The sequence below is a fragment of the Miscanthus floridulus genome, chromosome 3 (assembly GCF_019320115.1).
Source record: "Miscanthus floridulus cultivar M001 chromosome 3, ASM1932011v1, whole genome shotgun sequence".
Taxonomy (NCBI): domain Eukaryota; kingdom Viridiplantae; phylum Streptophyta; class Magnoliopsida; order Poales; family Poaceae; genus Miscanthus; species Miscanthus floridulus.
Genome location: NC_089582.1, coordinates 9,585,138 through 9,656,329, shown reverse-complemented (window position 1 = coordinate 9,656,329; position 71,192 = coordinate 9,585,138). Strand labels below are relative to the sequence as shown.

Here is a 71,192-nt window from a genome sequence, read left to right as displayed (position 1 = left end):
GCCAGGCCAAAGCCGCCTCGCCGGAGGAGTTCTTCGCCGACTTCGCCGAGGCCTTCGTCGCCATGAGCAGGCTCGACGTGCTCACGCACCACAAGGGCGAGATCAGGAAGGTCTGCTCCAAGGTCTACCCACCGTCGGACAGCCCCCCGGTGGTGGTGCCGTCCAGCTCCGACGCCGCTGCTACCAGGAGCTACCAGCTGGCCGTCGCCACCGGCGGGTTGGTCCTCGCTCTGGCTACGGCTCTCGTGCTCTGACTCGAACTCTGACAGACTAGTCCAACGTAGTGGTGATTTGCTTCTCTTTTCCTCTGATTTGACACTTGGTTCGTGGGCTTCCATGCTTTTGCTTTGCAAGTAGATTTCTCTCGACGTGCATTTGGGCAAAATTGTGCTCGCATAGCTACTACAGTGGGCGGCTGGCCAATTTAGACATCCAGTCCAATAGCAATAGGATGGGGGTGGATGGCAGGTGGCCTGACCAAGCAAATTAGCGTTGATGGCCACACATTGGCTGTTCACAAACTAGTCAAAGGACATGCACCGTACCTTAAAGTGTCATATTTTTTTTTAGGATGGAAGGAGCACAAGCTATTCAAGTGCAAATAAGGACTTGGCATTCAAACAACTTCTTCCATTAAGTTTGCAAAAAGAAAAGGCATTTGATCTTCTAGGTGCGCTAGTGTTTCCTCCCAACTTAATCTTCTCTTGCCACTTGTCCCCTCTTCTTCCTGCTACTTCCTGTCGTGCCACCTCATTCTTATTCTTTTAGATAAGAAAATTAAACTTTTAGTGCACATTGATTTGTTCTTTTTATATCATTATCTCCCGTGTTGTTTGAGATCCAACTTTGAACCAAATGTAACGAGCCGAGCTCAGAGGAACTCCACCAGATCGACTAAAAGCAATTCTCTTCTCATATAACAAGCAACAAAGGAGATTGAGGGAAAAAATATATGTTCCACCAGATCCGTTTTCTAATCTTTTTTTTTCTACTTTTTCTCAATCCCTCGAAATCATCCATCACTCCGTCAAAGGAAGGGGAAACAACAAAGGATTTTCTCAATCCACATTCTTACTTTCTCTCTCACTATCGGTAACACCTTTGGTGTTACGAACTTGCTTAGCACCTAGGTTAAGGCCTCGGGAAATCTAGCCGAATGAGTTTTCAAATTTTAACGAGTTAAAACACACATTAAAAACGAAAAACAATTTCTGTAAACATAAACAACATATAACGTGTGTATAGTGTTTATGTAAAAATGATGAGCAAATAGTGTAGATACGAGTGCAACTTTAATTTTTGGGAAGTGAATATTGTTAACTAGCGTTTTTGGGAGCTCAAACATCGAGTTCGAAATTTAAACTAGAACTTTTCGTTTAATCAACAAGAAATTGAACTTATGTTTAAAATACCATTTTAGTGAATTATATTGAGCAAAATAGTTAAAAGGGTGCTTAAATGTTTTGCTCTAGTATGAAGTATGGACTATTGTGTGAAATGCTTATTGGTTGAAATTAATAAGGTTTAGACATATCAAAAATTGTGATGAAAGTGTTAATGGTTGTTAGTTCTAACCGGAGCTTGCCCTTTTCTAAGTCTGCAAATGATAGTAGACAATACTGTTTTGACATTCAGATTCTAACAAAATTGTTTAAACACTAACTTCATGTTCTTGTACTGTTGGTTGCCTCTAAGCGAGTACTTGAGCATGGCTTAGGTGGTAGTGGTGTTAGGTGTCATGTTGTCCTCTTAAAAATTTCTCAAACTTCACTAAAACGTGTTGAAACAGTGTGTTGGCGATCCGTTCGCAAACTGGTGTTTAGAGCGACGAGCTCGTATTGGCATTCATCTATCTCCTTCCCTGGTTGCTCTCTGGTCATGGCGATAGCGTTGCTAGGTCGTTGGCAATGTGGACTTTACGATAGGGAAGTTAATTGAACCTCAACTGTGATCGTTAGTAACTTTTGCTATGCTTTAAAATGTGTGCACGTCACCTAGGGTAGCCGTTCGGACTGTGTTCGCGGTCACCACGGCATAGCACGGTTGGCGTTGGGGTCACGTCGCAACCAAACCGCGGTAGCCGGCCCGCACGTGCGCCAGGCCAATGCCGCCTTGCGCCCAGGCCTTGCGTGGCCCGACCCGGCTGGCGGTGGTCTAGTCCCACTGCCGCGGTCTACGCGTGCCAACGTCCAGCCACCGAGCCATGCACGGGGTCGTGGCGGAGCTATGGCAGTCACCGCCTTGACGATGTGGCACTCGCCCCACCCTTCGTCCTACCTACCGTGTCAAGCCTCTGGACATGTGGTGCTACCGCCGCGTCTAGGTCGATGATCCCAGTCACCGAGGTGATGAGACGTCTCCTTGTCTTGCACTGCTAGCCGACGCCGAAGCGACCTGCTCGGGTCCGGCCGCTGCAATTTAAGCGCATCGCGCCAAGCCCTCTCTGATCTTGTCACCTGTGCGCACGTGCTCATACTACAGCTATCGGTCGAAGCCACCATCTTAATCCACTCAAGCTCACTCATGTGCCTCTCCATGACATGACCACAACAGGAGCACCGCGCTCTGCCTCTTGATTCGCTTAGCTCGAAGCTTCACAGTTCAATTCCTTGCACTAGCAAGTGGCCTAGGGAGTCGACTAGCCAGGCAACCCCTACCGAGGCTTTGCCACGCCTTGGCACGGATGAACTTAGTGTTTCCGCGGCCACCGGTCATCTCGCCGCCGTGGATGGCACGTTTGGGGGGTAAGTCGCTACGGTTGGTTCTCGCTCAATTCAAGTCGACTAGAGACTCGTCTTGACCCCCTGGTACCGGTGTTCGCCCTAGATCCACTGGAGGTCCCACCGGAGATGAGATGACGCGACCATGCCACCGCAGAACAATGCCGCCTCCGCCACGCGCACATGGCCAACGTCACACAAGGCCTCCCCATCCTCACCAACACCTCGGTGGTACTTGTGGTATGCCACTGGTGCTCACGCACCACTTCTTTCCTCTCTCCGTCTCCCTTGTTCCTTGGAACAGTGGCGCTATCACTGCGGACCACCGCCTATCACTGCAGCCTAGTCCTATGCACCTCCCAGTATCCCACCGCTACCGGTCGTCGCCGTCCAAACCGTAGGTGGTGGTCGGTCCCTTAGTTTGGTCAGAATGGGTTCCTTTTTGCTCAGTACGACTGTGGGTGGCCGCCGGTCGCTGCGTCGTCATGCACGAGAACACCGGGGACCGCCCCGTTGCAAAGACGACACATCTCAGGGTGATTTGTGCAAAGCTTGAGTCTGCGGTAATAGTGCTTTGCTATTCCACTTAAATGTCTAAAAGCCTGAGCCCACTTTTTGCAAAAGAGCCGCGCGAGCCCTAGTTTGCTATGGTAGCTAAATGAGCCCTTGTTGGAATATATATATTTAATCAATAAAATGCCAAAACACCTTAGGGTTGTAGAACTAAAATATTTTCTGAAAATGAGGTCTTATTTGACGACATGGATATGTAGCCTAGTACGTTAGTCATTAGAGCTAGCTCGTTAGCTTGCAAGGCGTAGTCGTGTTTTTAGAGTTGCGGTTGCCATTGGTTAATTACGTTTTCTACGTTGCATCTGCGAACATCATAATAGAAAATGATGGATCATGGAGTCGACCGGAGTAGCAGCAAAGGTGGTGCTTTGGTGATCATGTCGCCACGGTGGAATGATAATCCTTGGTTACGTCTTTCCCAAGCAAGCCTCAGTGCATAACCTCTATTATTCAGTACTTTATTTCATATGTTTGTGCATTACGTTTTGAGGAGTTGAATAAAACCCACTTGCATATATATATATATATGGATGATAATTGGAGATCGGGAGGAATGGTACTTTGGATCTAGACTTGGTTAGCCATTCAGCGAGGCTCGGATTGCACTTGTTCAGCCTACGTCAATTGAGGACCGTCCATTGCTGTGGATGGTAGTCAGGTCATAGACTTATTATCCCGAGCACATACTTGCTTATGGGAGTGGAAAGACTGATCACTCTCTTGTCATGGGTTCCAGCTCTTTCTAGACCGACTTTAGGGGTGGGTATTAGGTGGAGGTCTGAGCACCATACTGAGACCGGGTCTCAGGTGTTGGAGGTTTGGAGTCCAAGTTTGGACAGGGACCTAGACCCCTTGACAACTCCATGTATTTGTTTAGGTCTACTCATTCTGAGATTGTCTAGTGGTTTAGGAGAATGTTTGAGAAATAGTCTGAATAGTTCAAAAGAATTGAATCATGGGAGAGGGAAGCACTAAGTGTGGCTGTGCCGCTCCTAGGGTGTGGCAGTGCCACACCCTCTGACCTAATTAGTTTAGAGTGCTTTCTCAACTCGAGATTTGAATCATCTCATCTATCCAGAGTGTTTTTCAAGTGTTCTTTTATACCCCTTATGTATAGTTTCTTATTTGGACCAATATTTGTTTGCATAAATGTCCTCTGGAGGTGATGATGACCGGAGGGGGAAAAGGAAGATGACAGAGCCTCAGGATAAGCAGATGCCTCGTCATGGTCGTGGTAGGACCACAGGGGGCAGCAGCAGTGCAGCAGGCAGAGATAGGGGGAGAGATCAGATGATCCAGGAGGAGGAGAACATAGAGAGGGCTGGCCGCACCATTCCTCCAGGTGCTTACCTAGATACTCCACCTCATCTTGAGGAGTTTGATAGGAGCTACATCAGAGAGTATTCTGAGGATGTAGTCATGAGGTGTCCTATTGACACACGTACGCATCCCGTGCTCAACTATATGGGAAAGCTAAAGATGGTGGAGGAAGTACGTGAGAATAATCCCTATGAGTAGCCAAAGGATTTGGAGATTGACTATAGGTTTTGGAATGAGTTTCATTCCAACTTCTATGCATCTATGAACTTCAACTCCAAGAAATCCAAAGTTGTGAAGATGCAGTATATTGATTGGGAGGAGATGAAGGCAAAGAATGAGTTAGAATTCAATAAGGTGATCAAGGCTTATGAGTTGTTTGGCCTCACTGATATTATGAGCTTCAGGTATAATTGAAATGAGGAAGTACTAGCCCAGTTCCATGCCACTTTCTTTTATAGTATCTACACTGATGAGATTCACTAGATGATTGAGGGACGACATTATAGAGTTGATTTTGTGACTTTTAGCTAGATTCTTGGTTTTGGAGAGGAGGAGCGGAGCTTCACTTAGATTCATGATGAGGCTAGAGCTAAGATCCGCGACATTGCATATATGTGGATTGATAGGAGAAGTGCAGATGGGAAGGTCAGTGGCCTGAAGACCTATTATTACATGCTGAACAAGGATGGAGCAGCTTATGATCTTAATGGATATGTGAGGAATGTGCTTGCTAGATTTACTCCTGGAGGTGACAAGTTTAATGTCCCTCGCTTCATGTGGCGTGAGCTAAGGAACGCCAAGGAGGATGGGAGAAAGGGGATACCTTATGCCTCCTATCTCATGTTTATGATTGAGAGAGTCACTGGCTACAGATTTGAGAAAGATGGTCTTCACACCGTCTACAAAATTGAGAAGACCTAAGGAGCAAGTGCTAGCAGGGCAGTGAGATGCTCTCCATCAGTTGAGGACATGCCTGAGTCATCCCAATCTAGGCCTCACAGGGAAAAGGAGATGGAGAAGTTTGGGAGATGGATTAAGGCCATTTTCACCACTTGCACTTATGCAGCGAGGACCGCATATCAAGACCAGTTGGAGAACCATGAAGCCAACCTAGAGGCTAGAGAGCGTGTAGGGCTGCCACCTCTTTCTCCAGCTCATCCACCACCGAGGTTTGATGACCTCCCTAGTCTTTCTGAGACAGATTTAGAAGATGAGGAGGAGGAGGAGCAAGAGCAGCTAGAGCTTGATCCTCACATGAGTTTGAGGTCCACCTTATAGTCCATGAGGAGAAGCACCAGGGGAGGGCGATGGTGTCTTCTTCTTCCTCCTCCTCCTCCGACGACGATGATGATGGCGGAGAGGAGGATGTTGTAGGTGTTAGTGGAGCTGCTGGTGGGGATGATGTCAATGGGGACACCATCCAAGAGGATGAGGAGTGAGTGTTGGTTTTTCTTCTTTTCTTCTCTTTTTGGTGCTTTATGCCAAAGGGGGAGAAAATTAGAGGGGTCAATAACTTTTTCGACGCCATGGAGGTTGCTACAGCTAGAAGTCTTGTTCATATCCGTTTAGAGTAGTCTGTATTAGGTGAGAGTTTGAGAGTCCTTTAGAAACTCTATTTATGTAATAATGCTACTTTAAGTACTTTTTATATGTGTGGGATATGGACATATATTAATCTATGCTGTCGCTTGTAATACAATTACGCTAGAATGTATATCTTTATATGTATCACATATTGTGTGGTGTCTATTCTGATCTGTGCTGTTACAGCAAGTGCGGTAGTGCCGCACCTAGCTGCAACAGCAAACCATGTTGTGCATAAACTATCATTTGCATCATGTTTTATATACCTGACACAGTATGCAGCACCCCACAGGAGCATGGATGTAGGGGGAGCCCCATCACTTTCACTAAAATATGAATATTGGCTTCTTATACCAATTTGAGAATTCAATTCTCTATTCACATACTTAGGGGGAGGCTCTACACCCATGGCTCAAAAATCTCAGTATTTATTTCATAACTTTTGTAAGCTCTAATTGGGTTGTCATCAATCACCAAAAAGGGGGAGATTGAAAGTGCAATCAAGCCCTAATTATGGGTTTTGGTGATAATGACCACGCAATTAGAGAACTAATGAGATTTATCGAGATGACAAGTAGAGAATTCATGTTCGAGGATGCTACACAAAATGGAGGAGCCCCCAATTACAAATGTAGATGGCTTCAAACTCAAAGGAGGTTTAAATTCTTTTCTATTTTGAATTTGAGTATAGAAAAAGACATACTATAAAGGGGGACACAATGCTTAAGCTAATATGTGCTACCAAGTGCTCAAACATACACATGCATCCTCAGATTCACAGCTAAGATAGTCTACACTTCACTCTTACCCTTGCTATCTTGAGTGGTGCGGCACTGCCGCACTTGAAGAGAGGCACTATCGCAGTGTGGCACTGCCGCACTTAAGCCACGGCACTGCCGCGACTTAAGTGACCGTTGGGGTTGAGGGGGTATTTATACCCATCCTCTTTCTCCCCAACGTCTCTTTCCCTCCTCCTGCTGATTCTAGCACGCCCAAACAGAAAAGGAGCTCTCTCTCTCTCTCCCTCCATTGTTGACCTTAAGCCCCCCAAGCAAATCCATTGATTTCCCCATCAATATTTGAGGGAAATGGGTCTAAAACTCAATTAGAGAACAGCTCTATGGATTCCCCAACTAGAAAGAGCACTTGATTCACGTTTTGGTCAGCGGTTGTGTTTGTTACTATTGGAGCTTGGTTCCTAGCTGGCTAGAGCATCGCTCGTGGAGCGTGCCAACTTGTGTGGCAGCCCCAAAAGGTTTCTAACCATCTCTTGAAGCAAGTATACTCACCCCTCATCTCAAGTGTTAAGTCTCTTAACTTGAGAACGAGGAAGGGTTGTAAAGCCCTAAGCCTTAGTGGCTAACCTCAACAACGTGGAGGTAGGCAAGCCTTGGTGGCGAGCCGAACCACGGGATAAATCATTGTGTCACTTGTGCTTGATTTACATTACTTGCATTTCATATTGTTGGTTGAGGTGATTTCTAGGGTTTCTAGTCAATCTACTTGTATGTGGTGTTCCTACTCATTCTAGCTCTTGATCTAAGACTATAATACCTACAGTAAGCTGAGAAACTTTTCTGATCTAAGTTTCCGTTCACTGTTTTTGAACTGTGACTCAAAGTTGTCTGCAGGTGCGACAGTGCCGCTGTTCTGGTCCAGTAGTGCCGTAGTCTGGCAGTGCCGCCCTCTAGAGCGGCAGTGCTGCAAGGTGAATTTGATAAAAGTTTGAGTGTTTGTTTTGACAAGCCTATTCACCCCCCTCTAGGCCATCTAGAGATCCTACACCTTGCATATCCTTGGAGTCTTTTACTTTCTTCTATCGGGTAAGTCTCGCTGAGTACAATTGAGTACTCAGGGTTTTATTTCCCATGTTGTAGGTGACAGACGGATGGTAGATGACTTTTATGTGTGGAAACCTCCTAGTGGGCTCAGAGAGAATTCCTTTTGCGCTACGATCGTAGTGTTGTTTATAACCCTCACTAAAGGTTTTATAAGAAAAGATGTAAAAACTGCTAGCATATCTTGTATGTAGATGGTTACTTGTTAATGTTTCACACATCATTAAATAACTTTCTTTTCCGCTGAAACTCTGATCACATGTGTAATTTTGATATTATTTTAAACAATGTAAGAAATGGTTAAAGATGTTGTAAGATTTATACTCTCATTGATGATTCTGATGGAAAAATGTGGATTTTTTAGTTCTCCCCCGAGGTGTGCTCAATGGAACGGCATGATTTAGTACACTCTCTTGAGTACTTAGTGTCTAATGGAAGACAAGTACTTCTAGGAGCATTAGATTAGGTGGTTCTGCCACACTATCATTTTTGCCCATACTACTAAGCTAGGTAAGCATAGAGACGCTGTGTTGGCGCCACCGCTTTGTCGCACCCGCGCCGAGGGGTTAGCCCTACTATATGCACCACCCTCGTGCGCCATGTTTTACTCCAAGCCGTGCGGTCCGCTGACCACACTCATGCCGCAAACAACAGCAATAGTCGAGGGCTGAGGCATCCCACACTAGGCGTGCATGCCGCAACGCCGTTGTGCCGGTCAGGCCGCCGCCATAGTCGTGGCACAACACATCCCACGCAGGCCACCGCCGCACCATATGCTGGCCGGGTGGGCCATGCATCATTGAGAGAAGAGAGAAGGGAGAAAGGGAGTTTTTTCCACAAGTGACATGTAGGTCCTATATATTAAGGGGGTGGAGCTTTCTCAATCTGCTGGAGCACGTGGCCCCCATACTCTCCAATTCAGTTCTCAATCGCCAAAAGTAGATTTTTAAGGGAAATAGGGGCTTCTAAAGTTATTCTAAGATGAAAAAGTAACTGATTTTGAATTTAAAATTTGTTCTCTATTTTGAATGGGTCACCGACAATTTCTGGGTTGCCAGATGTGAGGGATATACCCATAGCAAAAACCAAGCATTTCCATAGAAGAAATCATGTTTGTACATTCAGCAACAAGTGAAGCCTGATGAAGATATAGCTAAGCTGTTACAAGTTACAACTAGCGCAACATATATAATTCTAGACTTGCTAGCGCACGGACGTTGACCCGGGGTGCTAGCGTCTGACGGTGCCGCGCGCGCAAGAGAAGGAGCCCACGCCGCTGAAAGGTCCTAATGGCTAGAGGGGGGGTGAATAGCCTAATAAAAATTTCTACAACAACACTTAACCAAATGGTTAGACAATTATGAGGCGAAGCGAGTGTTGCACTAGCCTACTTAAAATGCAAGCCACCTACCACAATTCTTAGTTTAAATAGTGTCTATTCACACAATAGCAAAGACACTATCATATGTTAATGTGCTCTCAAAGACTAACTAAAGAGCCACACCAACCAAGCAAGCAAGCTCTCACAACTAGCTACACTAAAGAGCTTGTCAACTAGTTTGCGATAAAGTAAAGAGAGTGGTTAGGATAGTTATACCGCCGTGTAGATGAAGAACCAATCAATCACAAAGATGAATAACAATGAAGACCAATCACCTCGGAATCAATGATGAAGACAATGATTTTTTACCGAGGTTCACTTGCTTGCCGACAAGCTAGTCCTCGTTGTGGCGATTCACTCACTTGAAGGTTCACGCGCTAATTGGCTTCACACGCCAAACCCTCAATAGGGTGCCGCACAACCAACACAAGATGAGGATCACACAAGCCACGAGCAATCCACTAGAGTACCTTTTGGCGCTCCGCCGGGGAAAGGTCAAGAACCCCTCACAATCACCACGATCGGAGCCGGAGACAATCACCACCTCTGCTCGACGATCCTCGCTGCTCCAAGCCGTCTAGGTGGCGGCAACCACCAAGAGTAACAAGCGAAATCCGCAGCGAAACACGATCACTAAGTGCCTCTAGATGCAATCACTCAAGCAATGCACTTGGATCACTCCCAATCTCACTATGATGATGAATCAATGATGTAGATGAGTGGGAGGGCTTTGGCTTAGCTCACAAGGTTGCTATGTCAATGAAAATGGCCAAAGATATCAGCCACAGCCGGCCATGGGGCTATAAATAGAGCCCCCATCAAATAGAGCCGTTATACCCCTTCACTGGGCAAAACGCGCTCTGACCGGACGCTCCGGTCAAACTGACCGGACGCTGGCCCTCAGCGTCCGGTCGCCCGATGGACGCCACGCGTCACCAGCTTCAAACACAGTTCGTCAGATTCCAACGACTATGAAGCTGACCGGACGCTCCGGTAAAACTGACCGGACGCTGAAGCCCCAGCGTCCGGTCGTTTCCAGTAAGCTCCCCGAGACATGTTTTTTCGACCGGACGCGTCCGGTCCACCTTGACCGGACGCAGCCAGCGTCCGGTGCTCAACCCTAGCCTACTGTGCCGTCTGACAGCTCGACCGGACGCAGCCTTTCAGCGTCCGGTCGTTGAGTGACCCAGCGTCCGGTCAGTAGACCGACGCCAGCATCATTTCGACCAACTCCATTTCAACTCTAACTTCTTCACCCTTGCTCAAATGTGCCAATCACCAAGAATTTTGCATCCGGCGCAATAGAAAATAGACATTTCATTTTCCCGAAAGCGCCGAATCCCGCCTCGCAAGCTCGACGGGAGGGAGAGAGGGACCCAAACCCATCTCAACCCTACAACCATCTTGTGCACATGTGTTAGCATATTTTCACAAATATTATCAAGGGTGTTAGCACTCCACTAGATCCTAAATGCATATGCAATAAGTTAGAGCATCTAGTGGCACTTTGATAACCGCATTCCGATACGAGTTTCACCCCTCTTAATAGTACGGCTATCAAACCTAAATGTGATCACACTCTCTAAGTGTCTTGATCACCAAAACAAAATAGCTCCTATGGTTTATACCTTTGCCTTGAGCTTTTTGTTTTTCTCTTTCTTCATTTCAAGTTTAAGCCCTTGATCATCGCCATGCCATCACCATTGTCATGCTATGATCTTCATTAGCTTCTCTACTTGAAGTGTGCTACCTATGTCATGATCACTTGATAAACTAGGTTAGCACTTAGGGTTTCATCAATTCACCAAAACCAAACTAGAGCTTTCAGCCGCCTATTTTTTCGCACGCCCCACCGCGTGGGCCCCCACGCCTGCGCATTTCTCTGCGCTCGCTTGGCGGCGCCCTAGCAGCGGGACCGCACCGGCCGGACGTCACCCAGCAGCTGCAGTAGGTGGATGCGATAGGTGGGTCCTATTACAACATGTGCAACACTAGATCTACTTTTACAACACCAAGGTGAAACACTTGCAACATATGTCTGAAAACAACTGAAACAATTGCAACTTATGTCTGAAACACTTGCTAGAAAACACTTGAAAGCCATTGCAAACTTATGCAACTCCAGATGAAACACTTGCAACAGGCGTATGAAACACCTAAACCACTTTAAACATACGCTTGCAACATGCATGTATCTGCAACATCCAGATTATTGTAAAATGTGCAACATCCCGATCTACTTTTGCAGCATCCAAATCTATTTTTGCAACATCGATATAAAACACTTGCAACATACCTCTGGAACACTTAAAACATATGTTTGCAACATGGTCTTTCTTCAGCGCAAACATCTCCTTGCTGCTTCGGCGAATGGAGGCTCGTCAACGCAGGGAGGTCACCAGTGTGCTCGCCGGCAATGTGGAGCTAGGCAGCGGCGCACAGAGGGCGGGTGGGTGGCGCGCGGAGGTCACCGGTGTGCTCGTCGCCGACAATGCGTGGAGCTGGGCGGCGGCGCATAGAGGGCTAGGTGGGGGCGGTATGGACAGCGGTGGCGCGGCGCGGGTGACGTAGAGAGTGGATGGAGCGTCTGGGACGCCTGGGCTGGAGCATTTCCGTATACAAATTCTTTTGCCAGGCACAGACACACATACCAAAGTCAAATACTGCTATACTAGCTGAACAAGATGCCACATGGTTCGTCTGTGCCTCATCATTCATCAAGGGCCCCATCAGCTGAAAGATTATATTGCAGTCGATCCAAATGTGGCCGCGTTTAGTTCGTCGAAGTTGGCGCCGCCCGATTCACTGTAGATCACTGTAATGCACTGTAGCATTTCATTTGTATTTAGTAATAATTGTCCAATCGTTGACTAATTAGGCTCAAAACGTTCGTCTCGCAAAGTACAACCAAACTGTGCAATTAGTTTTTGATTTCGTCAACATTTAGTACTCCATACATGTATCGCAAGTTTGATGTGACAGGGAATCTTCTTTTTGTATAGTGCCAAAGTTTAGATTTTGGTGAAACTAAACATGGCCTGTGTAACAGTAGCATAATGTAAAGTCTGAAAAACACAAGACACTGCACGCACGCAAAAGGAACACGCAATTCAATCCTTTGTCCGGCGGCCAAGAATAAAGCGAGAACATGCATGAAAGTGGAACACAGGAAGAAGAAGAAGAAGAAGAGTTATCCAGAATAACAAGTCAAATTTGTGTGTGGCCACTACTAGTGTTTAGGAAATAGTAGTATACTCCTCACAATTACAAGTCCCTAACCCATTTGCATTGGTGCATCCAGCTACGGGTGGTCTCGTCTCCTCTGTCGCCGTTTGTTGGGCACATGGCAATGGCCTGCACGTCGTCGACGACGGTGCCGGAGGAGGTGGTGGTCATGTCATGCCGACCATGAACTGCGCGCATATCCAGCAACCTAAGGTCAACGCGGCTGCCACCGCGGACGAATCAACATGCATTCTTCTTCTTCGTTCGTTCTCTGTTCGATCTCTCGCACGTCTCGGCCCACATTTCTTTATTTCTTAAACAAATAAGATCATCATCGTCTTTGAATCCTTGTTCTTGTTACCTACGTACTAGCGTGTTTCATCGAAACGAAATGTGGCCTAGCCTATAAATACATACATAGTGTTGTCTTGTATACTTGTACCTCGCCGTCATCAATCCTCACCATCCAATAAGCAGCAAGCAATAATCCATCAACCTAGCAGCCCGCCATGGCCTCCTCCGGCCTGTCGTCGTCGTCGTCCTTGTTCCGCAGGCCGGCGGTGCTCCAGCTCGCGGTGGCGGCGACCCTGATCCTGTCCCTGGGCGCGCAGGCGCAGCTTCAGTACGATTACTACAACGAGACGTGCCCGGGCGTGGAGGACCTGGTGCGCGAGGCGCTGCTGGCCAAGTTCGCCGACGACGTGACGCTCCCAGCAAGCCTGCTCCGCCTGCACTTCCACGACTGCTTCGCCGCCGGGTGCGACGCCACCATCATGCTCAAGTCGCACAACGGCACGGCGCAGCGCGACGCGGATCCGAACGCCACGGTGCGCGGGTACGAGGCCATCGAGGACGTGAAGGCCAAGGTGGAGGAGTCCTGCCCGCTCACCGTGTCCTGCGCCGACATCATGGCCATGGCGGCGCGCGACGCCGTCAACTTCACCAAGGGCCCCGCGTACCAGGTGGAGACCGGCCGGCGCGACGGCAACGTGTCCCGCAAGGAGGACGCGGAGCGGTCCCTGCCCCCCGCCGACGGCAACGTCACCGTCCTCACGCAGTACTTCGCCGCCCAGAACCTCAGCATGAAGGACATGACCGTGCTCTCCGCCGCCCACACCATCGGCGTCGCGCACTGCTCGTCCTTCTCCCAACGCCTGTACAACTACACCGGCGCCGGCGACCAGGACCCGGCGCTGGACCCGGAGTACGCCAAGAACCTCACGGCGGTGTGCACGCCGAAGCACATGGCCAGCGTGCAGACGCTGGACCAGGTGTCGCCGACCACCTTCGACACGGGCTACTTCCAGTCCGTGTACAACCACCGGGCGCTGCTGGCCTCCGACGCCGCGCTGCTGGAAGACAGCTTCACCGCGCCCTACGTGACGCTCATGGCCACCAACGCCTCCTACGCCCCGACCTTCTTCCAGGACTTCAGCGTCTCCATGCTCAAAATGGGGAGGATCGCCGTGCGCACCGGCACCGACGGCGAGATCAGGGCCACATGCGCCATCTACGTCGACTGATATGATGACCGTCCCATGACGACGACGACCATCGCGTGTCGCATGCATGGCAATGTGGCATGCTGATCTCTGAGATTTTTCATTCCATTCTACTCCTAGCTTCCTCCGGCTCTCTCACTTTTCTTTCTTTTTTTTTTCATTTCAAGTTCGTCGTGTTGCACTTTCATGTCGATCAGCCCTTACATGGCATCAATACATTTTGATGAAACATCGAATTGGTTCGATGGTTCATTGCTTGTTATTTGTGGTAAAAGAAAACAATTTGTAATTAACTTAATTATTATTATACATGATGACTCTTGTTCTGAACTTTTTTCCCCGTCATCACCGTCTCTATGATCACGAATTGGGATGTGAGTGTCACCCATGTCGGCTTTACGAAACTGGGCTTCCCTTATATACAAAAAAAACAAGTGGGCTTGTCAAACTGGTCAAATAGGTTCGTTCAGCCCAAAGAAAGAAGGTAAACCATTAGTCACCTCTGGGCCTAAAAGGTTGCCTACGGTTGGGCTGCTGGGCTTTTACATTAAAAAACTCTGATCGACGGCGGCATTCTCCAGGGGAAAGCAGAAAGCTCGCTTTCTATATCATTGATATGCGTGATGAGTCCCCTCCAAAAAAAAAAAAAAAAGATATGCGTGATGAGTCCAATTATTGTGCAAGAGAATGGTACCACCTTGCTCATGGGCCCAAGCTCAAGCTTGGGTAGCGTGGTTAACGATCTTCAGAGACAGCTTCCTGATTTTCCCTACCTCATTTTTTTCCGAGAAATTTTGCTTTAGTCACTCACATTGTGATTTTTTTTTATGAATTACACAAGTACAGATGCAGACGCTCAACATGCAAACAACACTCATCTCTATGAACACACATACACAAACACTACCCCTATGAGCATTGTGCCGGCACATCTCGAGATTGACGGAGTCACCACGGGCGCCTCGCTGTCGACGGGAATGTCGCCTATCACTGAAAGTACAACACCGTTAAATTCTAAAATAAATCCAGAAAAATACGAACACGCGTACCAAGTCGAGGGCTTAAACCCAGGTAGGTAGGTTCCACCACAAAGAACTTAACCAACTGAGCTGGGCTTAGTTAACACTCACATTGTTATTTTAGGAAGAAGGACTTCAATATAGGACGCTTCTCACATTAAAAGTGTATAGGCGTATAGCTTCTCAGGAAGTGCTTCCTAGGAAGGATATACCAAACAAGGCATTTACTGATTCTATGGAGAGCATTGATGATTCTATGGAGAACACTGATGATAAATAGATATAGAGCTAGCTAAAGAAAAACTAGAACCATTAAGATTTGTTTATTAGAAGGAAATATAACTTGTAGTTGTAGGAGCCTTTCCATCATCTAACGATGCATATAGTTGTTAGTTTTTTTGTGGTATAACCTAGCTTTTCACTAGGACGATTCTAATCTTCAACTTAGCATGGATGGTCACACATATCTTCAATATTGAGACGTATGAGGAGGCATTGTGTCTGCCGGCCGTGTTCCTCGTTTAGTAGTAGTGCATGTACGAAGCATAAATATAGCCCTTGCCCATGAACTAATGAGCTAATAATGAGAATTAGTCGTACTGGTCAAATTTGGAAGAAGCAACGGCACAAACAAATGGTACTATTACTCCTACTAGAGTTTAGGGGGGAAGCGCGCGTTGGTCAGAATGCACCTCTGCTCGTGGCAATGCAAAGTTATGCACAAAGCTGTGGATTGATTGAAAGGCAAAGGGTAAGCACATGGGTGGCTGGTGGCTCCAAAGTAAGTAAATTCATAGGCAGGTGTATGCGACGCGTTCGAGTAGGAGCACAATTTTCTCATTTGCATCGATCCACCAGTTAGCCTTGTCATTCATTTGTTAACAACTCTATGATCGACCTGGAATCTTGCGGACCCACGAAAACGCAAACCCCAACGTCTCTGTTTCAGAGTCACACTACTGTACACGGAAGCCAATGCCAACGCCAATTCTCCATTCTAGACCGTGGCTAAATACAACCCACTGCTAGTTGTATGTTGATTTACAGCCTACCGTCAGCCGGCCCATACAATAATCCACTATTAGAACATAGTACTTTATCATTAAGACATGGTCTACTTTCTTTTCTCATAATATTTTTAGAGCTTGTGCACTAGTTAGCTATAGACTTATAATAATCCTCTTCCCTATTATCTTTTCCGCCCTTGCTCTTCCTCATGGGGATGGCCCCCTCCCTCCCTCTCCCTCCTGCGCATGCTGGCCAGGTCCTCCCTTCCACTGCGTGAGGGCACAAGGGCCACGCGGGGTGGCTCCCCTCCCGGCGAGCGACGACTTGACCTAGATCTGGGCAAGTGGCCGCGATGAGAGGGCACGAGCAGCCACCAAGGGCCTTGGCCGAAATTTGGGTGAGCGGCGGCACAACCACGCGAGGGAGCGAACTCGAGCAGCCATGGCGCGCGGACGCAAGGAGCGATGGGCACAAACAAGGGACCTTGCCGGACCAATTTTTTCACCATTGGCTTTAATCCAGCGGGCATGGACCCCCATCACTGCTAAATAACATCACCGACTCGAAAAAAACAACAGTGATAGGGGTTTGCGAGCCGACGGTGATAAAGATTTTGGCGTTGTGGCATACAGTGCTCAGATCTAGGAAGCATATTCGTTGATGGAACGTCTCTGACTCTGCCTATCTCAGAACCAAAGACCGTCTCAAAGCGGGATATCCCACCTATGTATGATGTCCTCGTCCTCGAACCAAACACTAGCTTCAACCGAAGGACCACTAAATAGTACTGATTCAGGAGGCTTTCATTACTACTCTCTCTGTTCCAAATTATAGTTTGTTCTAGTTTTTCTTGGAACATTGTTTTTACTATACACCTAGATACAAGCTATATTTAGATACATAATCAACGCTATGTAGAAAAGCCAGAACGATTTTTAAAATTTGGAACGGAGGGAGTACTAAAGATGTTATGATTATGAAGATATAAAACATTTTCCAATAGTTGGAATGGAATGTTGAGACATGGTGGTCTAGGGTACAACAATAATACGTGTATATATATGAGTAACCAAAGTTTAATGTCTCAAACTGTCATTAGATATATGCCTTGACGAAGTGGTATATGCATTTTATTTTGTGTCTCCCGGGGCGGCTGGGATGATGCATGATAGGTGCTCTCCCTTTCCGTTTTTTTAACACTTTTTTTCAACTAATTTTAAATCTAACACTATTTTATTTTATTTTTAAACTAACACTTTTGACCGCGCTTATTGTCATGGCGTGGCGAAACGCCTGGGCCGCGCCATGCATGGTGGCGCGGCGGGAGGGATGACGTGGCAGGGTTTGCTGCGCCACCGATCTTGGCGCGGCGCTGACCGGTGACGTGGCAGGGTCTGCTGCGCCACCGATCTTGGCGCGGCGCCTCCGCGCCATCCCTCACGGCGCGGCAGTCCCAGGTAAATATCGCTCACCGCACGCACCCCCCCCCCCCCCCGCCTACCCGCACGCGGCCGCCACGCCTGCCAGCTGCCGTGCCTGGCCGCCGCACGTGCCCGCCGCCATGCATGCCCGCCGCGCCCGGACGCGCCCACCGCGCCGACTAGGCCACGAACGCCTGCACGCCACGGCCTAGGGTACAACAATAATACGTGTATATATATGAGTAACCAAAGTTGAATGTGTCAAACTGTCAATAGATATATGCCTTGACGAAGTGGTATATGCATTTTATTTTGTGTCTCCCGGGGCGGCCGGGATGATGCATGATAGGTGCTCTCCCTTTCCCTGGCTGCAAACGCCTAGCAGCTGCTAAACGGCAATGTGAAGCAAACATGCCATCCTATCAACAATCAATGCTTAATTAGAATAGTTTAATTTGTAAGTAAGCTTTCCTTGGTATCCCTATTCCTTAGTGTGTGGAAGCCATGAACACACACAGCGAGTATAGTTTGCCGAGCTTTTCGGCCTCCGTCCAAGTCGCCAAACTAACGTGGAGACGTTACCTGTAAACAATCATCATTTAACTATGCCCAGCCAACCGACGACGGATGGATTAGAATATGTATATACTACTAGTCGCAGCTGATGGATGTACGTGTACGCGGAAGGGCATACTAAATCCATTCTTAATTTATTAAGAAGCACTACTGTTGGTTTGGTTCACATTCACATTATAATCATGCATCTGCACATGGACATCCCTCTTCTTTGCAATGCAAGCCAAGCAAGAAGAAGAAGAGCAGCATTGCGTGCCCAATTCTCAACTTTTTTGCAATAAAATATGGCGGCAGGAAGCAACGTACAGGAGGGGTAGTTGAGTTGAAGTTTGAAGCTGATCGAGGTTGAAGTTGAACCCCAACAGCTAGCAGCTAGCTTAGCTGCATGTTCTGTCTGTCTCTCTCCCTCCCTGTCAATCAGTCAGTGAGTGAGGCTCCATCAGGCGTAGGCTCTGACGACGACGACCGCCACGCCACCTTGCTGTCCATTGCATGCATCCCGCATTCCCGAGCCCCAGTTTGCTCCATCTATATAAGCGAAAGCGAGGCCACCCAGTGTGCAGGAGCCATCAGTCCATTACCACAAGCGCGCTTCAGTTCTCTCTACTGCATTGCGCAGCTCAGGTCGCTGCACAGCCGTTAGCTGCCTCTAGATAGCCAGCCAGCCAGCCAGCCAGATCCGCATCAGGAAGCTAAGAAGAGAAGAAAGAAGATCTCTGGTCAGAGATATATAATGGCAATGGCCAAGGCCGCCATCCTCGCCGTCGCTGCCGTGGCCGCTCTGGCGGTGCAGCTCGCCGCGGCGGCTGACCACCCCGTGGGAGGCGACGGCTCCTGGGACGCCAGCGGCAACGGCTACGACGCCTGGTCCGCCAAGCAGACGTTCAAGCAGGGCGACACCTTGTGTAAGAACACAAAACACACAATATATGCTGCATTTTTCAATTGCCATTGTCAGGCAATACTGCAGTAGCAATATATATATATGACGATGCTTCTCGTGCTGGATCTGCCCGCAGCCTTCAAGTTCTCTTCGTCGCACGACGTCACGGAGGTGACCAAGGCCGGCTACGACGCCTGCTCGGGCGCCAACCCCGTCAAGTCCTACACCAGCGGGAGCGCCACCGTGAAGCTCTCCGCGCCAGGCAAGCGCTACTTCATCTGCAGCATTCCCGGCCACTGCGCCGCGGGCATGAAGCTCGAGGTCACCGTCGCCGCCGCCGCGGCCACCGCGCCGGCGCCCGCTAAGACGACCAAGCCCCGCCACAAGAGGAGCGTCGCCCCGACCCCGGCCCCGGCCGCGCCGGCTCCCGACGCCGCCGCCACGTCCACCGACGGCGAGCTGCCCAACGTGTCCTCGCCCACCGCCGCACCGTCGCCCAAGTCGTCGTCTGGCGCCGCCACGCTCGCAGGCAAGGCACTCGTGGGGCTCGCCGTCGCCATGGCCTTGGCCATGTGAGAGCGAGTCGTGACACGGATGATTTTTGCAGATAAATATATACAGCCATTCATTATTGCATTGTGCGGCGCACCGACAGTTTGTTGCTGAGAAGTTTTCCGTTTTTGTTGTTGTTTTGCCTTTTGATTCGATTATTATACTGCTACTACTTTATTTATTATTAGTGTATAATATGTATTCGTTGTCACTTCTGATGGAATAAATTTATCAGCGTTCTTCCAACACACTTGGTATTTGGTGAACACGACCTGTATTTATGGTCTGAATGATATGTGTGCTCAGAGTTCTTAAATGATTAAATACTACTACTGGTACCCAACAAAATTTTTTTAGCATTGTCTGACAGTCGTAGTGATTGTGATGACATACAGGCTCAATCACAGAGTGTATGGGTAGTGTGTATGCATATGCTGTGCTTCAGGCTATCTCCAACGGAAAACTCATCGTGGAACTCAAACCTAAAATAGGTCTCCAACATAATACCTATAGCCTTCAACAGAGTATCTATATAGAAGACCTATTTTATGTGCTGGGAGAGACATAACCTAAATCTAAGTATCCCCTCTCCTATCGACCCATTTACATAAATTGTTGTCTTTTGGGTCTTCTTGTTGGAGAAGACCAAAAATAGGTATTGAATCCTTTACCTGTAGCGCTACCCAAAGGATAAATGGGTCTTGTATTTTGGGTCGTGGTTGTTGGACACAGTCTGATGTATGTGCAAGGCTAAATTAAATAGTTAATGTGGCACCAAGTAGCTTAGCTTGTCTTTCAAGCGTTCAACTATCCAGAAACGATGCATCAGGATTGCTCAAGTGCAAAACTAACGAAATTAACTTAGTTTCTCTCCTTTGTAGCCCATTTTATTACGGACAGAACCTAATTCCCCAACTTCAAACGGATTGTTGTTTAAGTTTTTTTCTTCATAAAGACTGTTGTTTTAGTTTTGTGTAGAGTCAAACATTTCTATGGTTGACTGTCAATTTGTAGAAAAGCTCATATAATTTAAAAAAAATATTTACCATAAGAAATAACTTTATATTTTTTTTAGAATATTGGACTTAGGACAAACCTAATGTGACATGTAAAAAGAAGTGATGAGGAAGTATAAGAGATAGCCGAGGCATCAAGCATGACCATATATTCCTAAATCCAACATGTACGTAACTATTTTTGTTGAAATTCCTGTAGCATGGTAAAAAAAAAATTCACTTTCGTCCTGTTCATTTGGGCTTGTTTGGCTTATAAGCCATGGCTGAAAGTACTGTTGACTGATTTGGTGTGGGAGATAAATACTGTTCATTGACTGATAAGCCATGGCTTATAAACCGAATATGACCGAGCAAACAGCCTATGTGTAGACGTAGCATATAAAAAGAAAAGAAAAATGTCTGAATATTTCTGGAAGATAAAATTTGGATCCAAAACAAATAGTTGAAAGTCCGCAAGGAATCGAATTTAGTGGACCTCGGCAGGCTTTTGATTCGGTGAAGGTCGTCCACATGGAGCCCGCTTTGGCATCACGGAACGGAACGTGGCCTGGCATCATTTGGCGCGAGAATGAAGCTAGCCGGCGGTGGTCAAAGCAGTTGCCGCGTCCCGGCAGGCAGCCAGCGAGAGCAGACGATGCCAACGCCTACCATGGCAGCACCGGAGCCTTCTTCCGTGCCGTCGTCCACCGACGACATGCCCACTGTCTCCACGCCCACGGCTGCGCCGGCCGGCCCCAAGATCGTCTTGTGCGACGAGCAATCGCGTGTTCGAGGCCAAGGTTGGCTTGACGCAGTCTGTTCGGTTGGCTGGTTCATGAAGAAATACTACTGGCTGGTTTGTGTGAGAGAAAAATACTATTCTAGCTGGAAATTTACGATCGTTTACGACAAGCCACAGCCAAACGAACAGGCTGACGCTCGCCGTCGCCCGTCGGGATGGCCTTGGCCTTGACCATCTGAGATCCAGCCATGCATGGTTGACTCTACTCATCTGTCCACTGCTGATAGGATAAATCTATCCTCACTCTTTCAGCGTTAATTGGGTACGTTCTGCTTACTAACTGATGCTTGGCCATTTGGCATTGCTGAGTTCAGAGAAGCAGAGCTCAGCTGACAGCTAGTCCAAACACAAAACAGGCAGCATGCGCCTATAGTTTTGCACACCACAGAGATGACACTCTGCCCTCCTGTCCTTGGAATATTTACATATTTACAATGTAAGTGGTATAAAAAAATATTATGTCAGTGACTCATCTGTCAGTGATACAGTGTAAGATGTCATCCGTAACGATGATAAATATGTAAATGCCCCTTGTCCTCACGTGTTCGGTTCAGTTCGCTTACTTGCATGTCTCAGTTCGATGTGGTGTAGCAAGCCTGTTGCTCTGTTTCTTTTTTCCCCCTAGAGATGACAAAGGCACAATCATGGACCTGGTATGTGGCGACACGTAAGGAATGCTAACACCCTGTTCGCTTGATAATATCAATTATGATACATTATTTTTCTCTTATAATAAAACAACATTAGTCGATTTATAAGTCACAGAAACTATAAAGCGAACAGGTGAAGTTTTTCTGGCAGGCCTAGATGCAGAGACCTGCATCTGATACTATTATAATAGAGAGTTGCGGTACCATCATCTGTCTAAAGAAGAAACTGAGGCGATGGCAGCCACGTAGAACCTAGATCCAAAAAATTTTGGGTTTGGGCTACTGTAGCACTTTCGTTTGTATTTGATAATTAGTGTATAATTATAGACTAATTAGGTTCAAAAGTTTCGTCTCGCGATTTTTCATCCAACTGTGTAATTAGTTTTTTTTTTCGTCTACATTTAGTACTCCATGCATGTGCCGCAAGATTTGATGTGACGGGTACTGCGCAAAATTTTTTGGAAACTAAACGGGGCCTTAGTGCCTGTGAGATACTAATGATCTTGGTATTGCTGCACGAAGAAATGAAATTATATCATGGTTAGAAATGAAACTATGAATCCCAGCCCTAGGGCATTAGCCATTATAGCATTATATTATATAAAGTTGCAAACTGGTAATCATGGCTAGAAATTAAATTATGAATCCCTAAGGAAAAGCCTAATCTGTGGAAGCTATTTTAATCTTGCAGTGACTATGAAATACTGATATTTCCTGTGTAGTTGCTATCTTTCGTTTCAACGTAATCCCCTATGTGAAATGCTAGGGTTTGACAATAAAAAGGTATTGAATAAAAAAAAGGCATACCAATTCGTATGTAATACAGTTTTTCAACAAGTAAAAAGGATAATTTTGGACATACCAAAAGGAATTGATCTATGCCTGCATATAAACTGCTTGCAGGTAAATTGAGACAATAAAGTTCTGAGTAGTTATTATCTAAGAGTTGGGTGCATCGTTGATTATATAGAATCTTCAATTCAGGCCGTCATTACTAAATGACTTTCTATAAAGCATAAAGTCATCTTTTAGCATTTTAACTGTAATATATTTTGATATGTTATTTAAAAAGAGTTTTTTTCGGCCATAAACAGATGCATCTGAGGCAGCTTTCCGTCGAACAGGTGGTGTACATCTGTGCTACAACACCTATATTCGTGAGTGGAGATCCTGGCATGGCAAGCTTGGCGTTGTCTCTGAAGAAAGAGAGGCTAGATCTCACGAGCGTCTCACCTCCTCCAGAGCATGGAGGAGATCGCCAACGACGACCATGGACAGCTGCATGGAGACAACGGGACTATGAACACGCGACGAACTAAACTGGTGAGAACATACCAATCGAGCTGTTGGGCATGGAGACGACGGTGCTGAGTGTGTGTGGCAGGTGCAGAGCGTGCATCTCACCTCGCACCTGTGCTAGGGAGCAGACGATGCGCGAGGGAAGAAGTCCAGTGGCTCGGCCACCAATTTTGTATCCAGATGTCCCCTTGCCATCGTCACCTTCGGGAGGTCCACGCCGCCGCCCGCTCATCGCATGGATCTGAGCAGAGGACACCAAGATCCACCGCCAGCCACCCTATCTAGCCACGACGACGCCCGGGGAAGCTCCCGCTGCGTCACGCTCCGCATGGCTCGCTGCCGCTCACGCAGCCTTGTTGCGAGGTTCACGCGGCAGGCGTGCCAGTGTCCGATTCGGCGATTCCCCTCGGGAGGAAACGGATTCTTGGCGGCGGCCGCCTCCACCCCGCGCGGCCACGATGGAGCCCATGGTCCCTACAGGCGGTGAGTAGAGAGATGCTTGTAGCTAGCAGTGTGGACTGTGGAGAGCATCGGCGGCGGGCGCGGGGAGAGAGAAAGTAGAAGGCGGATTGAGGGAGGGGAGGGCTTGGGTTGGGGGGAGAGGAGAGCCTGTCCCAGTTCGGGAGGGGCTCCCATACAAAATCAATCGTTTGCTTTTACGGGAAAATGGCTTGAATTTCGCCGAGAAACACTACAGGATTCTCAGCAAAGAATGCAGATTGTGCAGAGTGCAACGAACTGTAAGGAACAGCAGAGATTTTTGGGCAAGAGAGACGCGCGCAGACTGATTTTGTGAGATCCTGACGGTGACGATGAAAACCCAACAAAATTGTAACTGAATTATAGGACAAGCTGAAGAAACAGTGCATCAACGGCAGCAAACTCCTCTAACAAATCCACCTCTCCCTCTCTCTGTGCAGCAGCTCCTTCTCCTTCCCTGCTCGACGGCATCGAGGATGAGTCAAGACGCCTTGCCCACGTAGCAGCCGCCCCGCATGGCCGCTGCCGCTCTGCTGCTTCTCTTCTCGGCCGTCCGACTCGTCCTCCTGCCTCTGTCTCGTGGCCTTGGTGAGAAGCTGAGTGCTCTCACTCTCAGCAGTGGAGTTTACTCGTGTCGTCGCACAAGACCGGTGGTGGTGATCAACTGTGGGATCACACACACAGTGGCACAGAGAGGCCTTCGTCGGTCGTCGCCATGAACGCTTGAGACCTGCCATGGTGCTTCACAAGGAGAAGCTGCGAGTGCTATGGATAACCTTTACCTCCTTGGATTGGAGAGAGGCACCGCAGTAAATGATTACTACTTGTAGTAGTAGTACAACCATAACCATGATAGTAGTACTCCGCGTGCATTGTACGTACAGCAACTAGAGGGCCAAATTAGGAACAGTGTCCACATTTATATGCCACTTAACCTTTTTCCTATTGTTTGGTCGAAAACCGAACGAAGACATTAAATAAAAATAATGTAATGCAAAGGAGACACATGCACACATTCGAGAACCACATATTGCATTAATTCTTTCTTGAATATACATAATACATGATCAATGAAAAAAATGTCCTCTTCTGTCTTCAGCGTCATGCTTAAGGAGAGGTCTGACTTGTAGAAAAAACGTGTAGTTCGCCGATTCCTGGGGCCTCTTGGACGCGTCCGGTTAATTACATCTGCAAGATGAACTTGCGGAAAACCTCCAATATTTAGTGGGGTTTTCCCCTCGCGCGTCTTGATCTTGTCATCGTGACGAGCGGAGGTTTTTCGTCTCACGCGCTGCGACGAGCGGGGTTTCCCTATCTCACACGCTGTGACAAAGCGGGGTTTTCCCGTCTCGCACATCTTGATTTTCTCGCGCGCTGCGACGAGCAGGGTTTTCTCGTCTCACACATCTTGATTTTCTCATCATCATGACGAGCAGGGGTTTCCCGTCTCGCGCGCTGCGAGGAGCGGGGTTTTCCAGCCCTGCGCATCGTACCAGATTATCAAGCTCGGTGAGGGAAACCCTTCGCCGCAATTAATAGCGTCCCGAGCTCCACAGAGGTAAATAATCGAACTCGAGATCACGGACAGCCGCCATCAGGCGCTTTGCTATCCAGATCGAAACATGTCGCTGAAGGCGAGGTAGTCCTTCACGATGTGCCGAGGCTTGCGTGCCGCGTTTAGATGCACGATCATGGAGCAGCTTTTGGTAGATGCGTACGTACGCATGGCGTGGAGCAGGCAGGCGCCGGCGCCGGCGCCGGCGCCGCCATCTCTGTTCTTGACACGGCGTCCTCTACGAGCAGCAGGGCGCCGGTGTCTATATGCGTGAGCAGAGCGCAGCATCTTTTGGCCTCCGCATGGTGTACGTGTGCTTTACATAGGGATCAGGAGGCCGGGATCAGCTCCTTGGCCAAGCAAACAGGTACGCATCTTTAATTTGGATTAGATATTGGTAGTTAGCTCCTTCAATCTGGATTATTACTTTCGGTAAAAGATCCAAAATCATTGAATATTCCACGCAAGCTAGCCGGGAAAATCTTGTTACACGCACGTAGTATATATAGAGATCAGAGCTCTTTTGACGTGTATATTTTATTCTAGTTTAATTATATCTCAGAACCAAATAGTGGAGCTCATGTGTCATAGGCTCAACCAATAAATCACGCACGCCTATAATCGTACGTGTCAATAATATGTGCCAAATAAACATATTCTCATGTTCATCTTGTCACACAATACATGATTATTTCTATTAAAAATAATCATCAAACACCTATACAAGTTTATTTTGCGCATATAATTATCCGGAACATAAATCAACTTGGTATGGATTTTAGTATCATCAACATATAGTAAAGAAAAAATGTTCATTTAAGTTTAAAGTCCTATTTTTCTTCATCTCACTAATAAATAAATTATTTAGACATTTTTTCCAAAACTTTCAAGCAACTAGTAAATTCCAATATTTATTTAGACAAACGGCTGGCCATGTTACACGTTAAAATGACACCTAAAAAACTGTGAATTTGAGTGAATGTCAAAAACTCAAAAGGTGAAGGGATTTTACAGCTTCGGGTTGAAACGTGAATGGTTTCAGGCACTGAGCACAAACGTAACACGGTGTAATATGAGCGAGCCCAGTAAAGCCCAATAGAAGAAAACATTACAGCCCAGCCCAAATTTCCTAGATGCAATGGCAACTGCAAACCTCATCCGAACGGCAGGGTGTCAAAACGGCCGGCAGCCGCTTTCTTCCTTCTTCCTTTTTCTGATCTGAATCTGACGATGGTGCCGTCGCCCGTCGCCCGCTCTATCCACACCCCCTAGCTCCTCACTCCCCAGAGTCGTCCGTCCCAATGGCCACTTATCTCAACGCACCGCCGGCAGCTACCACCACGGCCGCAAGCTGCTGCCATGCCTTCTCCGGCGGTAGCCTCCGTCTACTCTGGCCGAGCCGACCGGCGATGCACGTGACGTGCCAAGCCTCCTCATCCTCCTCCTCCCAGCAGCAGCCGTCCCCGTCCAGGAGGTCAGCCTGCGTGGGCCTCGGCCTCAGCTTCGCGTGCGCCGTCCTGCTCCGCCCACGCGCCGTCGCCGCCGCAACTGACGCCGGCGACGAGGAGCCGGCCAACAACGGCTGGTGGCTCACCGAGTTCCCCTTGCCCACGCCCAAGATCGTCAACAGTAAGCCATCCTAGCTGCTTCACCAGTCACCACTCACTTGCAGACCGACGATTGTTCATTCAGTATTCAGTAAACACTGGCACAAGCACTGACGAGCTTCTGAATCATTGGCAAAGCTTTCTTCTCTCTGTTGCAGAGGAGATCAACAACGCCAACACAGGGACGCGGTCCTTCCTGAAGAACGGCATCTACATGGCGGACATCGGCCCCAGCTTCGCGGCGCACGCGTACCGGCTGCGCAGCACGGCCTTCGACCTGCTGGCGCTGGAGGACCTGCTCGGCAAGGACGCCTCCAACTACGTCAACAAGTACCTCCGCCTCAAGTCCACCTTCATGTACTACGACTTCGACAAGCTCATCTCCGCCGCCGACGACAAGCCCCCCTTCGTCGACCTCGCCAACCGCCTCTTCGACAGCTTCGAGACGCTCCAGGAGGCCGTCACCGCCAAGGACGACGACAGGATCAGCGGCCGCTACGCCGAGACCAAGGTCATCCTCCAGGAGCTCATGGCGAAGATGGCCTAGCAAAACCATGCCAGAATTCATTCATATATATGATGATGTATAAATAAATACTCCTATCTTGGTAGTATCTGTCTACAGGCACAATTCACAGAGCAGGAAAATATAATTATCATGTCAGACTGAGCCTGTCAGACAGTAGACAGTTGTTTACATAAACGCCCAGCCCAGCTCAGAGGCATTGGCACTTGGCAACAACAAATCAAGACTAAGAATGAAAGTAAAAAGAAAATGGAAGAAACACATGCCAACACACAAATCAGATCAGGTTTGATCAAATCAGATCCTAAGATTAAATAGGCCAGCACACCGCTGCCATCCGTTAGCACAATCAACAAGGCCACAAACTCACACCACCTCCAAACAACGGATGCAAATGATCGGTTGCATCACCAAATCAACACAAACATACACTGCCACACAGCTCGCAGGCAGATGGAACCTGCCAATCCACAGGCAAACAGACTTCACCATTGTTCGTCATTGTGAGCTCCGCGTCTGGGTTTGGCGCCGGGGGATCCCGATCTCGCAGGAGTTCACCCTTGCAGCAAACCGGAGTGAGCAAAGAGACTCCCCAGTCGAGGATACCTCAGGAGAAAGATTCACAAACATCAGCGTCTTGGAGTCCCCTCCGAGACACGGCTGTGTTGGAAAGGGGCCAAAAGGATCAGTTAAGACGATACATTTAAAGAAGCCAATGGATTGGAACAAGAGTGCCAGTTACTGAGGAAAAGGGAATACCTGGAGCAGATATGTCAGTTTTGAGTTCCTGAACGGAACATGTTCCTCTTTCTTTGCAATCGAGAAGATGACATCACTTAAGCATGACAAGCTTTTATTGATAGCCTATGTCGGAACAAAACCATGCTTATTCGTTATTACAGAATATATATATATAAGCTAAAACACAAACAATGCTAAGGAACCAGATGGCAAATTACCAGAGTCTCTTTCAGCCGATCACCAGTGGCACCACTTTTGTTCAGACGCTCACTGCCTGCTAGATCTATAAGATTGAGCACTCCTTGCACTTGTTGATCCGTTCCCTGAAAAGAAAAATGGTCAGTTATAGACAAAAAGACAACATGCCAATCAATGTTACATGTGAATAAGAATATACCTCATTTACACCGAATATCCGAAGAGTGAAAACACAGTGACTTCTGGATGATTCCTCATTCATTTGTGTTCTCCCAACTGATCTGAAAACAAAATGAATAAATAACTGTTTTAGGTTCAATGCACCAGAACCGACTCATCCTGCAGCACTCAATTCTCAAATGTAGAACTCAAAAAGAAGTTTGAGAACACAATTACAGTGATATTATCGAAACTTGAGGATATTACCATACAGGTTTAAGAAAATTAGCATCTGTGCTGAAAAGACAAACTAGCATGGAGTACACAGTGAAGTAGATAGTGAAGAACTTAAACCTGAGCTGATTATCTTCAGCATCCAGATTTACTTTTTGCTTAAGAAAATATCAATTGGTACCATGTTTTTTTTATATATTTGAGAGTTGATCATAACCATATAATGGGTATCATCAAACAAGTGACTCGCCTGAAGTTTAAATACAAAAAATGATCCAATGAATACTGTCTTGTCATGATGACAGTCAACGGAATATAATGTAGTGACTTCTTTACATAGCTACATCATTTAACACATCTTCAGCCAAAAAATTATGGCACACAAATGAACACTCATGATCAGTAGAGTTTTCCTATTATATACTCTTATGACCAAATACTTAATGCTGAAACTTTGAAAATAAAGAAGTGTATAACCTGCTCTGAGCAGCCCGCCTGAGGAGAGAAGAAACTTCGTTGATACTAGTTACGTCAATGACCGTAAGGTCCGACACATTTGTGTTACCATTGGCATCATGCTTGATACTGTACTTTGAAGGACCACCATCCTGAGCAGCCATGCGATTCGTCACAAGCAAGTCGCGTATGGTCTCATTGTAAATCTCCAACATTGAGGCCTGAAAGTTAAAAATACACCATGATAACAGTTACAGAAAACTTGTTCACTGGTTAGTTCAATTAAATAAGTAAATTACCAAAAACACACCTGCATCTTATATCTCCAACCCTGTGAGTTAAGTGCCTGGCTAGCTTGAAAAATCTGCTCCAGAGATCGTGGTATCATTCCTTTTTGATCTTCTAACTCAGGATTGCCCATCATTGTATATGTTTTACCGGAACCAGTTTGCCCGTAGGCAAATAGGCAAACCTAAATGATTTACCATTTTTTAGTTGCATTCTAAGAAAACTAGATAATGGAAAAACAAACCAAAAAACATTTTTTTCTAGAGTTAGTAAAGGTAATCTCAGTTATAGCCATCCAAATACTGTACCTTATAGCCATCTAGGGCACTTTGGACGAGTTGAGATATTTCTATGAACACGTGTTCTTGTGATGCCGAATGATCAAATACTTTATCAAAAGTAAATGAATATCCTTGTGCTGAAATAATAAGAAATGCAATTATGTCACAATCAATATTCTAAATACTCTATATCGAAGTCTAAAACTACAAAAATGAATGTAAACATGACTCTTACCATTATGTAACAACTCAATGCCTCGGCCTAAGTTTTCTCCACTCTTTGGATATGAGACCGCTCCTGATTCATTTGGCAGCAAAGGCCTTACTCTACAAAATACCCTGATGTTTCCCTTCAACTCCTGCAAAGAAACAAATTCAGGAACAGCCAAATAGAATATATGTATATATACTGGATCTTTGAGACCTTAAGAGAATTCCTTACAAGAATTGTGTTATGTAACTTTTTCCGTAACTTCTCTCCGTCCAGAATTGTTTGCTCAGCCTCTTCAAGGCGCGACAGAGCACTCTCCAACATTTTCTTCATGTTCTCATACTCAGTCATGGTTTCTGAGGCCGTCATATCAGACCTCTGTACAGTTAAGAGAAGGTTCAAGGTATTAAACATCTATGCAATATTTTTCCTACACAGTGTGACACTTGATACAGTAAGAAACATATAGATAAACTTGTGCCTACTGAAATATAACACAACATCATTATATTTAATGATTAATGAAGAAATAGGCATGTACACACCTTTGACTTTTCATTGGCAGATGCAAGCTTAATTTCCAATGTCTCTATCATCTTTCTTTGGGATGAACATGTTTCCTATTTCATTGAAAACGTGTTAGCCAGTTTCAATTATCTAGATAATGATCGAATTATCTAGACACATAGTCATACCTCAAGGGCAGAGGTGTTTGCCATGGCACTGTCTAACTCAATGACAGTTTTTCCAGTCATTTCTTTGTATGTTCCAATATCAGCCAGCAAAGAATCTACTTGAGCAGATTTAGTGTCACGTTCCTCTCTTACATGCTGAAGCTCCATTCTAAGACTTTCAACTTCCTTCAATAAATCGGTCTTTTGCTTTGCAGCTTCATTTTGCAAAGACTAGAAAGACAACGGCATAATCAAGACATCAGGATAATTCTCTATAAACAAATCCAATAAAGAAGCATACTGACAGGATGTAACAGAGATCTTGCCTTTGCCATGTCTAGCTGCATTTTTACCGAGTTAGCATGATCTTTCAGACCATTCATTGTCTCGACCATAGTATTCTTCTCCTTTTGCAGCTTTGCTATTGTTTCAGCATTCTTTGCTGCATCTGCTTGGAGGTTGCTATTGTATTGCTGCAAGCTTGTGTTATATTCTTGAAGCCTCTTATTTGTGTCCTGAAGCATCTTAATCTAAGGGTAACAACGAGCAAGCAAAACATAAACAGTAGCAAATGAGGATTGCATGGTTGATAAATAATAATTCAAAGGAGTTTTTTTATGGATGGGGAGATTCACAAAAGGCGTTAGTGTATACCTGGTCATTGAGGCGTTTGTCCTCCAACTTTGCCCTGTTCAGATCTTCTAAAAGTCCATTGCGCAAAGATTCCACACCCATCCTTGCTTCCCTTTCATCTCTTAGAGACCTCAGGGCATCCTGCATTTTTAATGAAACTGAGAGTGACACAAGAGTAATAAGATGATATTAAGCCAGAAGCACAAGTCACCCACCATTTTTTCGGCCTCCACTATCTTCAGAGCCTCTTGTAGAGATGCAACTTGTTTTTGAAGTTCCTCGCAGATTGATTTTGTTTCTTCAATAGTATTCTCCAAGTCAGCCACTATATGAAGCAATAAAAAATTCAGTCAGAAGAATGTAGAAGAAAGGAAGTATCCATGGTGCGATAATTGCAAAGGTTGGTACCTATCTCAGAATGTTGTTTGTGTGTCGCCCCAAGCTGACCATTGATCCTCTCGATTTCAGCAAGATTTGCGTCTTCCCTCTCAAGAAGCCATCTGATACAGGCTCGAACCTTCTTGATGTATTCCATCATCTGCTCGCTCTTCCCCTGCGCAGCCAGGGTAACCGAATCACCAAGGGCAGGAAGTCATTATAAATAAAATGGTGAAGTCAGACCTAAAATATCAGATGTCAAAACATTGCAAAGGTCCTAGGAGCTAGTTTCAGTGGAATCACCGTCAGTACCATGGGCAGAAACTTTATTATTTTTTATGTTTAAATTAAACATATCTGTTTTTACAGGTTGGAACCTTTATTTTCTTCTTCCAAAATACAGTTTGCTATCCAATTCACTGATGCTTACTTGTCGAAAGGAATAGTGAATGGCCTTAAGTTACCGGTGCATTTCTCTGTAGTTTCAGTAGTCCAGAAACACTGCTGATACGCTAAGCAGCTCACAGCACACATGAGAACAGTGTGTCAGAGCTGGCAAGTTATTAGTACAGTCAGCTAAGGGGGGCATGCAGGTTATTAACAGGCGACAAGTGAAACAAATGTACAGAAAGTTGACGCATCTATCACCTAGCATCAGAATTGACCCGGAGAATGAGCATACGCCTGAAATTAACACAGCCAATTCACATGAGCGCAGGCAGAGGAGCACGCGAGCAGGTATTTGTCGTTTTTGTTTAAAAAAAATGGCATCTATACAATCTTTCGAGTTGAATCGAGGCATCGACGAGTAAGTTCACTGGAGATACACAGGAACAAGCGACGGGAAGGTACTAATGGAAGCACAACATCCAGGAACGGGAGGAGCGACAAACCTTGTAGTCCATCTTGTTCTTCCCCTTCATCTTCTCGTTGAGGAGGGCTTCGACGTCCTCCCTGCCCGCGAACACCATGGGCTCCTCCGTCGGCGGCGGCGCGGCGGCGAGCGGCGCCCTCCCGGTCCCGCCGGCGGTGCGCTGGCGCTTCCAGGGCTGCGCGTCCGCCAGGTTGTTCTCCTTGTGGTGCAGCACCCCCGGGCGCACCCCTCGCGCGGACATGGCGGGCGGATGTGGAGGCGCCTCTCGATTCGGATGGAACAATTGGAAAGGGGGAAAGAATGGGAGCGCAGCGCAACGGAGCCGATGGGGGAGAGGGAGATTTGAAATCGTTCGAATTTTGGTGGGACCCACCGGGAGGCGCTCCCCAAAGTTGGGCTGGGCCTGCCGTTGGTGTGGTGCGCTACGCCAGTTCGGCCCAGTTTATTTATTACGGAGGCCCATGACGCAGCGGATTGGGTGGGCCCGCTCTTTCTACAGTTTGCAGCGTTGATGATAGAGATTGTCAGCAAAGTAACGGTTTCTCTTTTGTTATATGTATCTCTTCTCCCCTCCTAAATCAAGTTGTTGTTGTTTTAAACTTAAATCAAATTGTTTTACTTTAGTTAGTCTCGTTTTTCTTATCATGTAGCTATCCTCCTCCTCTCTTATAACATTAGATTAGAGTGAAAGAGGATTTTTCCATCCGCCGATTTTCCACATCCCACATTGTCCTTGTGCCCCCAAAATGCCCTTTGTTCTCATGGGCAGTTGTAACATCAGCTGCCTCTATAAATGATATTTGTAGATGCTTGTTAGTATTTTTAACCAGGGAAATTGATTTCTAAGGGCAGTTGATATTACAGTCCACTATTAGAAATAGGTGTTGCACATAAAAAAATATTTTCAAATAAAATTTGATGAATATAAAATTTATATAAAAATAATAGAGCTCGATACAATATACAACTTTCTAGTTGATTACCCTTTTATTTGACCATTTAGTCATCCAAATTTACGTTTTAATTTCTTAGATTCTAAAATTTAAATTTTCAATTGTTTCAAACCACCTCGGATGGAGACGGATCCTATACTAAAGTTGTAGTGCTCAATAAAATCTAAAAATTTATAGTTGATCTTTTTTCATGAGATGGGTGAAATATCCGGTACAAGATTCACATAAGTTAATACAAAAGGATATCATTGTATATTATGTCACAAGTGATTATATGTCATGGTGGTCGAGGGGGATTCATCTACCCTACCCTATAATGCACCAGTTAGAATAAATTTACAGCCACACAACAAATGCCTGCTCCACAGTCATAACCTTTGCTACATCCACACCCATGAATGCACCCAGAAAATATAACACCATCAAAACGGATGCACCAGATTATCTCTTAGCCATTCTCTCTCATTACTCATCCAAATCGGACAGCTCATGTTTAACGTGTCTGCCCTCCACGCCGGCGCTCAGCACTCCACGCCCCTATTCGGCAGCCACAGTTCGATCCATGCTTCTCTCTCTTTTTTCCTGAAAAAAACACGACTCCAGTGACCGTGGAACGACGACTTGACGGCGCGGGGCGGTTGCGCATCGGTGCCCGTGCTCCGTCCCCGTCGCGCTCGCGAGGGCAGGCGAGCGGCGACGCGAAGACGACGTCGAGGGCGCGCAGCGCGGCCCCCATGAGCGGGCTCGAAATCCTAGCTCTGGTTGCCGGCGGCAATGGCTGCTGTTGCGGCACTCCCGCCGAGGACGAGGCGGGGCAACACCTTCACGCCCGTGGAGGACGCGGAATTCGCCGCCGAGGCATTCCACGCTAGCATCGACGCGGTGCGCTCCTGGCCTTCGAGCTCTACGGTGACGCCGTACTCCGTTTCGTGAGTTACCCAGACAACACGGATGTTGCCTTCCTGCCCGGGTTCGAAAACGTCACCAACTCAACAGAGATCCATGCAAAGATGATCGTCGTTCGGTTCCTCCCACAGGCTGTCCATCCTCTCCTCCTTGCCTTCATCGTAGAAGCAGGGAACAGAGCCTACAATTTAGCTGCAATAGTCTATTACTGATTCAAACAAATATGAATAGTCTAGACTTCTGATTATGTTTGGTCTGAATTCAAAATGGTTCCTGATTAATTAGGCCAGTTTAATTATTAACTGAAACTCGTATCTGAATTGTGTCAGTGCAATGCCGATCTTATGATTATTCATTGGATTCAGTTTGAGTTGCTGGCCTGCAAAAGCATCTGGATTATCAGATATATACGCACTTGAAAATGCCATGAGCAGGCAGGCATTGACATGTACAGGCCAATGCATTGATTTTTTTTTTCAGAAGAATCAAACTTGTAGAATTTAACAATTATTAGTTGTTTGTAATTACGGACTGTGGCCGTGCTATGAAAAAGCGATGCGCTGCTTCCGCTGAAATGGAATTTGGCAACTGACGATGCATGGTTGGAGACTTTGTACTGTAGGTGACAAGAATCTGCGAGCTTTGAATGCATCATTGCGCGCCTTCTGCTGGTGGACTTCAGTTCCTTAATTCTGTTACTACACATACAGTTGGGAAGAACTTCTATTGCTAGCAGTTTCTGACAGCAATTTCAAGTCCCATTATCTCCCATGCTTGATTCAAATATTTGGCATAGCAGAGAAAGGGTACAACCTGAATATTTGCCTTACTATTAAACTGAATATTTGGATACCTGTAGATGCATATATGAACTCGTGAATACTAGGATCACAAGCTTGTTGAGAAGTAGACACATATGAACCACCTGATCAGATAGGGATTACTCATGTTCTGACTTATTCATTGAATCCATGATCTAGCCAGCAAAAAATTCTGGGCCCCATTCGCTTCGCTGAAAAAACAAGCCAAAACATTGTTCCGGCTGATTTGTTGTGAGAGAAAAACATTGTTCCGGCTGAAAAAAAAAGAAGCTGAAAAGTACGGATTATAAGAGAAGCGAACGGAGACCTGGTTACAACTAACTGTTTGCTAATTGTTTTGGACTCAGGTGTTAATACCGGGTTGAGTTGGCGGCGTTAATTTTTAAGTGGATTTCAGATTTTGGAACTGTTTGTAAATGGATTTAAAAGGTATAAGTGATCTTTTTAGTGCTTTTTTGTATGTACCTTGCAATTATTTTAATTACTTAATTAAATAAATGATTCGGATTTTAGGTGGTCAGTCTGAAGCAAATTTATGTGGTGTAGATGAGGCTCTGCCAAGTATTATGGTGATCCTTTCATCACTAAGTTATTTTTTCTTATTATTAAATCTTCATCAATTGTAGTTTCAGGTTTCTTTTTTTCCTTAAGTAGTCCTGATCTAAAGCAGTGATTAAAAAACACATAAAAAATTGATAGCTAGAACACCAATGTCATTTTTTCTAGATGCCACTGTAGCGTTAGCACGGGCAATATACTATACGAGGTAAGAGGTCAGTATTTAAATCGTAGGAAACGCATGTGTGAAAAATCATGTGCTCTGGTTAGTGGGCTTCTACCGAGATTAAAATTAAAATTAAAATATGAAGTTTTTTTTGCTATTTAATTTTTTTACAATAGTTTTATCATTTCTAGAAAATGATCTCTAGGGACGACAGGCCATGTTATAGACCGCCCCATTTCTATGGTTGATTGGTGTTTTCCGACATTAGAAATGGTTTATTACTAAATAAAGATGATTGGTTATTAGAGAAGGTTGGAAGAAGAAGCTTTAAGACATGCATGTAGACAAAGAAAGAGATTGTTCCAAGCGTAACACTGCTTACTCTCGCTCAATGGGACCATGATGCACCATGCATGAGCGTCGTCGGCAACACGCGAAAAGTAATAAAGAAACGAACGCAAAAGGGACGAAAGAGGCCGGAAAGCAGGGACGGCCTAGCTTGTCTTGCATTGCACTGTGATCGACTCATCATGCTGCATGCATGCTACTCGATATAGCAAGCGAGTATATATGCCTTGCTCTCATTGCAAGTAGCGCATCGCATGACTTTGCCGAACTATTATATATAGCGCATCACGCAGCCTATGCATCTTTCTACTTACTACGTTGAGGCTACACATTTAGAGCCCCTTTGATGAGATGCATGAATTTTACAGCCGTCGGGTACCAGTATTAGGGATACCTAGAAGAAGAAAACTGATGGCCGCGAACGTTAACTCGCCCGGATGGTCAAGAGCATATTTTGGTCTCGTCCGACCCCGAGGGTGTGGGCTCCATGTCGTCCGACCCCGAGGGCGCGGGCTTCGTCACGCCTGACCTTGAGGGCGCAAGCCCCGTCTCGCCCGATCCCGAGGGCGCGCGCCCCATCTCGCCAGACCCCTCGGGCGCGGGCTCTGTCATGTCTGACCCCGAGGGTGTGGGCTCCGTCTCGCCCGACCCCGAGGGCGCGGGCTCCATCACGCCTGACCCCTCGAAGGGGGATTTCGCCTCGTCCGACGGGGTCCATACCGTCTCCAACCACTACGGGTCTAAGAGTACGAACCCAGGGTCAAACTTCTGACACTAGAAAAAGGGAGTAAGCGTGTCTTGACGTGACCTGCGACCACGACGGGCCATACCTGAGGACTCACATCGTCAACACTGTCAGGCGTACCGGCGCTATGCTACCTAATCCTCGTACGACTTCCGACGAGGGTATCTGCTAACCATGCCGCCCGCCGGGACGGAGTGGAGCGCCACGATCGGCTGACGACGCGCGCGTATAGCGTCAGTGATGAACAGGGTCACGACGTGGAGCCGTCCCCGTCATCATCTATAGGACCGACGGGACCCACGTAAAGGAGATGAAGGGCGCCGCGAACCCGGAGACCTTCTTCTCCTTCGCTTTTCTCTCTCTCTTTGTCTCGTGTAACCCGCGCCTTCCCCTTTATCTATAAAAGGGGAAGTAGGATGCTCCACGAAGGGTATGACGCTAACGGCTCAACGAGTTCAATGAGACTAAACTCCGTTCGACCTTTTCACCAGAGGCTAGGGACCTGCTCGCTCTCTCGCCTGTTTGTAACCCCTTCTACAAACTAGTGCCGGTAACACGAGCAGCAACAGACTGAACATAGAGACATTTCGCCCGAACCAGTATAAATCCTTGTGTCCTCCGAGCACACCATCCGGGCCAGATACTCAAATCACAAATTTACTATTTAGTGATTCGAAACACCAACAGTAACCATATACAAATTTCACAGGAATTAATTTATTTTCATAGAATAAACGTACACAACATGAAAAATCTCCCGCATTTCAAAGGAGCTCTCTCCTGCGTATTCTAAAAGAAAAAAAAGATATGGATAGTCACAGCTACTATTTTTCTATCTATCATGAGTTGCACTTTCACTTACCAATATATTTGGATAGCGTGGTTCCTAGCTTACTACGCCTGGGTGGGCCTTATTCGGTTAATCCTCTCCCAAGAGAACTGTAGGGGATTGGGAGATTTTAACTCTTGTAAGGGGATTTAATGCCCATCGCTCCCTTTCAATCTCCTTTAATCACCCTCCAATCTCCACCAAATTGAACAAGGTTGTAAGGGTGTGCGTATAGGTGGAGACAAGGACACTAATATAATCCATACCTAAGACGACTAGTACATAAAATGGAGAGAGTTTACTATTGCACCGAGCGAGATCTTTTTTTTTTATCTCCGTTCTTATATATATACACTAGTAAACATGTAGAGGTCTTGTTTAGCTACACTTTAATCCACCCCTGATTCACATGGGTTGCCAGAGATTAAGGCGGAAAATTAACTGGATTAAAGTGCAGCCCGTATAGGGGAAAAACTTTTGTTAATATCAATGCCTCGAGAACTCATTCTTTCTTAATCATCCTATTTGGTGGTACTGTAAAGTTCCTGTAGAATATAAATGGTCGGTTGTGCTATTCCGATGGTTCAAAAGAGTGACCGATAAGTGGTCATCATCCTACCATTTACAAAATAGACCCTTATTTTTTGATGGTAGAAATAGACCCTTATAAGAGAGCACCGAAAGTAGAACCAATGCAATTATAAATGTACTACTTCTTCTTCTGTTCTAATTGTGAGCCATTTTTAGCTTTGTCCTATGTCAAACTTAATTATCTAACATTCACCAAGTTATTAGGAAATATATTCAAATAAATATACTATAAAAAATATATCATGCATGGTGTATCTAATAAATTAAATTTTGCTCCATGTTGTAAATGTTTATGTATTTCTGTGGAGTTAGTTAGAGTTAGAGAAATTTGATTTAGAAAAAAAAGACTAAAACCACTTACAATTTGAAACGAAGAGTAGTAGTTCACCACTCCATGATTTAATTTACAAAAGAAAAATAGTGTACCACCATTGCATGCATGCTTAGCTGGTGTGGTCCTTAGCCAGTTTTATTTGTTGCAAGGCTTCCTTGTACAATACCATCTTATACACCCTTACTATGATGAAGCTGATGACATATACTATATATATGGCTTTGCTTCCCTCTGATTATACTTCTTTTATATATAAATCACCTCGTGCATGCATGCCTTGTGGTGCACACCGATGTGATATTCTTTTTGTCTGATCATGCTTGTGAGTGGTCCTACATGCTAATAATACTGATTACTTTGATCACTTTCTTCTTTTACTTTTGCAGAGAGAGAGAAAAGAATCGAAAGACACTTATTCCATGCGTTGGAGATCGAGTTGCCGAGATCGATGGACCAGCAGGCTACAGCCCTGTTCGTTTGAGCTTGTTTGACTGATAAGGCATGACTGAAAGTACTGTTGGCTGATTTGGTGTGAGAGAAAAGTAATGTTCATTGCCTGAAAAAGTATGACTTATAAACCAAACAAGCCCAACGAACAGGGCACACAGCACTCACAAACCAGCAGTAGTACACACGCACACCATACACTGCAACACCAGCAGGCAAGCATATAGAGGCCGGAATGGCCGTCACATTGCATTGCATGCTCATACTAGCAGGCATACACATGCATATGCATGTGTTGGAGTTTCAGTTTCCTAGCTAGCTTAGTACACATCAATTTATTTGGAGAGGAGGCGCCAAATTCACCGGCAGCCGGCAGGAAAGAAACTGACAGGTACGGTGCGCCACTTCTCTAGCTAGCTCACATGCATGTGCGTGTTTCCTTATTTTATTTACTCTCCATTGACAAATTAAAACAAGTGTTGTTTCGAGTACATTTGTTCATGTCTCGTGGAAACCAAGGATTTTTCGTTTATATAATAAAACGCTAATGAATTGTTCATCATCATAACCTTTTGCGTGTGTTCTTCTAGGTATAAAGTGTGTGCAAACACACAATTGAGTTGAGTATATAAACAAGGTCCTTGATATTTTCTTATAAGAAAATATAACAAAGACATTCATATACATGCACACACACTCATCTATATAAATGTACGGATTTAAACTCGAATGGATAGTTTTCACCATAAGTAATCTAATCAGCTGACCTACACTCAACTTGCTCTTTATTTTTATTCTTTATCATGCATTTAATTTGTTTCAAGACAAACTATTAACCAGTGGTATTAAAAAATTGCATCGTTCTTTGACATGACAAAATCTCAGTCAACTGAGTCGTTCTTGGCGTGACAGAATCTCAGTCAACGAAGTAGAATATTATATAGCAAAAAATAAATTCATAGTTAAAAAAATAATTCACAAAGAATTTATAGTTTTTTCTATCGTTAAACATTGACAAAACTGCATGTTAACTGAACAATAACAAGACATCTGAGATATAGGAGTGAATGAGTAAAGTAGAAACACACTTGCCGCATTGACCAAATGTTGATGAATATGCATGCATGCATGTCCAGCTGGTAGCGGCGGCCGGCGGCAGCGACGATGGGTTTCAACCCTCCGGTGCCGCAGCAGGACAGCGACTGGGAGATCCGTGCAGCGGTGCAGGTGAGCCTGCTCCTCCAGGTGTTCCTCATCTTCGTGGGTCCCATGCGCAAGCGCTCCTCGTCTCCGATACCCCGCTTCACCGTCTGGTCCTGCTACCTCCTCGCCGACTGGGTCGCCGACCTCGCCCTCGGCCTCCTCCTCAACAACATGGGCAACATCGGCGGTGGCGGCGGCAACTCCTCGTCCAGCTTTGGCCTCAAGCGCGGCGGCGGTGGCGGCATCGCTGGCAACAACAACAACGCTAGTAGCGGAAGCAGTAGCCCCATCATCTTCGCGTTCTGGACGCCGTTCCTGCTGCTCCACCTGGGCGGGCCGGACACCATCACCGCCTACTCGCTGGAGGATAACGAGCTGTGGCTCCGCCACCTCATTGGCCTCCTCTTCGAGCTCTTCTCCGCCTGCGTCATCTTCTTCTGCTCCCTTCACGGCAACCCCATGATCCCCGCCACCGTGCTCATGTTCATCGTCGGCATCATCAAGTACGCGGAGCGCACCTACTCCCTCTACTCCGGCAGCGTCGACGGCTTCCGCAACAAGATCCTCGACGACCCGGACCCGGGGCCAAACTACGCGAAGCTCATGACGGAGTTCGACGCCAAGGAGAAGGCCGGCCTGGTCGTCGAGATCGCCATAGCCAATGGTGAGGCCGAGGAGGCACACAAGGAGATGGAGAAGCAAGAGACGATGCGGCTGGTGCAGGACAAGAACAAAAGCGTGGAGGCTCGCGCGTACGAGTTCTTCCTCATCTTCCGGCGGCTCTTCGTCAACGTGATCCTGAGCTTCAAGGAGCGGCGGCTGAGCCAGGCCTTCTTCCTGGAGCGCGATGACATGAAGGGGGGCGAGGCGTTCAAGGTGATCGAGGTGGAGCTCAACTTCATCTACGACATAGTGTACACCAAGGCGCCCGTCGCCTACAGCACGCACGGCTGGGTGCTCCGCGGCATCTGCTCCTGCTGTCTCGTTTCCGCGCTCGTCATCTTCTTCTTCCTCGACAAGCCTGGGCACCAGATCCTGCCCGTCGACGTCGGCATCACGTACGCGCTGCTGCTGGGTGGGCTGGCGCTCGACGTGGCGGCGCTGCTCATGATTTTCTTCTCCAACCGCGCCCAGGTGTACCTGGAGTCGTCCAGGTGGCTCAGGTGGCTGGCGCGGCTGAGGGAGGTCATCAAGCGGTGGCGGGCGCGGCGCTGGTCGGGGAAGACATCGCAGCTGAACCTCATCGAATACTGCCTCGGCAAGCCGGGCAATTACAGTAACAAAGGTGGACGGCGGTGGCTCCACAAGATCGTCGAGAAGATGCACGTCGAGGAGATCGTGGACGACTTCTTCTTCATCCACCGCGTGCCACTACGCGGCAAGAAGCAGCAGGACGACGGCGGCGACAAGCAGGACTCCCCTCCTCTCCTAGATTTCATCTTCAAAGGCCTCAAGCCAGCGGCCGAGATGCTGAAAGCGAAAGGAAAGGGGGACATCATGGAGATGTGCAACTGTCGTGGCAACCGTGTCATCCAGCGCCATGCCACGGAGATCAAGAAGGCCATCGAGAATAACGACGAGGTGATGCACCTTGCCATGGATAAAATCAAGAAGTCCCTCGAGGAGAAGGACGAGGCGAAGCGCCTTAGCATGGACGACATCGACAAGATCAAGGCCGAGGTCGCTACGGAGAAGTTCAGGCTGATCCTGGACAGCGTGGAGCAGAGTGACTTCGACGAATCCCTGCTGCTGTGGCACATCGCCACCGACCTGTGCGGCCTCCAGGACAAGGGAACGGCACCGACGGCGGACGAAGATCGGCTGAGACCCATCGGCGAGACCCTGTCGGAGTACATGCTGTACCTGCTCATCAAGCAGCCGGAGATGCTGGCGGCGACGGCGGGCATCGGCCTGCTCCGCTACCGGGACACGTGCGAGGAGGCGCGCCGGTTCTTCGGATCCATGGAGGCGTGGATCGATGACCACGACGACGCGCGCAAGATGCTGCTGAGCGTGAACACGTCGGAGAAGCCATCAGTGGTGAAGGGCGACCGGAGCAAGTCGGTGCTGTTCGACGCGGTCATTCTGGCCAAGGAGCTCAGGAAGCTGGACGACAGGCTCATGTGGGAGGTTGTCACGGGGGTGTGGGGGGAGATGCTGACGTACGCGGCGGGCAAGTGCCGGGGCAACATGCACGTCCGGCAGCTCAGCCGCGGCGGCGAGCTCATCACGCTCGTCTGGTTCCTCATGGCGCACATGGGGCTCGGCGACATGTACCAGATCCAGGAGGGAGACGCCAAGGCCAAGCTCATCGTCAAAGACCAGTAGTAGGAAGCAGCTCGCTCATCGTCTATGCATGTTCGTCATTCCCTTCCCTTCTCTTCCCATCGTTGCTCATTTTTACCAAGAGTGTGTGTGTGTGTGTGTGTGTTTTGTGAATACCTCATGTACCAAGCGTTGACTATTACCACCACTGATTATTTCGCTGTTTGCCTGTCTGTCGCTAGAGTCACCCATCAGCTAGGACCATAATAAAAGTTTTCTTGTTTTTATATGCATCCTATTATAGTATTATGCTAAACTAGGAAGGTCTCGCACTATTGGACGGCGATCGAGTATACGGAGTATATGTTGTTCAGCTCTTATGCAGTTTATAGCTTGCACCATCTTCCTTCTGTTCACTCTCATGTCCTTCTCTCAAATCGATGCCTTTATCAGTGTTTATTGTGGCCAAAAGTACTTGTTCCACCATAAACAATATTTGCCCTACTACTACAAAGACCAGATAATATACTGCCAGCTACATTATTACAGGTTGTTTTAAAACCACCAGTGATACTCCTAGTTATAAAGGGAAAAGAATATCACCGTCAGATTTCTCAATCAAGCAACAATATAATAATGTTAGTACCACTGCCGAATTCTAACACAAACCGATAGTTATGTAGTTTCTGGAATAAAAAATAAAATGAAATCTAGCTAATCCCAGCCTAAGGTCTGCCCCTCAAACCGGTTAAGTCCGACAGCTCTCAAATCCGTTGCTCACCTCTGTGACACATATTCTCTCTCATTGGTGCTCTCCCCTTCTTCTCTTGATCTTAATGGCACGGGCCGGACGACGTGGTGCCGGTGGCTTGGGGGCATGGTGCTCGGCGATGCGGGTCTGGTGGTGCGAGGCCGACAACCAGTGGTGATAGAGTTGATTATCAGTGCTGATTTTTACCATCGAAGTCCAAAACTGACAGTAATAGAGGGTTTAGAGCTGTCATAGGATTTTTCGTCCAACAAGTAGATCAATGTTTTGTGCGTAGGGAATTAGAGGTGTAGCACATGGTTTAGGAACGCGATAAATTATGTCTAGTAGAGAATGCTTCTCTTGCAAAGTGCACTTGGGTTTATAGGGGCGCTGATGAGTTTGTCGAGGGTTCTAAGCTATGGGTTGCCTAGATGGCGAATGGGATGTGCCTTACCTCCCCTTATATAGTCAAGGGGTAGAGTTTACCGGAGGAATACCAATCAATCTATATCTACAGTTTCCTAGTTTATTACAAGGAATCTAATGGATTTGAGTGGATCATCATGCTTTACTTGGCATTTAAGCTTATTTAGTCTATATCTTGTCTTCCAAGCAGTCGATACACTCTATCCGGCTTGGGCCTCTTTGTTAGCAAGCTTAGTCCACCCCATCCTAGTCGGCCTTACCCTCATGGACAGGGGGATCATCCCCGATCCCACCAGACCCAATGGAGAGGGACTTTTTTCCATTTGCATGGGGGGGGGGGGGGGGGGGGGGGGGGGGGGGGGGGTGCAAGTTAGCCCCATCCCTGATCTCCAACGAAGGAATTCCCCATGGGTAATCAGGGAATGGGTCCGCATTGTCATATCTATCTCTCTCTGTGTTATATGAATGTCCAAACACATGGTTTATATCCAGAAGCAATGATGGTAACTGGATTGGACAGTGAAGAACAGAGTAACCGGTGGTAGGTGGATCCAGCGGCACCAGAACATTGCTGTCGTGCTACCGCTGGGTTGTGGATTCACGCGACGCAGCTATCCCTACTATCATTGCCAGTTCATGGTTTAACACGATAGTGACAGGGGATTTCACCGTTGAGTTAATAGGATGCCCAATCTTTATCCGGACTATTCTAGGCTTATTACCCAGTAGTGAATGAAACAAACATTACTGTTGGGTCATGCACACCCGACAGTGATTGTGGGTTCTGCAAAAGTTTTACCAAGACACGAGTGCGGATTGGAGGCGTGGTGCATGGTTCATTCTTAGGTTTTTCGAAATCTACAGCTAAAGAGATATATCTCAATTCATGTCATAGATAGTCCTGGGGGTATTTCCACCGATGGACAGTACACAGCCACAATGAAATATGCTAGCTGCTTAGCTTGCGCAACAGTTCAAGGATATGCATGCATGCTCGCGTATGCATGGTGTGCGTGGTCGCCACTTTGATGTGTATGCATGCACGGATAGAGTAGATCATGTGATGGATCGAACTTGATGCCTGCTGTCTTCCCCTGAGTAGCCAGCTAGTTTCTATATATTCAGCTTCTTCTTTTGTCTTGTCGATCTGTTACGTACATAATTGTGATGTGTGAAGGACAAATTAGTAGCGAAAGAAGCTTGTTGATGCACTTTAGTACGTGCCGGCCCTTATCCGGAGGCAGAAACAGCTTTATTCCATCGAAAGCTAGGAGTAGGAGGAATACGTGTCGACAACAAGCTAGTTAGCATCACCGATATGATATGAAAAATTGCAATAAAGCATGCAACAAGGTGGTGAATGCACTCACACGTAACGTATGATTCCATTGTCATTATTTCCTGACCACACTTACCTACGAGGCTACGTACGATGGATGGAGGAGATGTGTGTGTGTGTGTGTGTGTGTGTGTGTGTGTGCGCGCGCGCGCGCGCGCGCATGTATGCAGATATATAAGGCTAGCAACTAGCTACAGCACCGGAGATTCCGGCTGGGTAGTTAGCACCGTGTCCGTGTGATCACATGTTGATGCACGTTATTAGTGCCAGACGACAGACCTTTCTCCGATCCGTCTCTTGCAGAGGAAGAAAACGACTAATTCCATGCAAGCTAGAAGTATAGGGAGTGTCGATAACAAGCTAGTTATCTGCATGCGAATTGCAATGCAATGCACTCACGTAACGTATTATTCCTTTCCATTTCCTGCCACACCACACCAACAATGGAGGGATATATAGACACACACACCAGCACCACCAACCAAGCCCATCGTGCATTGCATTTGCATATATATATATGTATATATATGCAGATATGGCTCTGACCGACACACCACCATATATAGCTAGCAGCTCAGCGGATCTGAGGCGCCAAATAAGAAGTTAACAAAGGGGGTCGCAAGAAGCGACTGCTGCGGTGCGTATTTTGTTTAATTTTCTTCTTCGTTTTGCGTCTAAAACATTGATCTACATCTTGTCTTTTCCTTCTCCGATCAACTTGCATTATGCTGATATGTCTAAGTGTAGCTCGATTTTTTTTTTCATTATCCTTGAAAAGGCACCAAGTACAGCCGGAATTTGGAACTTAGGTACCAAATTTGGTACACATTCCGCTTTAAATTGTAAGTCGTCGCTTTGATTTTTTTCTAAGAAAAAAGTCTACTTAATCCCCCACCTTTCATACTTGGTCTACTTCACCCCCCAACTATAAAATCGTCTGTTTTACCCCATGAACTTTCTAAAACCGTCTATTTTACCCCCCGGGCGGTTTTGACAGCGGTTTGCTACAGTAACAGCGGGTTTGAATTTTTTTATTTTCGGTGAATCTTTGAAAAATCACAGTAAATCATAGAAAAATCATAAAATAAAAAATCTAATTTTGTTGGACTCCACATGAGTAGATCTATATAGTGAATATATAATACGGTATGCTTTAGTACAAAAATTTTACTGTAGCCTTAGATTAATTGGAAAATCTAATTTTGTCTGTAATTAATTGGCATAATTCATAGCTGCAGCTTCTATGGTCCAATTGTGGTGAAATTTTTATGGTACGCTAATTATTGCATGCTTGAACTATAGTAAAAATTTCGTACTCATTGGACTATGTATAACTTAGTTATAGATAAATTCTAATTAATTACAGACAAAATTGGATTTTCCAATTAATCTAAAGCTACAAAAAAAATTTGTACTAAAACATACCATATTATATATTCACTGTGTAGATTTACTCATGTGGAGTCCAATAAAATTAGATTTTTCATTTTATGATTTTTCTATGATTTACTATGATTTTTCAAAAATTCACCGAAAATAAAAGAAAGAAAAATTCAAAACCACCGGCACTGTAGCAACCCACCGTTGCGGTAGCAGAACCGCTGTTACTGTAGCAAAACCGCGCTGAAAACCGCCCAGGGGGTAAAATAGACGGTTTTAGAAAGTTCAGGGGGTAAAACAGACGGTTTCATAGTTAGGGGGTGAAGTAGACCAAGTATGAAAGGTGGGGGGTTAAGTAGACTTTTTCCTTTTTTTCTAAGTACATAGGTTTTATTATACACCTAGATATATTAGGTGTCTAGATATATAATAAAACTAAAACGAATTATAATTTGCAATAGAGGGAGTACCTCATTCTCGTGCCACTTGTACTACTTTAATTTGCAATTACCATGCATCACGAAGCACTTACAAAATAAAATCTTTTAGTGCTAAAAATAACACATTTCTACTAGTAACCAATATGGACTGCAATTAAATTTTTTTATTAGGTCACCAAGGGATACATAATTTTCAAGGACTTAAAAATAGGGGGTTTTTCAAAATTTTATGAAATTTAATTTGGAAAAATAAGTGTTTGGGGAGCTCCACTCATATTTTGTTGTGAACAAGAGATGGCCAGGATTATCTTCTTCTCCAGTGTTTCTTGCTCTGCCCCGAAGTGGGTTTGGGTGTTAGGCCGGGTTCAGTCTTGGAGTGGGGGTTTCTTATGTGCTCTAATCCATTTGGATTTCTGCAACCCCAAATAACTTGTCCCACACCCTAGGGTGGAAACACGCAAAGAAGGCATATACATCACTGACTCTAAAAAGAGAAACATTACAAATATAGGATTTTTTTTAGAGAGAACACAAATGTAGGATTAGGGACACATATATCCACCACACGTCTCTGTATAGTTTGCTCAGGCCACAAAGGAACCATACATGTCTCTGATGAGCGGATATCAGAGATGCATCTATTCAGTAACCACCTTGAATATTCCAGAGACGTGCCTCTTTTAGGGCCGCCTTTGCGGTGAGCATCTTCAAGAGTTCCTAATAAATCCTCCTAATCTAGGATTTTTGGTAAGAATAGAAAACACCCATCTCCAAGAGTTCCCAATACCATATCTCAATCTTTTGGCACTTGGAAAAAAAATCACCCAAAGCGTGCAAAGATCCGCGACGCGCGTACGAGTCTCCCAATCTAAAGGTGGAAGGGTGTGAAAAAAGAATAAAGAGTAGGTAAGGATTCCTGATGCAAATGTACAAGAGAGAAAGAATATATAAAAGTGGTTGTGATAATTTAGAAATAGTATAGGATTCCTGATGTAAAATTATCTTCTATATTTAGAAGTGGATAATTATAAATTGTTGGAGCCAATACTTCTTTAGAAGAGTCTGTCTACTGTACACACGTGTGTTTTAACATAAGCCAACACATGGTTGTTGGCTGTATGTAAAACACACAGATTTCAACATAAGAAAAACCATGTGTTTTTGGACTAGTTAGCACATGGTTGTTAGATGCCTAAGAAACACACGAATTGAAACACTGGAAAAAAAAACATGTGTTTTAAGAGAATGCAACACACAAATTCCATCAGGCAAACAAGGCCCACAACTGTTGTTCAGCCCAATAAAGACATGCCAGAGAGGCCCACTAACTAAGAAGACAGAGAGGCCTAGTTCAGCCCAGAGCCCAATAACTAAGAAGACAGAGATGAGTTCAGATCTCTTCGTGGGGAAGCCTCTTCGTGGAGATCAGATCTCTTCGTGGGGGCAAACAGGGGGAAGCCTCTGCCCTCCGTGGAGATCAGATCTCTTCGTGGGGGCAAGCAAAGCACTGCTCTGCGTGGAGATGAGATCAGATCAGAGCAGGGGAAAAGAGAAAACAACCGGCAGATCAAAGATGAAGATCTCCTCTGCGTGGGGGCAAGCAGACCAGAGGAAAAGGGCAACCAACCAACACATTCAAGAGGAACCACTAACCTCAACAGCCAAGGTAAGCACACCGACTTCCTCGTAAATATGTAATCCAAGATTGCTAGTATTTGCTGCAACCAAATTCAGGAATCAGAAATACAGATTCATAAATTAAGGAACTCAGGAAACAAAAATACAGAATACCTAAAAACAAATTGCATATTTCAAATACTGCAACTGGTATTTGCTGCTAATGTAATTATACTGATTAAACAAGCATTTTTGAAGAAAGGTAAAGTGAAGCTTATATGTGTTTTTGTTTTGTTTCTCTAAAGTTATTTAAATTTTCCACTCTTGACCTTTTGATTGAGACTCAGCAGCTACAAATCATAAATAAATTTATATTCTGTATCTGACCCTTGTCTTGAAGGCAAGGTGCTAGCTATAGGTTGACTTACACCTTAGTAACAGAAAACAAGTATGAAAAGCAACATCAACATAGAATGGACAGTGATTACCTCTTAGTGAATAGACAAATACATTTATTTATTCAAGCTTAATGCATGCAGCACTGTAAACAAGAAATAACTTAGTACATAGACAAAAATGTAGCAGAGGGAATTATGGGAGTGTTCATGTATAACTTTTATTGAAAAAAGAAGAGTGCCACTAACCATTTCCGGTAGTAGGCTTTATGCATCGTAGGATCAAGTTCAAAAGCTTCTGCAAGTTTAGTTAGTAATTCCTTTAGTGCTATACATTTATTGTGTTCAAAAACAAATATGCAAGCCAATGATGGTAGCATGAATAACACTACAAACTATGCTTTCTATTTCTGGATGTTTTAACAGAACATGAATCTAGAAAGAAGAACAAGGCTGCAGGAAATGTCAGAGGCACAATATCAGATTCACAATTACGAGGATATGATTCGCCAAGAAGAAAGCAGCAATGATGTAAAATTACTCCTAATTCAAAACAGTTGACACAAACAATAAATAAATGAGAACTAATGGCTTCTTCATTTTCTTGCAGGTTTCAATTGCTTCCCTTATGCAACTAATACAAGCACCAGTTGAGTTTGATCAACTACTTGAGGTAAGAAACACAATTCAATGATGCAATGAAAAGATATGTAAGTACTCACCTGCTTGCTTTTTTTATGAAGCAGAATAATATGTATGTCACAACAAGTAGATGTGATGATTATCCAACATCAGTGAAGTCACAAGAAGCAATTAAGGAAGTGCAGTCAGCTCCTTACCAAATATTTGCAGGCACAAATTGTTCCAGTGACCTTTCAAATACCTACAGATACAAAAAGGTGAGCAAAATCATTGCTCAGAATCAAAAAATGCCAACATAAGAAGGTTGTTTTTCGACTATAATATATTTCAATGCAGGGAGGCTACACTGAACTTATGATGGAACAGATCAGGAACTCTCAGGAAGATAATCAGACTGACTGGAATACGCAGGTAAAATTTTATAATACCAGTACACAAAAATTACAATTCAGACATATGTAAATTACACACATATATGCATGTAATTTCAGCATAACAGTACTTTAATTTCAATGCTTCATTATAAACTGCGCAGCAACATGAAGAGATGCAAGGATCATTAACAAAGATGATACTTGGAAATGACAGGAATGAGGTAAAACTATATTATATATGCTTGTCAGACTAGTTGTGTTATATTATAAATGGTAACCATTCTCATTATCAAACAAATAAAACAGAATATGAGACTTGAAGATCTAGATGGAATCTTTGGACCACAAACTGACTGGTCAATATCAGAGTCAAGGCTGTCATATGAGGTACATACAGACAGCTGAGCCAATTTGATTACATTTATAAGCAATACAAATATGTACTGGCATCAAAGTAAAACTTATCTTTGCAAAAACAGGATGGAGAAATGGCAATCGTCGCTGATGATGATGGAGCAACAACAAGCATAGCTGATGATGATAGATCTGAAATTCAACAATACCATTGGCAAACTGATGTATTCAATAACATGGACATTGATGAGGTACATAAAAATGATCTCTTCAACTATTTCTGTCCACACTGAAAAAAAATATTTGTATTATAAATCGCATTACTCAGAAACTGAGACTGCTGCTAATATATTTACAGGTGCAGCATGAAAATCAAGATGACCAACCAACAATGGGAGAAAATGACTTGAGGATCATAGCAGTAGAACCAACAAGTTCAGATATTACATCAACAGTAACAGATGATAATGAACATGTAAATGGCAGCCAGGAACTGACGGAGGAAGAGATTGAAGAATTCATCAAAAATGAGCAGGTTGCAGCATCTAAAGGCAACAATGCACCAATCAACAGCAAGTACACCCCACAGCTATCGATGGAATTTAAAAGTAGGGATGATGCTCACCATTTCTTCAACTTCTATGCGTTCCTAGCTGGATTTCAAGTTGCCATAACACATACAACAAGAACTCAAAGTAAGAAGAGAAATAATGAGGTAGTCAAAGTGACAATGAGATGCACTCGTCAAGGAAAAGAAAAGGAACCAAAGTGTTTGGAGCAAGAAGAAGTTGAAGTAGACAAGGATGTTGGAAACAAACCGGTAAGAAGAAGGAAAACAAATGTTCAGCAGAAGTCAGATTGTCCTTGTGTTATGATGGTGAAAGAAGAAGGAGTTGTATGGAAGGTTAAAACTCTTGATTTGGAGCATAATCATGAGCTATGCCCTGGAGACAGGGATCAGCTATTTTCTGGTCACAAGTATATGACAGAAATGGAAAAAGGACTTATCAAGACTCTGAACGATAACAATATCCCGACTAGGAAGATGGTTTCTATTCTATCGTATCTTAGAGGGGGGCTTACAGCTATACCGATGAAAAAGAAAGATATCAGCAACTACAGGACAAGGCTGAACAGAGAAGTTAAAGGATCAGATATGACACAAGTACTGGATTATTTCAGAAAGAAACAAACTGAGGATCCGTCTTTCTTTTACAAGTTTGATTTAGATGAGGACAAGAGAGTGAGAAACTTGTTCTGGACAGATTGTTCTTCTATGAAATATTATGCAGATTATGGAGAATGTGTAAGTTTTGACACGACATATATGACCAACCGATACAACTTACCTTTTGCACCATTTGTTGGAATCACCGGACATGGGCAAAGTTGCCTTTTCGGATGTGCTTTCCTGCATGATGAGACAGTGGACACTTTTAAGTGGGTATTTCAAACTTTCCTTGAAGCAATGGGAGGAAAACACCCTCAAACAATCATCACAGACCAAGACATGGCGATGAAATCAGCAATAGAGCAAGTCTTCATAAACACAAAGCACAGAAATTGCTTGTTCCACATAAAGACCAAATGCTACAATAAGAATGTCAAGGTCTTTGCAGCAAACGAAGGACTATATGAAGACTTCGAAGATATAGTGAACAATAGTCTAACGGTGGAAGAATTTGAGCGACTTTGGAAGAGAATGATTGAGGAAAGAAACCTTCAAGGGAATAACTACTTTTCCAAGATGTGGGAAATGAGGAAAAGGTTTATCCCGGTCTACTACAAAAATGACTTTTTCCCTTTCGTACAGACCACATCCAGGAGTGAGGCAACAAATGCGAGGTTCAAAGACAATGTAGGGCCAACCTATAGTATCATCAGCTTTCTGAAAGAGTACAATCGGATTGTTGATACCATAAATCGAGCAGAAAGGCTAGAGGACAGCTATAGTAAGCAGAAAAGGCCAAAGGAATTTATATTCGGCTACAGAATAGAGCAGCAGGCACAACAGCTATACAACAGAAACATATTCAAAAAGTTTCAGCTACAACTGAAGGCAACATCAAGGCTGAACTACAGGGAAACTGAAGATGGAAAAACATTTGAGGTGTGGCAAAAAAGTAACCAGATTCAGGAGGTTCATAGGTTCAGGAGATATACAGTAAACACTGAACTAACACAAGGAGAAGAAGAATTTACCTGCATATGTGCAAAATTCAGCAAAGATGGCATATTCTGCTCTCATATCCTGAAAATAGTCATTGAAAAGGAAATCAGCACAATTCCAGACAAATACTTCTTAGACAGGTGGAGAAAAAAGGATATGAAGGTACATGTTGAAAGACAAGAAGAAGAAACAGTTGAAACAAGCTCATTGTTGAGATTTAACATATTATCCAGGAGATCAACAATACTGAATTCAAAAGGATCAAAAAATGAAAAAGCCATGGAATACCTTATGGCAGAATTCAACAAGATGGAAATCAATTTAGATAGAATGCTATGTGCTCAGCAAACAGGTGAAGCACAAAATAACCAGCAAGGAAATGAAGAAGGACAAACTATAGCAGCACAAGCTGGAGATCCACAGACTGAAATAGATGATCCAGAAAGAATTCAGAGAAAGGGAAGGCCACCTAAACCTGTCAGAATGAAGACACATATAGAAGAAATAAAGAAGAAACTGGTGGCAGCAGAAAAGAAGAAAAAGAAGAAAACAAATGACACAGACAGTGCAGGTATAAAATTTAAGGACATACAAATAGAATTTGAATCCAAATGCAAAAATTCTTATTTATGTGAACTAATAATGTTTTGTAGGCTCCCCGGTCAAGCCAAAAAGAAAGAAGAGGAAGGAAACATCAAATGGTAGCACTGATCCCGAAGCCACACCACACTAAGGACACGGTGATCAAAGACATGCAGCAATTCACGATGATCAGCAGATAGAAGCAAAATTTAAGTAGCCAACATATTTATGTAATTTATGTAATGAGCAGGATGTTACAAACCTTAAATTAAATTATGCCTAGATCTAAAATTACATATGCTAAGAACTACAATTGCAGTGCCCAATATCTGTAATTTATATTATCGGTGATTGCAATTGTGTAACCGAATTTTATATTTGTCTTGTTTTCGTCAGTGGCAGGTAATAATAGTAACAGAGCACTTGAAAAATTCAGTAGTATGTTCCTCCTGCAGGCACCAAACATGTCTGCCAGGACATTTCTTATTTCAGAACAGAGTTTCTTTAGTGTGGGGTTATGAATGCAAGACATTTCTCATTTCAGGGCAAACTAACTGACTGCAGACTAACAAATACTGACCTTATTGTTGAAGTTCCAGCTGCCATTTTGTGTAAAAATGTCTTCACCATTCCCAGCTTTAAGTTAAAAAAACACAGTTTTAACGTTTACGCCTTCAAAATTCCATGACAATTATCACAGGCTGACAGGCCTTCAGAAAATGATTGCAATTTTTGTAATGGTGACAAGAGAGATAAACAAGGATTGCTGACATCTTACTCTGTTATCATTGCCACCTGATGCAAGCTGACGATTGTTATAAGACCACTTGAGTCCATAAACCTGGAAAATATGTGAGATTAGGGACCATACGTTACCAGAAAAGAAAATTGAAGCTTCAGTAGGATAATGTTTATACTTGAGAATGGGACATAACCTGAACTTTTCTTTGATTTGTACCCCCAAATCACAAAGCTTGGTGACCTAGACAATGATAAACCTGTTAACAATCCATCTTCAATTCTCAGTGATGATATACCTTAAGGATGACTAGGTTGCTTACCTTGCTGCTGCATGCATTCCACAAAATAAACACAATTGCCCAGCCCAAACAGCGAAGGCTTCATGAGTTCCTGCTGCTGCTATCTGAAAACCAAGAAATGTTATAAGTTAATTGCTTACTGCTGCTACTGAACTTAATAGGAACAACTAGATCCTGCACAGACAGAAACCTATAGTGAGACTTCCTACCATCTACCGACACACCTAAAGAAAACCACAGCCTGTCTCCCAACGCGGCTGCAAGCCATGCTAGCCACAGACACGCCGTCGCTGGCAGCAAGCAAAGACAAATCCACGGCGACATCAATCCACAAAAGACAGATCGACAGCAAGACAGCAAGCAAAGCAGCAAATCCAACGCAAATCCGACCTCATCCATACCTGCCCCTGCCCGAAAACCGCCGCGCTAGCTCCGAACGCAGCAGCAGTGTGTGCTAGCATTTTAGAACAAGGAAGGTCCTAGGTGTGTGCTGGCACAATCACAATTAACACAATATAATTTTTACTACAGAAAAACAAAGACAAATATTTGAAATGTGTTACACAAATCACAAAAACAATTTTTTTCTATGGAAGGACAAAGACAAAAATGCGGTGTGTGCTAGCACAAATCACAATAAACAATTTTTTTCTATGAAAGGACAAGGACAAAAATATGGGCAAACAAAAGAAGTATATCGACTGACCAAGATCAATATTTGGATGGTTTCAAATAATTTTGCAGCGGCACTAGCTGATGGTTGTGAGCTTGCGTTCAACAACCAAAATGCCTATCACCTCTATCTCTTCAACTCGGTCCTTTTTCAGATGGGAGCAAGTACATTGTCCTGCATGCAACCAATAGAGTAACTAGCGAATTAGTCTAACCACAAGGTGAGTGATTCCACTTGTATTCTGATAAATAAAAAAAATTGGCAAACCAAAGAAGCAGATGGAATTTTCATGAAAACTTTCCAGATTTACTTAGCCTTCACTTATTCAGATACACTTGCAGAATACATAGATCAGCTAGCAGAAAAAAGACAAAATGAGGAGGCAAATAGTTCAACGCCAGCATATTGCATACGCTCAGAATTACAATTGCGGTTCCCGATACTTGCAATTTCCATTATAGCTTATTACAATTTACTACTTATAAATGTGCAATCAAGAAATGGATACTAAACACAGCTTTCTTGTATAGTATAATACAGTTAAAAGATGTGAGTTCATGATATTCTACTACAACAGCCACAAGACAGCACAGCTATCCAAAACCATCAGCTACTAGTTTGAGGTTCAATTAGCTGAAGCCAGCATGCTAAACTATCAAATGACTTTATCGGGTAATTATGATGTCAAAAGAAATACGAATGTATTAGCAACCATCAGACAATCAAGTACACAAGTAGGAAATTAACATTAGGAGAATAGATTAGCACATTAAACTGAGATAACAGAAATATAATGAGTGTATCGTACCGCCTTAGCCACCTTGTATTCGTTAACAGCCTTGTGAAAAGTGTAGGAGAACTTGGTGTTAGGGCCCAATTCAGGGACAATAAAATGGCTGTAAAAGTAGAACAAAGTTTGTCAGAAAAATATTCAATACAAAATCTGAAACTGAAATTACCATTAGTAGCAGGCAAAGGACTTACTAGTTGGTGTCGAACCACTTGGTCATCTCCATAGCAGGGACAGTGGCATTGCCCCTGTCCATGAGTAGCACTCTGGGACAGAGCATGGCGGTGTGTATTGACACAAATCACAATTAACAGATTTCAAGATGTGTTAGCACAAACAAGTCACAAGAGACAATTTGGAGCACACAATAACAGAAAAAGCACACACTAACCAGATCAGACATCATCTTTAGAAGAACAAGAGGGACCCACAAATCTCAAGCTTGTCCTTGTCTTCGCTATCAAAGGTTACTACACTGACACATAGTGAACAAAAATGACAAACAAACAAAGAAGGACATAAACTTAGAATAATGGTTCAAAAAATAGTTAACATCAAGCATCCAAACAAACCATCCAACCAAATATTATCATCCACTTTAGTTTAGCCTCTTGACTGTAGATTAATATTTACAACCATTTCAGCACCAACTATTCTCATCAACATAGCTACTTCTTTACAAAGTACCATGCACCCATAGCATGAACCTACACACTACATGACAGGAACCTAAACACAAGATCCAAACACAACACGCAGGTCATGCTCTCTTATAGTACTGTTCGTAGACCTGAGAAAAAAATATTAGAAACAAAAATCAATTGAGTACATGATGGAACAATACACAAAGTGACATTGCAACCAGTACTACCTCAGCATCATATTTCATCACTTTAGATCGACCATCTTCAGAACTATTGTATTCATTGAAAATCATGTCATTGACGTACTTGATACGAAGATGCCCAATATCAGCTTCAGAAAACTTGTCCATCAAATAGACATTTAGCTCCCAAAGCTCTAGATTCTTCATCGCAAAGATACCACTATCATTGCAAAAGCTGAAACAAGATATGAGAAAGACAAGACAGAATATTATAAGCACCACACAAAATGATATGATCTAAAAAAATTTATAAAAAGACTGTACACTACCTACTTCTCAGTCTGCTGAGGTACATCTGCATAGATAACTTCATATCCATGGAACCCAAAGTCAATTTGAACAACTTCACTCCAGACTGTGGTCAAGTTTGGTATCTAAAAGCAGGTAGAGGAAATAATTAGAGTGCAGATATATAATTTTTCTTATTTTAACAAAATTTCACGTGCCATTCAAACAAAATGAAGTGAATCCATGTGCTGCTGCTACTTACAAATTCATCACGGACAGCTTTATGGAAAAGTGAGTCTACTCCAAAATGTAGAGTACAAGAATCCAAGATTACAATCAATCTTCGAGTGATATACACAACAACCACATACCACCGATCATGGAAGAGAATTGGAAAATAAAGCTAACAAAATAACACAAAATGAAAAAGAAGGGATTATTAGCACAACTGCAACGCACACAACATATGTGGTAAAGCTTAAAAAAAATCAAAAGAATCTGTTACTCACATATTGGCTGTATGCTAATGACCTTGCACGACCAGCACCCTTAAAGCATTTCACTGCATTATCATATAGCTCCTTCTCCTTGCTATCATTAGGGCCGTGATTTCCAATAAAATAGTCCTACAAAAACAGATTGGTCAATATTATTTTATTTGATATAGTTATCACATGTAATTGAGAAAAAAAAAGAGAAACAAATGACACTTACACCAACTTTAGAGAAGAAATAATGCTTGTAAGAAGTCTTAGGGTGTTTCCTATGGAATAACAATCTGCACAAAGCATTAACTACAAAGTAATGGACCTTTCCTTGAGGCTTAAGAGAACTTGCAAGTGCACTTAATTTCACAACCACTTGCCCATAATCGATTACTGCAAGACTGAGACAAATGAAAACAATTCATAATTACTTGATTCAAGTGTACTCAAGAGTGGTGAAAACGGTAAGGATGTTGTAAACATTGAAAACTTACTTGGAATGTTTAGCTTCTGTCATCTTCAAAACAACCTCATATATGTCAGTTTCAAGTCTGGAGACTGTTATCTTCGAATGAGGCATCATATAAGGGCTCAACTTGTATTTGCTTGGGATCACTGTCCTCCTAGGACGATGAACAGCCAACTTTGCACTAGAAGAGTACCAAGGACTTTTTCATGCATGTTATTGACTTTTTCATGCATGTTATTGGATACAGCACGTCGAATCCCTGATATCACTCGATCAATAGGACAAGCTGTACTAGCACCTGATAATGGACCAACAGGACGCCACAGTTTAGGGTCTTCAACATAATTTCCCAAATCATCCTCAGATTCAAACATTCTAAAAGATGGAATGCTAGGACTATTAAAGTAAGGAGCCTTATTCTTTATACAAGGTTTCTCAACAGCTGCTTTCCCTGGTTAATAAAAAAGAAAATGGTAAAGAAAATTGAAAATTACAGGTGACAACAACGGATATTGCACATGTCAAATACCATAATTGCTTTATTTCAATTGTGCAATTTACTGCTAATAAAAGTGCAATCTAAAAAGTGCTAACCGTTAAGAATTTCAAAAGTGCAATTTACTGCTAAAGAGACCATGCTCAAACATGTGTCTTGTTTGTATCATAGATTTTGTTAAACATTTTTTCATGAGCAAGACAAACCTGGAGTGTTCTCAATCGTATCGGTCGAGGGTCTAGCAGCTCCACTAGTTCTTTCACCTACCTGAACAATGACAATTTAGTCAGCTCCAACAAAAAACAAAAAATACTTCAACTGAAATAAAATTGAACTGAACTAAACTGGATGTGATCTGAACTAAACCAGACGCAAATACACACAAAAAAGATCCAAAGCAATAATCCAGTAAACCAATGTGATCTAAACTAAACCTAGTGCTTTCCATACTAAACTGAAATAAAATCGAACACTGCTGCATAGAGGCAATACAGATACACACAAACTAAGATAAGAATCTGCTACTGTGTAACCCAGGCTGATGCCTTTGTTCAGTTCGTTGATGCCCTACTGCAGCTGTGACTGTACATCTACTGTAATACAGCCTAGAAGCACAGTCCTTTGGGCCCAAACATGTTCATTACATACACACAACATAATCTATCATTCTTCACTGCCATCCCAACGCTTAACTTAATTCCACGATTTAAATTATCCATGGGTTAGGGCTTTTGGTAAAAGATCCAAGGCAATTAATGACACTTTCGAACACCATAAGTTCATAACAAGTAAATACTCAGGGACAGCGACTGATTGGAGAAATAAAAAATTGGCAATGTCATCATGCTTCATACAAATTCACCACAGATGTAGCCAATACAAAGATGTTGCATGCCTCCTAGTTAGCAATGAGAACTGTGAAGCAAAGCTAGATAATCCACTCCAAGCTAGTAACTTACTAACAGAAACAACTAATCCACAATAGAACACAAAAGACAAAACACAGCCTTATGGTGTTCGCAAATAGAGCTGAAAATAAAAATTTGTGAGGTGCACACACAGAAACAAAAAACAGCGAAACACAGAAACTCACTTTTAGTTCAAGCTTCTGACGTTTGGTTGTAGCTTTAGAAGCTAATATTTGGGCTTCTTCAACAAGTATAGCATTATCCTTTCTACCTCCAATTCCAGCATGATCCAGTACACTTGCCTAAATTTCACAAATACATATTATTTACTGCTAATAATAATATGTTTTTCAATCTGCAGATATTCCTTCCAGCCAATCGCTTGAATATAAGTGAAAATTTAACTCTTTACATGAGAAGCAACAATGACTTGCTGAAGCAAAAAAATCAGCCAAAAAGGCACCTTGCATGTGTACCGCTGGAAGAAATCAAGCAAGAAACCAGATTGCTGATCTACAAATACAATCAAACAGACTGGTGCAGCTACAACTTTGCTAAAGTATGCAGTAGCAAGAACCCTTCATGGTATTAAACACATGAAATACTACAGCAATGCAACAACAGAAAATAGCAAACTTGTAAAGGATTGAAAAATTGAGAGTTTCAGACATAGCAGCTGTATAACTATATTCAGAGAGTTTCTGACAACAGAAATACTAAAGCAATGCAACAGGATTCAGATAGTTTCATGCACAGCAGTAGTGACATGTTGACAAGTATAACTCTAAGCTACTTGTTTAGTTATGGCTGTAAGTAGTACATTGGATTAGCACTTGTTCTATTTTTTAAACCAAATAAATACATATAATCCAATGGGGCACTGGTGTTGTCAAATGTCCATTTACAGTAAAAAGCATGTCGGGCATACAAGAAATTCAAAACAAAAGGAAAATTTTGAATGCACATGATCCATCAATTTAGAAAATATGAAACAAAAGGAAAATGAATAAGATGTAGGAACATTGACCTCAACATTATCATCTTTTCTGCAACTGAGAGGGGATTTTCCAAGACATTGAGATAGTCCATATCGAGTCCTAGAAGCTACACTATCAGGAGTGGAAGTTTGTGATGCATAGTTTTTCCTCTTCCTCTTCCTTCTACCTGAATCTGCACCTCAAAAATATTCATAAGAGTATGAACAAGAGATACAAAGTTAACTCAATGCTGAAAAAATGCTACAAAAAACACTTTATGTACCTCGATCTGATGAGTTATTGGAAGAAATAATTACAGTTGCCTGAGAAGCACCACAATTGTCACTACCAAAAACATTATATGCACTATCTGAATCAACTTTTTCAGTCACAGAAACTTCTTCATCATTATTTTTAGTAGCAGCAGCCATTGTGGGATCAACAACTTCCACATTAAATACACCAGCAGCAGGCAATGTGGTATCCAAAACATCTTCCACAATGGTATGAGTTGAAGCAGCTGGCATTGGGGCTTCAAATTCATGAGCCATTGCATCATCATCTTTGTGACTAACATTGGCTGGAGAAGGGATTCCGGCAGCAGAATTCTCAGGTGGGTCGGCGGCATGACAATAACGCTCATGCATGTACTTGAACATTTTGGCAACAAGTGTGCCGGGACTCCTATAGCCAAGGTTTGTCAAGTGGTTTTCGAAAAGCTCACACATAACATCTTTGTCCTGTAATGTCAAGTTAATAGTACCATATGAATCATGTATTTTTCAAAATAGAAGAATACTCATAAACATACTGGACAAAGCACCTACCTCTGTACGGATGAAATCACAATGTTTATCCAGAGTATTCCTAAAGGAATCACGAGCATCTGCGGGTAGGTATGCTTCTGCATAGCAAGTGTCCTCAATGGATTTCACCTACACAAAATGTATTCAAGTCAGCCAGTGATCTCAAAAACAACAAGAGATGTATGTGTCATGTAATACAACAAGAGAACTCAAAAACAATGAAATCATCACATAGTTTGGCGGTGATATAACAGACAACACTTACCGGGCGCTTTCCATACTTCTCACCAGACACACGATCATAAGAAGCATATTTGTTAATCATCGAGCCCTTCCAACAGAGGATCCTTGGCAGATTTGGGGGAGCTCATTACGTTTTCCAAAGTTGACAAAATCAAGATAATAAGCCTACAAAAGATTTCAAAGACATCACTAAAATAGGGTACATATCCAAGACAAACAACAGAATACAGAAACACTTACAGCAAGAAAGTATCTGCAGCCACCAATAGTGCTTCTATTCTTCTTTCTGTAGTTTGAAATCGAAGCAAACAGCCAATCAAACACAAACTTGGACCAATCCCATTCTTTCACCTTAGATACATCAATCAAAGCACCAAGGTACTGCGGGCTGGGAAGAGTACTAGAGTTTGCACACAGAAAAGTGGACAAAGCAACAACCATAAAGTAGCGAAACACATCATCATCAGACAAAGTGTCACCTAACAACTTCTCACCAAAGGTCTTGATCAGGGGCAGAGAAGCCTCATCGATTTCAGAAAGAAACTTGGTCTTTGCAGAGTCATTATGATTTTCCCTAATGTCTTCACCACCTATTGGAAGGCCTAAGAAAAGATGAACTGCCTCTGCAGAAAATGGGATCACTTTCCCTCCAACAACTATGTCACAACAATTCAAATCAACTTGATCTGCTATCCACTGCACAAAGCCTCTAGGTGCAGAACAACCATCATACTCCAGCAAGGTACCGAAACCCTGATCCCGAATAATCTTCTTCTTACGCTCATCCAATTTCACAATTATCTCTCCAAAATACTTACTATTGAACCTAGAGGATGCTCTCTCTGATGTACTTGCAGCAGCACTTGATTTCCCTTTACCCCTGCCTCTGACAGTTCTGTTAATCTGAAAACCGATGCAAAAAAATAATATAAAAATTCTAGTTAAGCTACTGAATTCAGTAAACATGGTGACAAACAAAAAAGAAGATTAGTTAGGTACTGAATTTACCTTTCCAGAACGCACCCGGACGCCAGACCGTCTTGATTTCCCTTTGTTGCCAACAAACTTAGAAAACTGTAAGAAAAAATACTTGTTAATCTAAATATTTCTGATATTTGCTGTGCGGGATCATGTGGCATGTGTGCACACTTTCGAAAAGAGTACTTTAAAACAACCTTCACTATGCGTTAGAATGAGCTAACTTTTGCTGATATAAAGCACATTTTTTAAAGAATGTGCTATGCATGTGTTTCATTAAGAGGGGAAACAACCCACAGAAGTATAGTACAAAAAAAACAGGAAACAGAACAGCACACGAAGTGCCTAGGATGACAACTGCGCTACAATTTAAATACATGAATCTTCACCACACAAATTTCAGAACATACTCCAGATAAAGCTTCCTGCACATGCTTGAAAGTCTTCAGCATCTCAGCAGTATCAATATCATCATCTGTGGGATTTCGATCCTAAAAAAGGCAACAACATATATCATATTATTATAATACACAAGTGCACAAACAAAACAAAATCAAGTGAACTTAGTACCTCGCCAACATTCATAGAATCCGAGTTGTTTTCTTCTTCAGACTTCATAGCAAAGTCATCCTCACTCTCACCATATCCAGAATCAGCATCAGAAATAAATAAATCATCATCCATGGCTACATAACATAACAAAAAAAAATTGGTTAATGACCTCATTGCTAGCTGCAGCCAATAAAAGAAGAAGCAAAAAAACTAGCTCGAAAAGTAATTGGACGCTTACAGAATAAATAAAAAAAATAACTGAGAGCCTTCCTGAAAAAATAACCTGAAACTCCAAGATCACTGGAATAACTAGAGCCAAATATATTATATATCATAGTTCAATATAATGATTACAAGCCAGCAATAGCTGGTATTCATAAAAAAACCAATACTTATAATATCAACTAACCAAACTACAACTCAACATCATCACCATCGTTTACACTAGGATACCTATATCGGCACAGAGGGCACGACTTATCGCTACCAAGCCACTCAAAAATGCATATCTTGTGGAAGACATGCATACAAGGCAGCACCCTCAGTGTCTCCATGGCAGCCTCTAAAGCAGCTTCGTCATCGTCCTCTTTTCTGATATCTAAGACACCCAAGCAAATAGCACAGACATCGTCGTCTTTCAAAGGCACTAAAATAGGTTCCCTTTCAACACGAGGAGCTGACGATTGAATAATAGGGGGGACATGAAGAGCTCCGCATGCGCCTGTCCATCTAAACTCAAACGATCAAAGATGAAAATATTAAATCAATGTGTTTCACTGGGAACTACAAATATTGCATCATCTCTGTCAGACCGCAATGTTGTACAATTTGCTCAAAATAAAATAGCAAATCACAAGCACTGAAACTGAACATTAACAATACATCACCATTGCTTGAAAATGACATATCATACAATTATGAAGTACTGAAATAACAAGCGCTGAAAAAATAGAGACTCTTCAATAAATGTTTCAAGGATACTTATCCATACACATAGAAATTCTAAAAAAAACTAAATAAAGAAGAACAAGACTGAAATGAACAGATTGCTAAAGCTGTAAGTAGCAGCTAGTACTAACAAGCAAAATATTTCAGATTTGGTACTAACAATATTGCTTTAGCAAAGTTCTTTGAAACTGCGTAGAGTTCAAGTAAGCATAACAGAATTCAACATTTTCACAGTTAAGGAAACAATTAAGGAAAATGGTGTATCACTACAGTTAAGCAAGCAAAACCAGCATTTTCACAGTAAAGCAAGCAAAACCAGCATTTTCACTACCGTTAAGGAAACAATTGTTGTATCAAGCCAAATTAGATCTATTCCTTAAAGAGAAGACTTGTATTAAAATAGAAATGAGATGCACTCCTTAAAAATGTACTGTCCAGTCCCAAATAGCCCATCCAGAAGAATATCGATGCCCTAAAGCAAGAACAATTGCATGCTCCAAGTTAACTAAAATTGCATGCTCCAAGAACAGATATTGCACATGTTACACACCATAATTGCAGTAGTTGAAGTGTGCAATTTACTACTAATAAATATGCAATCAAGAAAATGGTGCTTCTAAATAAAGTAATAGAATAAAATCACAGTTCAGTAGAATTCTAATGCAGTTTACTTTAGGGACAACCAATGTTGACAAGAATAGAGGCAACTGAAAATTGATGTATACAATCTTACCAAGGGAACATATGGAATGTCAGTAAAAAGAAGTATATAATCAAACAGGCACTTTAAAATAAATGACAAAAAAAAGATACTAGATGATAAGCATCCTACCGAATCAGAAATGTAAAGTTGCTGAATTCATTCATGACTTTGATATCATGAATTACATTTACAGTTGCTGAATTAACAACCTATCCTACTTCAGTTGCTCTACTGAACCCCAACTAGGAGTTCAGAACATAATTTGCAAAACAGGATGATAGGTGATTAATAAATAATAGGTTCAAGATAAAGGATACTCTACTGAACCCCAACTAGGAGTTCAGGACACAATTTGTAAAATAGGATGATAGATGATTAATAAATAATAAACAAATGAAGTAGCCATACTTCATAAAACAAATCACATACAGCACGTCCTACATGGTACCCACAGGAGCTACTTGAAGTGGTCACTCAAATGAGCAGCTGGCTTGTGGAAGATAGTTCACATCAAACCCACCCACAGTACAATTCGGTGGTTCAATCAACTAAAAGCTGGTTATCAGAACCAAGGGCACAATGTGCACCGTCAATTTTACGTTACCATATTTGACTTCAGAACAGTTTGTACGGTTACACAGATATACAACAAAAGAGCACGGTGGCGACAAAAATAGTTAAAAGGCTGACGAATGAAGACAGAACAAACATAGTACCTAAAATGAACTGACCTTTCGACAGAAATCACTACACAGCCAAATATACAAATGTCATGGTCCAACTAAATCATTCCCTTATGGGTGGCTCAACCACCAGCTAATCCCCTATTGACAGCTCAGACTAAGTTAACCCGCACATGGAACACCATGAGGCACCATATACGCAAAGCTAACTGTCTAAAAAACAAGCATGCAGATATAGCACATTGGGACAAATCATCATTTTAACATTGGGACAAATCATCAGTTTGGCCGTAATAAGCATGCAGTCCTGAATCACCTTAATTCAAGTCTCTTGTGAAATTGATAGAAATTGAAAAGGGACAACTGAAAACATACAAACATACAAGAAACAGAAATGATAGGACTCGCTACAATATTATTACCTTGCTGACAGCCTTTAGTGGGTACCCTCCTCCAAGCCTTGGATCTCTGCAAGCTAGGGTTACTAGCCATCAACAAAAAATCAGGATGTCAACTAGCCATCAACAAGCTTGATGTACAACAATGAAACCAATCACAGATATAAAAGGTCACAAAAAAAGGATGACACATGATGAACCACGGCTGTAAAAGACTGAACACAATAGATCAGCAAATCTAAAGAAACCCTAACAAGAACTAACAGAACAAACCCTAGACGCAATCGAACCTCACCCACACAGACAACAAGCATCCGCTCATCGACAGGTACAGACACAAGGACCTAATCCCCACCCGGTGCGCGGAGAGGATTCGGCTGCAACCTAATCCTCAACCACATCCGCTGCCGCAACCAAATTGACAAACACAACCCAAAAAAACCCTAAACCCAAACCAAATCGGAACGGAATCCAACAGATTTGAGACCCAGCAATCTTACCAACACATGCATTATCACTGACTCCTCTAGCCGACCACCATCCCTCGCATCATAATAGATACAGGGGTTGTTTGTTTCACAGTCAGGCTCAGAGCTCTACTCAAACTCACAGGCTGTGCACGAGCATTTTCTTTCTCAAAAGATACATACATAAAACTGAGCTGAGGATAGAACATGCAACAAACACAGCGGCGACCAAATAAAAAAAATCAAACATGGACACGAGCAGCGACCATATCTAACCGCAACCTCAGAGCACAGCGACCAAAAACCACAACGAGCACCAGATCTAAGCACGAAAACCTCGCATCCAACGACGGAACAAATAAAAAAATCAAACCGCACAAAAACTAGATCTAGACTACAGAACAGCCACGAACAACGAGGATGGACACGAGCGGCGTGGACGGCGCCCCCGCGGGTGCTCCAACAAACAACGAGCGGCAGCAGCACTGAAGAACTTACCTCGATGAACCCTAGAAATCGCCGGTCGCCAGCCGAACGAGAGCGGCGCGTCGCCTGGAGTCGCCTGCCCAAACGAAATGGAAATGGAGGGTGTGGGGTGGGGTGGGGCCGTGGGGGACGGACGCCACTGAATAGGGCGCGACTCCCAAAAATCAAAACTGTAGCGCGGTCCACAGGTCAGACAAATCATTTCCAGGTCACGACATCCAACGCCCAGCAGCGCGCGAGACGGATCGGACGGCCAGAAAATCCATGTGCCAACCAAACAAAAAACACCCATGTGTTGTATAGCATTCCTCCTTTAGAAGTTGGAAAACACTATGTTTTTTGGAACAAATTATTGGGTATTCTTGGAGATGCTCTGACACATCAGAAAGACACAAACTGTAAATTTTTAGAGACACGTGAAACTTAATCAAGTGTTATAACATAAAAAGAAATATTGGAGCTGATATCGACCACTACTATAGAAATGGTTTTCACGGGCGACATATTCACCACCGATTTGAACAAAGTCGTTGTTGATGGTTTTCACTGCCGGCTCATAATATGCATGATCCGTTGGTGAAATTATTTTCACCAACGGTTTATATTACAAACAGGCGGTGAAAATAGGACCGATTTTCACCGTCGGTTCATGATATGAACATCATTTTCACCAACAGTCGGTTTGCCCTACCGACGATGAAAATTATTTTCACCGATGATTCATTATACCAACCATCGATGAAAATGGCTGACAACAGCGATTGTCTCTCTCTCTCTCTCCAACTGCTCACTGTGTGTTTTCTCTGAGTGGACTCGACTCACATTTCACAGGGCTTTACTAATGTGTGCTTGCTTGGATGGATGGCTAGCCTGACACCTCGATCTACAGTTGGTTGCAGCGGCCAGCGGCGGTGATGGGTTTTAACCCTCCGGTGCCGCAGCAGGACAGCAACTGGGAAATCCGGGTGGCGCTGCTGCTGAGCCTCCTCCTGCAGGTCGTCCTCATCTTCCTCGGGCCCATGCGCAAGCGCTCCGCCTCTCTGATATCCCGCTTCATCATCTGGTCCTGCTACCTCCTCGCCGATTGGGTCGCCGACCTTGGCCTCGGCCTCATCCTAAACAACATGGGCAACATTGGCGGTGGCGGGGGGGACTCCACATCCAGCTTCTTCGGCCTCAAGCGCGGCGGCGGCGGGAGCGGGACGGCTAGTACTGCAGGCAACAACAACAGCAGTAACGATGCTAGCAGCGGCAGCGGCAGCCCCATCATCTTCGCCTTCTGGACGCCGTTCCTGCTTCTCCACCTGGGCGGGCCGGACACCATCACGTCCTACTCGCTGGAGGACAACGAGCTGTGGCTCCGCCACCTCATCGGCCTCCTCTTCGAGCTCTTCTCCGCTTGCGTCATCTTCTTCTGCTCCCTGCGCGGGAACCCCCTGATCCACGCCACCGTTCTCATGTTCGTCGCCGGCGTCGTCAAGTACGCGGAGCGCACCTACTCGCTCTACTGCGGCAGCCTGGAAAGGTTCCGCGCCAACATCCTGGGCCCCCCTGACCCCGGTCGCAATTACGTCAGATTCATGACGGAGTTGGACTCGAAGGAAAAGGCCGGCTTGGACGTGGAGATCGTTATACACAACAACGAGAAGAGAGACGACGCTGTAGGTGCGGAGGTCACGAGCATGGTGCTGGCGACCCAGCGCGAGGCGCAGGCGTACTATTTCTTCGGTATCTTCCGGCGCCTCTTCGTGGACCTCGTGCTAAGCTCCAAGCAGCGCAGGATGGCCCAGGCTTTCTTCGTGGAGCGCAAGGCCGTCGAGGCGTTCGAGACCATGGAGCTGGAGCTCGGCTTCGTCTACGACATGGTGTACACCAAGGGCGGCCCCGTCGCCCACACGAGCAAAGGCTGCGTGCTCCGCTCCGTCTGCTCCGTCTGCCTTGTCTCCGCGCTTGTCATCTTCTTCCGACTCGACAAGGACAAGCACATGATGAGCCGCGTGGACGTGAGCATCACCTACGCGCTGCTGCTGGGCGGGCTGGCGCTCGACTTGGTGGCGCTGTCAATGCTCCTACTCTCCGACCGCGCGGCGGTCTTCCTCCAAAAGTCCAGGTGGCGGCGGCGGTTGTTCTTCAGGTGGCTCAGGTGGCTGGCGGTGGTGGCAGGCACGTCACTGGTCACGGGCGGTCGCACAGTTCAATCTCATCGGCTACTGTACTGTACTAGCAATCCAACAAAAACGCTACTACGGTTGGAAAGGGCTCATGGTCTCCAAGCTGTCGGTGATCTTCCACGACTTGGTCTTCATTCGGCACCAGTCACTCGGCAAGATCAGCTACTACACAAAGACTGTGGAAGAAGTAGGTGGTGGGAGCAGAGAGGAGGAGGTTCAGAAGAAGGACGCCCATTTGCCTTTTCCGTTTTGTTTTATACGACGCAAGGGGATTTCCCGTTCTATAGTTGGGGAGTCCTTCATCCTGGAGACGTTCTTCCGTGGTGTTGCAGACCTCAAGCAAGAGGCCGAGATGCTGAAAGCGAAAGGAAAGTGGGACATCATGGAGATGTTCAACTGTCGTGGCAACCGTGTCATCCAGCGCCATGCCACGTATATCAAGAAGGCCATCGAGAATAACGACGAGGCGAAGCACCTTGCCATGGATAAAATCAAGAAGTCCCTCGAGGAGAAGGACGAGGCGAAGCGCCTTAGCATGGACGACATCGACAAGATCAAGGCCGAGGTCGCTACGGAGAAGTTCAGGCTGATCCTGGACAGCGTGGAGCAGAGTGACTTCGACGAATCCCTGCTGCTGTGGCACATCGCCACCGACCTGTGCGGCCTCCAGGACAAGAGAATAGCACCGACGGCGGACGAAGAGCGGCTGCGACCCATCGGCGAGACCCTGCCGGAGTACATGCTGTACCTGCTCGTGAAGCAGCCGGAGATGCTGTCGGCGAGGACGGGCATCTGGCTGATGCGGTACCGGGACACGTGCGAGGAGGCACGGAGGCTCTTCAGCTCCATGGAGGCGTGGATCGATGACCACGACGACGCGCGCAGGATGCTGCTGAGCGTGAACACGTCGGAGAAACCGACGGTGGTGAAGAGCGACGACAGCATGTCCGTGCTATTCGACGCGGTCATCCTGACCAAGGCGCTGAGGGAGCTCGACGGGTGGCTCATGTGGGAGGTGGTGTCGGGGGTCTGGGCGGAGATGCTGCTATACGCGGCGCGCAGCTGCCCGGGCAGCACCCACGTGCGCCACCTCAACCGCGGCGGTGAGCTCGTCACCTTCATCTGGTTTTTTATGGAGCACATGGGCCTCGGCAACGCACACGACGTCAAGAAGGTGGATGTCACCACCAAGCTCATCGTCCATAATAAATAGGGATGAAAACGGATCGGATACGGACGGATATCACCGATATTACATTTGTTTTCATATTTCTGTCCAGATTCGGATTTGAATACGGATAGTGTCAACTATGTCGGATAGAATACGATTGGATATCGACATCATAAATATGTGATTTGAGTATTCGGATACGGATGCGGTATCGGATGTTGGATATCCGGACTCGGATAAAGACAGATCTCAACCCCTCTAAACGAATTCGGTTTCGAATACGATCGGAAAATATCCGTACCGTTTTCATCCCTAATAATAAATAGGAGGTGGAAATAGATGTCTGGAACCCTAAATATCCAAATTTGTATCCGCTAAAAATGTAACTGTGAATATTCGTATTTGTAACCATAATCAATGTGGATATTGGAATAATGGATGTATCCGTTTGCCAAAGTCAGAATTCGGATCCAGATATCTAGATTTTAATCGAATACGGATGTAAAAGCGGATACATTATCCTTATCTGAAAGCAAGTTGACGAGCTTTCAGCACGCCGCACCCAGCCACTCTGCTCGTGCCTCTGTCGCACACCCATGCAGCAAAATCGTCCCCTCGCCGCTGAGGGTCACGATGGCCGACTAAAAAGATGAATAGTCATTTCTAAATTCTAATCTCTACGGCTAGCAACGGAATTAAACTAATCGTCTAGCCTCAATTATACCCCTCTATCTATATCACAAGCACATTACAGAAGATCTTAATCAAGGTAATTCCAAGTTACCAAGCTAGTGGGAGCTCTCCTACACAATTATAGTTTGCAATGTCACATAATATAGAATTAGTCAAGCAATCAACCGGAGGCTCCTGCACATACTATTGAGCAACAAGGTACACTAGCAGTCTAGCATTGTACTACTCAACTAGTTACACCATACAAGCACAACTAGAGAGCTACAACTACTTAGCTACACAAGAGCAACAACAACACTAGCACAAGTATGAGCAAGTAAATACAAGAGTTTAGGGAATGTAAACCAAGCGGGATAAAAAAGATGACGCTGTGATTTTTATCACGAGGTTCAGTGGTTTGCCAACCACTTAATCCCTGTTGAGGCAAGCCCAAGTTTGCTGCCAAACCTCTTGCTAGTGGCAAGCCAGAATCTGGACAGAGTAGATGTGATCGATCGAAATTGATGCCTGCTGTCTTCACCTAGCTAGCACTACAACATCACTCATTGTGCAAGGCATTTATAAATGCCTCCAAAAATGGTCAAAACACCCTCAGAGACCTTTTGAGGCATTTATTAAAACGTCGGTTAAAACATGGAAGCAAAAGGTCTTTTGAGGCGTTT

The 71,192-nt window shown here is 44.5% G+C and overlaps 6 protein-coding genes and 2 pseudogenes across 6 annotated transcripts; 7 read left to right on the top strand and 1 right to left on the bottom strand.

The window, feature by feature from the left end:
* LOC136543114 (peroxidase 1-like) overlaps positions 1-254 on the top strand; it is a 3,317-nt pseudogene extending 3,063 nt beyond the window's left edge.
* Positions 255-13,150: 12,896 nt separating this feature from the next.
* On the top strand, positions 13,151-14,238 carry LOC136544938 (peroxidase 3-like). Its single transcript, XM_066536994.1, has one exon. It carries the CDS (start codon positions 13,151-13,153, stop codon positions 14,162-14,164), a length of 1,014 nt encoding a protein of 337 aa, XP_066393091.1. The 3' UTR covers positions 14,165-14,238.
* A 4,507-nt stretch (positions 14,239-18,745) lies between these two features.
* On the top strand, positions 18,746-19,833 carry LOC136544937 (mavicyanin-like). The gene is made up of 2 exons (XM_066536993.1): positions 18,746-19,072; positions 19,187-19,833. The coding sequence occupies exons 1-2, from the start codon at positions 18,901-18,903 to the stop codon at positions 19,624-19,626; spliced, it is 612 nt and encodes a 203-aa protein (XP_066393090.1). The 5' UTR covers positions 18,746-18,900; the 3' UTR covers positions 19,627-19,833.
* Positions 19,834-26,608: 6,775 nt separating this feature from the next.
* Positions 26,609-27,654, top strand: LOC136544936 (photosynthetic NDH subunit of lumenal location 3, chloroplastic-like). The gene is made up of 2 exons (XM_066536992.1): positions 26,609-27,012; positions 27,149-27,654. The coding sequence occupies exons 1-2, from the start codon at positions 26,685-26,687 to the stop codon at positions 27,535-27,537; spliced, it is 717 nt and encodes a 238-aa protein (XP_066393089.1). The 5' UTR covers positions 26,609-26,684; the 3' UTR covers positions 27,538-27,654.
* Positions 27,655-27,791: 137 nt separating this feature from the next.
* Positions 27,792-32,932, bottom strand: LOC136544934 (kinesin-like protein KIN-14N). The gene is made up of 16 exons (XM_066536991.1): positions 32,663-32,932; positions 31,800-31,944; positions 31,607-31,716; positions 31,413-31,532; positions 31,085-31,288; positions 30,780-30,989; positions 30,630-30,704; positions 30,316-30,462; positions 30,109-30,232; positions 29,901-30,010; positions 29,615-29,776; positions 29,326-29,525; positions 28,655-28,736; positions 28,476-28,580; positions 28,276-28,380; positions 27,792-28,176 (listed from the first exon to the last, which is right to left on the bottom strand). The coding sequence occupies exons 1-16, from the start codon at positions 32,882-32,884 to the stop codon at positions 28,015-28,017; spliced, it is 2,283 nt and encodes a 760-aa protein (XP_066393088.1). The 5' UTR covers positions 32,885-32,932; the 3' UTR covers positions 27,792-28,014.
* A 6,706-nt stretch (positions 32,933-39,638) lies between these two features.
* LOC136544933 (uncharacterized) lies at positions 39,639-43,000 on the top strand. Its single transcript, XM_066536990.1, has 2 exons — positions 39,639-39,732; positions 40,478-43,000. The coding sequence occupies exon 2, from the start codon at positions 40,506-40,508 to the stop codon at positions 42,870-42,872; it is 2,367 nt and encodes a 788-aa protein (XP_066393087.1). The 5' UTR covers positions 39,639-39,732; positions 40,478-40,505; the 3' UTR covers positions 42,873-43,000.
* Positions 43,001-48,209: 5,209 nt separating this feature from the next.
* LOC136543113 (protein FAR1-RELATED SEQUENCE 4-like) lies at positions 48,210-53,430 on the top strand. The gene is made up of 10 exons (XM_066535664.1): positions 48,210-48,811; positions 49,584-49,688; positions 49,768-49,830; positions 49,904-50,056; positions 50,136-50,210; positions 50,335-50,394; positions 50,480-50,560; positions 50,653-50,778; positions 50,886-53,268; positions 53,351-53,430. The coding sequence occupies exons 1-10, from the start codon at positions 48,323-48,325 to the stop codon at positions 53,428-53,430; spliced, it is 3,615 nt and encodes a 1,204-aa protein (XP_066391761.1). The 5' UTR covers positions 48,210-48,322.
* Positions 53,431-67,409: 13,979 nt separating this feature from the next.
* On the top strand, positions 67,410-69,879 carry LOC136544932 (uncharacterized; annotated as a pseudogene).
* Positions 69,880-71,192: the final 1,313 nt, after the last annotated feature.

Excerpts from the sequence above, each read along its gene's own strand:
- LOC136544936 (XM_066536992.1), top strand. The coding sequence starts at position 26,685 with ATGGCCACTTATCTCAACGCACCGCCGGCAGCTACCACCACGGCCGCA. Across the intron at positions 27,013-27,148 it reads CACGCCCAAGATCGTCAACA|AGGAGATCAACAACGCCAAC; the intron begins GTAAGCCATCCT and ends TCTCTGTTGCAG.
- LOC136543113 (XM_066535664.1), top strand. The coding sequence starts at position 48,323 with ATGGTTGTTAGATGCCTAAGAAACACACGAATTGAAACACTGGAAAAA. Across the intron at positions 49,689-49,767 it reads AAGAAGAAAGCAGCAATGAT|GTTTCAATTGCTTCCCTTAT; the intron begins GTAAAATTACTC and ends ATTTTCTTGCAG. Across the intron at positions 50,561-50,652 it reads AGTCAAGGCTGTCATATGAG|GATGGAGAAATGGCAATCGT; the intron begins GTACATACAGAC and ends TTGCAAAAACAG.
- LOC136544937 (XM_066536993.1), top strand. The coding sequence starts at position 18,901 with ATGGCAATGGCCAAGGCCGCCATCCTCGCCGTCGCTGCCGTGGCCGCT. Across the intron at positions 19,073-19,186 it reads CAAGCAGGGCGACACCTTGT|CCTTCAAGTTCTCTTCGTCG; the intron begins GTAAGAACACAA and ends ATCTGCCCGCAG.
- LOC136544933 (XM_066536990.1), top strand. The coding sequence starts at position 40,506 with ATGGGTTTCAACCCTCCGGTGCCGCAGCAGGACAGCGACTGGGAGATC.
- LOC136544934 (XM_066536991.1), bottom strand. The coding sequence starts at position 32,884 with ATGTCCGCGCGAGGGGTGCGCCCGGGGGTGCTGCACCACAAGGAGAAC. Across the intron at positions 31,945-32,662 it reads AGAACAAGATGGACTACAAG|GGGAAGAGCGAGCAGATGAT; the intron begins GTTTGTCGCTCC and ends CTGGCTGCGCAG. Across the intron at positions 28,581-28,654 it reads GGATATTCGGTGTAAATGAG|GGAACGGATCAACAAGTGCA; the intron begins GTATATTCTTAT and ends TTTTCTTTTCAG.
- LOC136544938 (XM_066536994.1), top strand. The coding sequence starts at position 13,151 with ATGGCCTCCTCCGGCCTGTCGTCGTCGTCGTCCTTGTTCCGCAGGCCG.